Source organism: Medicago sativa, chromosome 6 (genome assembly GCF_051527215.1).
Source record: "Medicago sativa cultivar Bolivia chromosome 6, Bolivia_mono, whole genome shotgun sequence".
Lineage (NCBI taxonomy): Eukaryota > Viridiplantae > Streptophyta > Magnoliopsida > Fabales > Fabaceae > Medicago > Medicago sativa.
Window position 1 is genome coordinate 93,745,267 of NC_140754.1, and position 72,089 is coordinate 93,817,355.

Consider the following 72,089-nt stretch of genomic DNA (forward strand, 5'->3'; position numbering starts at 1 on the left):
ATGAATGACACATTATTCCGAGTTTTATAACTTTTTGACTCATACCTTTTGACTTGTTTTCTTCTGGTGAAACAAAATCAATAATGCGATGTGAGAATACAACTTTGATACTACATTCTTGTTCAATAGAAGGAAAGAAAAAAAAAAACCTTAGATACTACCTACATTCATGCTCAATGTGGGTCCTAATTCAATTCTCACATGCATGTCATTAATTAGAGAATAATAAATGGACTTAGATTCTTCAAAAAAAAAAATTGGACTTAGATAGAATTAAATTATATATGTGCTTAGGCTTTACATCTTTTGAAAGTGTGACACAAACACATTTAACAAATAGAAATATAATTAAATTACAAAACATATATGAAAATATTGCTACATCAAGGGAACAAAAAGCCAATTCTTTCTACAAACTACTCAAATCTATTTTAAAGTAAAAGATTGACCTCTTTGCACCAACCTTGACCAAAAAACCTACAAAGTAGATTCATTCCATTTTATATATGAGAATATCATATCAGTGGTGTGTAACAGAAACAAAATTATCCGTTGCCATATGGCATTTTTAGACTAAAGTCGTGTATAAGAGAGAAAATGTTGAAAGTTGGAATAAAAATTGTATATTCATAATGAGAGTATATGTTTATATTAAGGGGTTACATTTTCTCTTATTTGTTTTGAGGTTGAGTACCTCTTGATAATCCTTTCATCTTAAAATAAGTGATCTTATTGACCATTGCACACATGTTAATGCACATTTTTAATCTTTAATTTTATTTTGTAATAGCAAAAAGTATAAATTTTTTGATATTTTAAAAATATTTGTCGAAACGAATCCAAAAATAACTTACATGTTATAATTTGTTTTTATATATTAATAAAAAATTATGGTCAAATATATTATGTGAATAGTACACATGGTCCAACATGGTCATTTATTTTGTGACAAATTGAGAGTATATTAGAATATGTTTTTGCGGTTTCAAAAAGAAACAAGGGTATATCACTTCTATAGACAATAAGATAGTAACTAACTACCCATTAAAAAAAAAGATACTAACTAACTAATAACAAACTATTAACTAAGGTTGATTTCACAATTATATATGTGTGAGGGTTTCGGTCAAAGATAAAATAAAATATATCTCATGTGAGTTATATATAAATCTAGTTATGGAAAAGTCTTGAGATAATTTCCAAAATTGTCACCACATCTTTGTTTAAATCAGTTCATGTTTTGCCAATTTTAAAACCCGTTATAAATGGTTTTTTCTACATTATCTTTTGATACTCATCTAAAGAAAAATCCATTTTTTTCTTCTTTCATCTTACAATCAAATATCATTTTTATTTCTGGAATATCAAACTTCTTCATCTGATTCATTTAATATGTGATCAACATCTCCTTCGTTCTATAATCGAATCATATTTGTCATTAGCGGTAAATTACCCCATGTTCATCAAGGGATGATGTAGGCCTCACCATTTTAGTTTTTTGTTACAATCAATTATCTTTTTCATCTCATTCATTCCACATGCGATCTCCATCTTTTTTGTTCTAGAATCAAATCATAATTGTCATTAAGGGTAAGTTACTCTCAATTCATCAAGGGGTAATGTAGGCATCACCGCTATAAAATGTGCATTTTTCATTAGTTTAAATTTATCATATTATAAATAAAACCAACCAAACGGGTTCATGTGATTTCTCAATTTCTCATAATAATCAATATATAACTCAAGAACAGTGCTTCTATCTGAAATCACAAGATATAGCATTGTAACAAATATAATTTAGAATACGGATTACATCAATGGCTTAAAGGAACGAATTACATCATAGGAAGGGTAAAAACATCTAGGTACTTATTTGTACGGATACAAACGTTATTAGATGAAAAACCAAATCAACAAGAGTACCATTAATAATGCAAAACAATATTGAAATTATCACACAACTACAAAGAAAATTGTTATTCTCCCTTTTGTTTTTGCTCATTCACGTGTCTACGTGAGTTAACTCACGCTGAAAAACGTCCAGCGTGAGTTAACTCATGTTGAAAGAGCCGTGCACAGGTTAACTCACGCCAAACATAATTAAGAGAGTGAGCAATTCTGGAAGTGAGAAGAGCAATTTTCAACTAGAAATTATTTTAATTCAAGGCTTATTTGCTTCAACTACATTCTTGTGACCACCAATGAAACCACCAACTCCACCAATAACACCCCCTCCAATCCCTCCTACACCTCCTCCAATTCCTTTGTAAGCAAAACCTCCAATTCCACCTCCAATTCCCTTAGATGTTCCACCTCCATAACCTCCAATTCCACCTACAATTCCCTTAGATATCCCACCTCCTCCGTAACCACCACCTAAACCTCCTCCTCCATATCCACCACCTAAACCACTACCACCACCTCCTCCTCCATATCCACCTCCTAAACCACTACCACCACCTCCTCCATATCCACCACCAAGTCCTCCTCCTACATACCCTCCACCACCTCCTTCACCACCACCATACCCATCAGAAGGTGTATCAAAGAACCATTCCGGCTTTTTCACATCTTCTTTTTCATTCTTCAAGTTCCTTCCATATGCATTGTGGGACATTCCCAACACTAAGCATATCCCCACAACCAAAATGAACTTCATCTCCATGACAATATTAATCTATGTGACTATAGTAAAACACACTTCACTTACACCACTTTATACAAATATGCACCATATACGCATGCATTTATATAGTCGTTGCATGCATGACAAAATGAGCACCGAATATTCAAATTTAAAATGTAAAAAAATAAATTGAAATATTTAATGTCCAATTGTAGGGGTTAGGTTTAATTGCTACCACATGCACCACACAATTTACCTTCTCTTACCATAATAGTCCAGCTCTATCACATGCATGGTATGTGAAGGTACATTCGCATTCATATCGGCCATATTACACCCCCATAGTTGGTTAAAACTTAAGGTTATACCTAGCTCTGACCAAGTTCACAAGACATTTCTGACATGCGGTCCATCACATAATGTGTATGGCACAAGAATATAAACTATAGTGGATGCATGCACGCATTGGATAATAGTAATATACTACATTGTGTGATTAAATTTTGTTGGGGTGGTGGCACCCATTTACTGGTTGTAGATGGTGATGGGGCTTATAAATAGGGACCGTATGGTATATAGGGAAATTTATTAACCAATAGTTAAAATTCAATTTAAGAAGTTTATATCTCATGTATTCATACAAATTGAGGCAATCAATTAAGTTAAGGGACCTCACCTAATTATATATGAACTACACCATTTTACTTAATCAACCATAGTATGAGAGATTTTTAGAAGTTTCCGTGGCATTGGTCTTAATTTAATAATTAATTATAATCATGGGAGGAAAGGAATCTTGGATTTGCAACTAATTCAACAAGCTTATTTACAATTTTGACCCTCCAATATCAGTTTTTATTTTTAATGCTCAAAATATTGTAGTGGCATCCGAATTTGAACCCGACACCGCCAGTGATGGGGTGTGACCCTTGACACCGGACCAATACACCATTTCGATCTTCTAATGTGAGTAATGTGCAGTTTTAGTCTCTCTAGTTTTTTCCGAGCAGATTTCGATATGCTCAATCCCGGTTCAATTTATTTCCAACTCTCAAATTCACATAATTAATCATTAAAGAAATTACAATTTGAATTAATTACATTATTTAAACATTAAGTTTCAATTAAAGTTGCCAACTAATATTAAATATATAAAATAAAATATCTCAATTTTTCCTCTTGAAATCCTAATCTTTCATTCTAAAAAAATCTTCAAATTTAAAAAAAAAATCATTTTGATTTTATTCTAGATCTCAAATCCATCACGGAGCTCTAAATATTTTAATAAAAAAAATTAACAAGATTTATATGAAAGACAATTGTAATTTAGAACAAAAAGTGTAATATTAAGCCATAAATTATAATACAGGACCACTCCTTATTTGTCTATTTGGGTGGAGTAATATTTGTTCTCTCTATCTTTTCTTTGTTTTGTCCTTCATTATAGATGCCATGCATAGTTGTGTGATTTTAAGAAGAAAAAAATACAAGATTTCAGTTGTTGCTGATTTATTTTTGGGTTTCAAAATAAAAAGAAGAAGTGAATTTTCAGTTGTCCAACTATCCAAATCGGTTCAACCGCCGATTTTCATCCGATTTTCTCGTATTCATCCCGGTTTTGTTTCAAGGCAGTTTTAAGGGACTTTCGGACCGGTCACAACTCCGGTTCGCAGTTGAACCGGATTTAAATCTTGAAAAAATTATAGGCTTATTCAATCACTCGGTCCCTTAACTTAATTGATTGTCTCAATTTGGTCCCCTAACTATAATTTGTACCAATTTGGTCATATATGTTTTGCTCCGTTACTAGTTTTAGTCCTTTCTGTTAGTTTCTCTCAAAAACACGTTAACAGAAAGGACTAAAACTAGTAACGGAGCAAAACATAGGGGACCAAATTAGTACATAAGTTAACGTTTTTTTGAGAGAAACTAACAGAAATGACTAAAACTAGTAACGAAGCAAAATATAGGGACCAAATTGGTCCAAATTATAGTTAGGGGATCAAATTGAGACAATCAATTAAGTTAAGGGACTGGGTGATTGAATAAGCTAAAAATATAATACTCAAATTAGTTGATAACATTTATAGAGAGCACAAACTAGTCCCTAGCTCATTATAACACATGGATTAATTTGTCACAAGTATGAAAATGTCATGGACTAATTTGGGTATTAATTTTATGAGATATTAAATCGGGTCGCGAAAAAGTTGTGAGAAACCAAATTTAATCTTTATTCTTAAAAGAAATAAGCAAAATTAGGGTACCTCTGTAATAACCAAGTTGATTCAGAAATAATACCTCACAATTGATATTTTGATGTTAACAAAGTAAAGGAACAATTTGTTTGTGAATTATGTGTTCAAGTGTGTAAGACATAAGTAGTAATTAGATAAAGTCAATAATAATCTTTGTCCGGCTAGTACAACACAACAAGAAGTAAAAGACAATGTATAATCAAGTACATCGTCTGAACATGGAATTCAAAATATCAAAACCTTGCTCAATCAAGTCAATTCAAGTCAGCATAAAATTTAGTTAGGCAAAGCAAATTTAGAAGCATTCATCTTGTCCATCAATCAGCTCTAGAAAGCATAGTGAATCAAGTGTCTGGCAGTTCCATCTACAAGACAAATAATCAAGTCTACCATATGGAATATCAAAGACTTGAAGAAAAGTGTGTGATAGATAAAGCATCTATATATCAAGCTCATCCTCTAGTCAAAACCATAGAAGCCAACCATCCATCTACCTCTAATCATGTAAGGGTATCTCAATACCTTCGAAAATAGTATTGGGTAAATCATCATTTTGAAAATTCAAGAAATAATCCTCTGATTAAAGAAGATCTTATTCGTTGATAGTACTCTTTTTAATGATTAAGGGGGTTATTGTGTGTAGAACCAATGGTATGATATGTTGGTCTTTAACTCAAAAGTTTGAATTTGAATACTCCGACAAAAAAAATATGTACATTAAGTGTTTGTAGAATATCCTATGACACTCGGTTTATAGTACATATGTACACATGAAAAATAGGGAAAGTGGTTGGAAATAAAAATCTGTAGAACATATTCACACTCATAAGATATTAGGAAACCAATTTTAGGCAAAGGATATCTTATGACATTAGTTTTATTGAAAAAAGATCAAAAAAGATTGTCCATATAAGATAAATCAAAGAAAACCCCATGAACATGAATCTAAGAATTGATTGTATATTCTCACTTATGAGAGTCATTAGATTATGTTGTACATCAATCAAGTTGTCGTAGCATACTTGTATTGATATAGGATTAAACTACTTATTCAAATATTTATTATTGTTGTGAATTATTTTCAACTCGTTTGAAGTAGTTAACAAGAAAAACATTTTAGAAATATACTCAACTATATAAATATATGTTTAATTGAAAAGATTAAAACAAAATTAATATACAATTAATTTTAAATAATTTTAAATATTAGACAAATCACACGCAATTGTTTTTTCATTTCTCATCATTAATTATATATAACTCTTGGAGTCATGAATTTCGATAAAAAACAACAACACTAACTACATAATTTCCTAAATAAATAAATAAAAACAATAACTACATGCACAAACCTTAAATATATTTGACAAAATATACACATCTCTCTTATTTTTCATGCAATAGATAAAATTCTTGGAGTTATTCACTGCAATAAAAAAAATAACAACACCAACTACATGAACTTACCACCAATATAAGTCATATATGTTCATTTTCATGTATTAAATATGATTATTTAACTCATGCTTGTCATATGTGAATAAATATTGCATATGTCAGAAATACAAAATGATTGTGAATTTAAACTAATAGTACATTTATTTATTATGTACCTATCATCTATCAAATAATTGATTTTATTTTTTTTATAAATAATTGTTTAAAATTTTGTAAAATTGTATTATTTTATGAACAAACTATAACCACATATGAAAAGTCTTAACCAACATTGTGCAAGAAACAATTTTAAATAACAAAGTATCATTAAAGTTCAAACTCTCCTTATAAAACATCTCGATTCTCTATGTTTTTTCAACTAATATAATACCCAAATTAATCAATGCCTTCGTGCAATAAACAGGTTTTATAAAATATAATACTCAAATTAGTTGATGACATTTATAGAGAGGACAAACTAGTCTCTAGTTCATTATAACACATGGATTAATTTTTCACAAGTATGAAAATGTCATGGACTAATTTGGGTATTAATTTTATGAGATATTAAATCGGGTCGCGAAAAAGTTGTGAGAAACCAAATTTAATCTTTATTCTTAAAAGAAACAAGCAAAATTAGGGTACCTCTGTAATAGCCAAGTTGATTCAGAAATAATACCTCACAATTGATATTTTGATGTTGACAAAGTAAAGGAACAATTTGTTTGTGAATTATGTGTTCAAGTGTGTAAGACATAAGTAGTAATTAGATAAAGTCAATAATAATCTTTGTCCGGTTAGTACAACACAACAAGAAGTAAAAGACAATGTATAATCAAGTACATTGTCTGAACATGGAATTCAAAAGATCAAAACCTTGTTCAATCAAGTCAATTCAAGTCAGCATAAAATTTAGTTAGGCAAAACAAATTTAGAAGCATTCATCTTGTCAATGAATCAGCTCTGGAAAGCATAGTGAATCAAGTGTCTAGCAGTTCCATCTACAAGACAAATAATCAAGTCTACCATATGGAATATCAAATACATGACGAAAAGTGTGTTATAGATAAAGCATCTATATATCAAGCTCATCCTCTAGTCAAAACCATAGAAGCCAACCATCCATCTACCTTTAATCATGTAAGGGTATCTCAATACCTTCAAAAATAGTATTGGATAAATCATCATTTTGAAAATTCAAGAAATAATCCTCTGATTAAAGAAGATCTTATTCGTTGATAAAACTCTTTTAATGATTAAGGGGGTTATTGTGTGTAGAATCAATTGTATGATATGTTGATCTTTAACAAAAAAGTTTGAATTCGAATACTCCGACAAAAAAATACATATGTACATTAAGTGTTTGTAGAATATCTTATGACATTCGGTTTATAGTACATATGTACACGTGAAAAATAGGGAAAGTGGTTGGAAATAAAAATATGTAGAATATATTCACACTCATAAGATATTAGGAAACCAATTTTAAGCAAAAGATATCTTATGACATTAGTTTTATTGAAAAAAAGATCAAAAAAGATTGTCCATATAAGATAAATCAAAGAAAACCCCATGAACATGAATCTAAGAATTGATTGTATATTCTTACTTATGAGAGTCATTAGATTATGTTGTACAACAATCAAGTTGTCGTAGCATGCTTGTATTAATATAAGATTAAACTACTTATTCAAATATTTATTATTGTTGTGAATTATTTTCAACTCGTTTGAAGTAGTTAACAAGAGAAAACATTTTAGAAATATACTCAATGTTTAATTGAAAAGATTAAAACAAAATTAATATACAATTAATTTTAAATAAAAAAATTAATTTTAAATATTAGACAAATCACACGCAATTGTTTTTTCAATTCTCATCATTAATTATATATAACTCTTGGAGTCATGAATTTGGATAAAAAAACATATATACATTAAGTGTTTGTAGAATATCTTATGACACTCGGTTTATAGTACATATGCACATATGAAGAAGAAAAAAAAAGGTAATTGATTGTTAATACAAATTTGTAGAATCTATTCACGCTCGTAAGAGATTAGGAAACTAAATTTAAGCAAAGGATATATTATGCCAATAGTTTTATTAAAAAAAGATCGAAAAAAGTTGTCCATACAAGATAAATCAAAGAAAAATCCATATGAATCTAGGATTTGATTGTATATTCTCTATTATGAGTAGGGATGGCAATTGGACCCAGGTCCGATGGGTACCCGCAAAAAATACCCACAATGGGTAGGGTAAAACCCCGCTTTCATGGGTATGGGCTTGGGTCCGGGTAATTACCCGCAAATTTAAGTGGGTATGGGTGCGAGTAAGGGTACTATACTACCCAGCTCCGCAACCCGCATATACATATTTATATAATATAATAAATACTTTATTTATTTTTGGTGCATAATTATTTAATTTATTTAGCTATTTACGTCTATACCTAAACCTTAAAACTAATATAGTAATGGTTTCATCCTTCCCTTCATACCTTAAATCAATTTGATGTTTATTTTAGTATGCACTTTTTTATATGTATTTTGAATGTTTTTACTTTTATTTTCGAGAAATATTTTGGATGTCTTTTTACTTAGCTAAATATTATTGTTCGTACTATTTTCTGAGTTGATTTGAAAATTTTGGAACCATAGTTTTATTTTCAATTGTGATATATTTTATTGTCTTTTCATAGTTAAAGTGCGGGTAATGGGTGCGGGTATGGGTACTTCGGTGGCCATAGGGTACGGGGAAGGGCACTAAAGTTGTTACCCACGAGGGTACGGGCTCAGGTACGGGTATTTTTTACAAACGCGGGTATGGGGAAATGTACTATAGTACCCTACCCATTGGGTACCCATTGCCATCCCTAATTATGTGTCGTACACAAATCAAGTTGTCATAGCACACTTGTATTGATATTAGATTAATCTACTCATGTCCTCGCTCGTGAGCTTAGCTCAGTTGGTAAGGACAATGCATGATGTAGGCAAGGTCAGGGGTTCAAATACCGACCATCACAAAAAAAAAATTAATCTACTCATTCAAATATAAAAAAATCAAATATAAAAATATAAAAAAATCAAAAAAAATCAAATATAAAAATATAAAAAAATCAAATATAAAAAAATTAATCTACTCATTCAAATATTTACTATTGTTTGAAGTAGTTAACAAGAGAAAACATTTTGGAAATATACCGAACTATATAAATATATTTTTAATTGAAAAGATTAAAACAAAATTAATATACAATTAATTTTAAATTAAAAAATAATAATTTTAAATATTAGACAAATCACACGCGATTGGTTTTTTATTTCTCATCATTAATTATACATGACTCTTGGAGTAATAAATTTCGATAAAAAACAACACTAACTAAATTTCCTTCAAAAAAACACTAACTACATGCACAAATTTTAAATATATTTGACAAAATATACACATCTTTCTCATTTTTCATGCAATAAATAAAATTCTTGGAGTTACTCGCTGCAATAAGAAATAACAACACCAACTACATGAACTTACCTCCAAAAAAAACACCAACTACATGCACAAATCTTAAATATATTTGACAAAATATACACATCGTTCTCATTTTTCATGCAATAAATAAAATTCTTGGAGTTACTCACTGCAATAAGAAATAACAACACCAACTATATGAACTTACAACCAATATAATTCATATATTCATTTTATTGTATCAAATATGATTATTTGACTCATGTTTGTCATATATGAATAAATATTATATATGTCGGAAATTCAAAATGATTGTGAATGTAAACTAATATTATATTTATTTATTTTGTATCTATAATCCTAAAATCATTGATTTTATTTTATAAATAATTGTTTACAATTTTGTAAAATTGTATTCTTTTATGAACAAACTATAACCACATATGAAAACTCTAAATAATTGTTTACAATTTTGTAAAATTGTATTATTTTATGAACAAACTATAACCACATATGAAAAGTCTTACTAACATTATGCAAGAAACAATTTTAAAAAACAAAGTATCATTAAAGCTCAAACTCTCCTTATAAAACATCTCAATGTTCTATGTTCTTTCAACTAATATAAAACCATAGACTAGTCTTATACTATTACTAATTTCAAATTGAAATTTATAAAGCTTAGTATTTGTTCGTTGATTAGAGTCAATCATCTTATTTCTTTAGGTAATAACATTCAACCTCCTTAAACACTACATCTCATTTAATTCCTAACATTAAATTAATTGAATTCTTTATGTATTGTCTTGATTGAATCAAAATTATCTTAATATGAAATCAACGGTTCCGTTGTGAGTTTCTTTATATATTTATTTTCATGTGTATTTATTTGTATTGTTGAGCACATTTTTTTAAATTTTTTTTTACTCAACAAAATTACTGGATCTATTTTCTTGTAATTTGAAATAAATTATAAGGTAAATCAAATATTTTGATTTGATGTTTATTTTTTTTTCATATGTGGACTTGATGGTATCCTTACAACAACTTAAATAAGAATAGTGGCAAAAAAATAATTTTAAGTTTGTCTGTCAACCATAAAATTGAAAAAATATTAAGATAGAAAATCTAAAACACTACTAAACATAACGAAATATTTCAATTGCATACGAGAATGTCTTTTCCTAAAACAACACACTAACTACATTTCCTAAAAAAAAAAATGCAAGAAATAATCCTCTAATCAAAGATCTTATCCGTTAATAGTACTTTTCTTAATGATTAAAGGGGTTACTGTGTGTAGAATCAATGGTATGATATTTTGATCATTAACTCAAAAGTTTGAATTCGAATACTCCTGACTAAAAATACATATTTACATTAAGTGTTTGTAGAATATCTTATGACACTCGGTTTATAACATATGTACATATGAAGAAAAAAAAAAGAAAATTGGTTGTTAATACAAATTTGTAGAATCTATTCACGCTCATAAGAGATTGGGAAACCAAATTTAAGCAAATAATATCTTATGCATTAGTTTTATTGAAAAAATTTACAGTCTATTTTCTAATTTCCATCTTTATATCTTTTGCTTTCTCTACCTGCTCTTGGTCACATAGGAATACCAAAATATCACCACCCTTAGGGTATGAAAGATGCAGCTGGATACTGGTGGTAATAGCTGCATCTATGACACCTCTCTTGAATATCAACGATTGGAGCATCATTGAAGAAATTAGAGAATTCCATTATCTGGGATGTTTCCTTTGCAGAGACAGAGAGAGAGAGAGAGAGAGAGAGAGGGAGAGAGATTAGAACCTTAAGTGTTTGTCTTTTAGCAGCCAGTTCTTTGAGTAAACATAAAAGAAGATCGGTTGAGATTGACCTTTTTTGAGCTTCATCGACTATTAAAACTTTGTAAGATCTGAGTTTCCTATCCTCCAAAAACTCTTTCAGTATCATATCATCAGTGATATACTTTATAACTGTTTTGGGTGTGCAACAGCTTTCAAACCCAACCGAATATCCAACTTTAGTGCCAAGAGCAACCCCATCTCATGAGAAACTTTAATAGCTGAATAAATGGTTGTCACGCGTTCCGGTTGAATGCATGCAACAACACCCTTTCTGGTGTATCCTGTTTCATACAAATACTGTGGAATTTGCGAAGTCTTTCCAGAACCAGCATCACCTACCACAATTAATATTTGGTTATTTTGAACCGCATCCACAATTGCATCCCTACCATCATAGATTGCTAAACTCTTTCTTCTATCTCGAATTTCCTGAACAGAAGCCGATGTATGTGGCACAAAGGGGAGTGAATCTGTAGATTCAAATGTGCTAATAATCGTATAGCCCTTAGTAAACTCAAGGGCCCCTTCATGAACCTGTAAAAAAAAAGCAGTAAACATGAATAATTAAAACCTGTAAAAAAAAGGCAGTAAACATGAATAATTAAAGCTGTAAAACACAAATCATTGGTGTAAGTTAGATGATATTATAATTGAAAGAAGTAAAGGAAACATGCTAAGCTAAGTTGGTTCTGCTACTTGATCTGAGTTTGTCTTGAGTCTGTCCAGAACGATTATGTTCGCGAATCAATGGTATGATATTTTGATCAGTAACTCAAAAGTTTGAATTCGAATACTCCTGACGAAAAATACATATTTACATTAAGTGTTTGTAGAATATCTTATGACACTCGGTTTATAACATATGTACATATGAAGGAAAAAAGGGAAATTGGTTGTTAATACAAATTTGTAGAATCTATTCACGCTCATAAGAGATTGGGAAACCAAATTTAAGCAAATAATATTTTATGCCATTAGTTTTATTGAAAAAAGATCGAAAAAGGTTGTCCATATAAGATAAATCAAATAAAAATCAATGAACATGAATGTAAAAATTGATTGTATATTCTCTCTTATGAGAGTCATTAGATTATGTCGTACACAAATCAAGTTGTTATAGCACACTTGTATTGATATTAGATTAAACTACTCATTCAAATATTTACTATTGTTGTGAATTATTATGCATTGTCCTTACCAGTTAAGCTCACAATGACATTTGACTCATGTTTTTCATATATGAATAAATATTATGAATGTCAGAAACTCAAAATGATTGTGAATTTAAACTAATATTATCCTCAAATAATCGATTTTTTTTTTGTAAATAGTTTTTAACAATTTTGTAAAATTGTATTATTTTATTAACAAACTATAACCACATATGAAAAGTCTTAAACAACATTATGCAAGAAACAAACAATTTTGAAAAACAAAGTATCATTAAAGTTCAAACTCCCATTATAAAATATTTCAGTGCTCTGGGTTCTTTCAACTAATATAAAACCATAGACTAGTCTTATGATATTACTAGTTTCAAATTGAAATTTATAAAACTTAGTATTTTTTCGTTGATGAGAGTCAATCATCTCATTTCTTTAGGTAATAATAATCAACCTCCTTAAACATTGCATCTCTTTTAATTTCTAACATTAAAAATAAATAATTGATTTATTTAAGTATTGTTTTGGTTGAAGCTAAAATTATCTTAATATGAAATCAATGGTTCCGCTGTGAGTTTCTTGATATAAAATTATCTTAATATGAAATCAATGGTTCCTCTGTGAGTTTCTTGATATATTTATTTTTATGTGTATTTATTTGTATTGTTTAGCATATTTATTTATGTTTACTCCACTAAATTACTGGATATATTTTTGTTTTGGTTGAAGCTAAAATTATCTTAATATGAAATCAATGGTTCCGCTGTGAGTTTCTTGATATATTTATTTTCATGTGTATTTATTTGTATTGTTTAGCATATTTATTTATGTTTACTCCACTAAATTACTGGATATATTTTTTTGTAATTTGAAATTCGTGGATTTCATAATCAATTATATTGACAATAAATTATAAGTTGAATCAAACATTTTGATTCAATGTTTACTTTTTTCATATATGGATTTAATGATGTCCTTACAACAACTTAAATAAGAATATTGACAAAAAAAAAAGAGGTTTAGGTTTGTTGATCAAACATAAAATTGAAAAAAATCAAGATAGAAAATCTAAAACACTACTAAACATAATGAAATATTTCAATTGCATGTGAGAATCGTGTTTTCCTTTCTTAGAAGTTTGACTATATATTATGAATAGAGTTTTGTTCATAGAACTATTAAGGAAAACAGATGTAATATACATTTTGCTTTATCAAATAGTTTAATTAATTTGATTAAACAATATATGCTTTCTTTTGCAGTGATGAGGAATATATATCTCAAAAAATGTTTGAGTAATCAAATAAGATTTGTGTTGTTCTCTATTTTTTAAAAATGGTGCAAACACTTTTCTTAAGTGACTGTTGATTCTTCTCGAGTCACCCTCACTGAAGTAGTTAATATTCTTCGTTTTAATATCAACGAAAAAATGGTCCAAAGAACAAGCAGTGAAAATCATTGAAATCATGCAAGAAAAAAACAAACGTCACTAAAAAAACGGCAGAATACGATTATCAATGACAAGACTTGTTGGTGAGTTTGCTAAAGATGAGGACACAATGTCCAATAATAAGTTTATGAACGATGTCACGAAACTATTGGATTTAAAGATTGACAATGACTTTAATATCGAATCACAAGAGAAAAATTACATAGTAGTTTGTTGTACACGATCAATGATATTTTTTACAACGAGTTTGATTTTTGATTGATTTGTAGTAAAATCTATGGTTTCAGTCAAAGTCTACTAATTATAATTTAATCTATATTTTACATGTATGTTTATTTATAATAATTAATAAAAAGATATGACTATTTGGCGCATGCATGTCTTATGCGAATAAATATTATATATGTCTAAAATACAAAATGATTGTGAATTTAAACTTATATCTTACGGATATAAGGGATCAAATGCAAGTGCCTTGTTGTTATTCCTTTGCAGGATGTGGTGCTGAGGAATACTACTACAACAGGAAAACAAACAGGACGAGAGAGGATAGGATAACACTCTCCCCACAGGATAGCTATGAAAGCCTTGTCAAAATTGAGAAGCAAAACAAGGGAAGGAAGAGCATTGTAGAAGTTTTTGAATGGATGAAGTCTCAAGGTTGTGTTCTCGAAGAATCATGCATCTTCAGAGGCACCTTTGGTCCCCTAGCTCAACCACGGAAGGTCATTTTTCGAATTAGAGACTATATATAGGTTCCACTGGGACAAATGGAACAACATAACAACATATCAATGTGCATGCCCTGATGGTTGTGACTTTTCCTTGGCTCGACGGGATGACCGACTATAATGGGGGTGTTTACCAAGGACCAACTGATCAAATGAGTTTAAGATCAAAGGACTTACACGGGATTTCTTAGTTGTTGTGGGGTATGGGGTTGAGTATGTGGATGGCAAGGATGTGAAATATTCGTTGTTGAGAAACTCTCATTGGGTTGACTGTGGAGAGGCAGGATATTGCAAATTCAGTCAGGAGATTATGCATGGACGTGAGTCACTGATCAATGGAGGTTTTGCACCTCAAGGGATCTCGTACCGTGACAACAATGACAAACCATATCCTACCGTGATAATCATTTGAAACCATTGATTGATGATGATACGGTGATTATTTTTTTGGAGATTTTCTATTATGGAGATTTTTGTTAACAAATTGGTTATGGAGTTTGAATTTTTATGTTAATTAATACTTTGTTATATATATATATATTTGTCATTTATATGTCAAAAAAAACTCATATTACGTTTATTTATTATGTATCTATCATCTATCAAATATTTGATTTTACTTTTTATAAATAATCGCTTACAATTTTATAATGTTGTATTATTTAATGAACAAATTATAACTACAAAATAAAATTAAAAGTCTTTAACTTCATTATGTGAAAAACAATTTTGGAAAACAAAGTAGCATTTAAGCTCAAACTCTCTTTATAAAAGACCTATATGTTCAGAGATCTTGGAACTAATATAACACCTTATAATATTTGTATGTTGTTATTGGTTTAAAATTGAATACAACATACTAAGCATTAAAAAAATTGAATACCCTAAAATAAAATAAAAAATCAAGATTGAAAGTCTAAAACTTTACTAAGCATTATGGAATCAATTACTATTAACACCTTTTTTTTTTAGCAAATACCATTAACACCTTGATAGAACTAATTTGTACGTTAATACAACATACAATGAATGATGAATAAAATGGGTAGTATTAGTGTTATTGTTATGAAATTTACATTTTATTTGTTAGGTTATTTAAGTAATTTATATCCAAAAATCTCAAGTTTTAGATTGGAGTTTGAGAACAAAGTGTCTCAAAACATTATTAGTATCCAATTTAATTTATGCTATAGGAGCATTTTAATTTATTTTTATTTTCATAAACAATGCAATCAGTTATGGCACGATCTAGATTTTATTGTCAATTGTTTTTTAAATAAAGTAAAAAAAAACATTTTTTATTTATTTAATGATCTTTATAAAATCATTTAGGAAATCTAACAAGGTAAAGAAGCAAAAAGAATTGTCAATGCTACCATGAGTGCAATAACACCATAAGTAAGATTAATCTATGTTGAAAAGATTGATCATATGATAAGATTTGTGATATTTTTCTATTGACTCACCAAACATTTTTATCATATTATTTTCCAGAGTTTTGGAATTAAATAATTTCCAAAAGGGTGTAGTAATTTTTCGATATCAAGTGTCATTGAACTAAACACACTAAATGTTGGAGATCAACAGTGGATTATCATTTAAATTTGCCACAAGGATGAGTTTCGCATTACCAAGTACTAGTGTGCATGGATACAGACATTTTAAGTCATTTTTATTTTCATATACACAATGCAATAGATGGTACCATCTTGATTTTAAATACACTAAAAATATAATTATTTCTTATTTAATGAACATTATAAAATGGCTTAGAAAATCAAATAATGTAATATCCCGCTTATCCATTTCATGATGTTTATCCGGTAACTTAGATTGTGCACGATTAAGAAGGAGGGTATTATGGTATTTTCTCATAGAAGGTATTTAAGTGTTGTAGGTTTCTAACACCTCATTTTCCACTCAGACCTTATCACTTTAGAATAAGAAATTTGAACTCTCCTCCTTCTCTCGAAGCATTCCATCGCCCTCTCCCTTCTTCTCACCATGCAGTCTCACTAATTCATCTTACCACCACGAGAATCAACATGCAATAGTACATTTATGAACATTGCAGCAATTAGAAGCTTTGTACCACTTTAATTTCAGTTTTTCCTCTCCCTTGAAGAAGTTCATATGTGTGATTGTTAGCATGGGTTTGGAAAGCTTGAGCTATTTATGGTGTTCTTGTGAAGAATTGAATTTTAGCATGTTTTGATGCTTTTGGAAACAAGAATCAAAGCTAGGATTTTGCTTGGGTAATCTTGAAGCTTGGAACTAGTGAGATATCATATTTTGTGAGGTGAGTTCTTAGATAGAACCCACCATTGGGGTTGTGTGTTTACTCATGTAAGAAATTATGAATTCTAAGTTATGAAATCTTCCCTTTTTCCATGCCATGCTTACTAATTTTGTTAGTACTTGCCATTTTGATGTTATGTTTAGTGTTTATATGATTCTTAGGGTTGAAACATCTCTTGGGTCACTTGGATTGGAGAATTTTTAGAAAAATTTCTGTTTTTCACGTTTATGGACTGTAACAGAGAGCAACAGGTGCCACTCGCTGGGAGCTCTCCATGGTGAGCATTGAACTTGCTAGGGCGAGTAGCAACTCGTTGGGGCTGGTTAGACATCACAGAAATGTGCAGTTGACTCGTTCCGGACAAGCAGTGGTCGTTTTATGTTCAGTCTTTCAATGGTTTCTTATAAAGGCGATTCTCTCCAACCAATGTTCCCTTGTTAATGTTTCAAACCTTGTGTAAAAGAAATAATGAGCAAGTATTAACTTAGAATTAGAACAACATGGCACATGAGAGAATACCTAGTATAAGTTACGCCCGGGTAGCGATCTAACCTCGAAGTAGTGGGATATCTTAGAGCCTCAACGTAGATAGTTGAGAATTAGTCTTGCTAGCACGCCGTCAAGGCGTATTAGGTTATTTATGATCAAGAATATGATTATGATTATGTTATGACATGCCATGTCTCTTGTGATCTACGCCAGGGAGATTCAAGAGGTTCACGTTAGGGGAACGAAATACGCTCCGCAAGGTAGGCCCGCACGACATTAAGAGGAGTCTGATGTAACCTTAGCTAGGAATTCATCGGTCATGTTATGGGATTGTATTCGGGGTTACTCGATCCGATCACACTCCGTAAAATCAACCCAGATAACTATATGTTAAACCCTATGTTGTGATACTATGCTTATGATATGATATGCTCATGATACAGATATGACATGCTATGACTCAAGTACAAGTTTAGGAATAAGTGACAACAATCTTAGTCATGCACGATGGTTTAGGTATGTATGAGTTCACATACATATAATCAACTGAACGGTTGTGTTGTAGACACATAGTAACCATAGGTTTCCCTGAGTTTACCCATAGCCCAGGATTAGGTAGAACTCACTGAGACATTATGTCTTATCTCAATCCTTCATTTGTTCAAGTTCACAGGTTGCTCGTGGCAATGGTAAGGAGAAGGCTGCAGATTGATCGTGCTTGTTGGGTATTGTTCTTATGTCCTTTCGTTGATGTTATGTGTTATATAATAGTTGTAATGGACCTCGATGTTACTTGTTTCATTCGACTGATTATGTATAATTATTGTAACATATGAATTGAGACAACTTTGTACTTTAATCTCAACTTATGTTGTATTTCTGTTTTGTGTAACTAATGTATCCAGTACCAGTTTTAACGCACATGCTAAATATTCTAGACATGTTTAGTATGGGTGTTACAAATAAAGTGATGGTGCAAAAAGAATCATTGATGCAACCATAAATGCGATAATACCATAAATAAATCTAGGTATGTAACCCATGCGTTGCAAAAGTTTAATTAAAATGCACTTTTTATAATATCATTTTTGGTACAATCCGCTTAATACTTGATTTTATTAAATTTGGAGACTATTAAGCATCCTGAATAGTATTATTTATTTAATAGTAAATAGGGGAATTTTCTAAAAATAACTTATAGAATGGCATGTCATACTTCAAAAATCATGTAGATTTCACTTAACCGTTAAAAAAATGTAGATTTGATTTAAATAATAAAAAATTTAACAAATTATATACAATTGATTAAAAAAATAATCTTAATTATACGATCCACACTATTATAATAAGTTTTATTTAATTACAGTCAACTGTTTCAAAACAAAAATACTAATTTATTTTATTTTAATTGAATTTGTCATGTTTTGTTGTTTTTGGATTTTGATGTTAGCTTTTTCCTACATGTCATATAACTATGTACACGTGAGTATATATAGGATCGTTTCCACAGGGAGTTACGTTTATTATAAGCATTTTCGCAATAGTTCACATTAAGGGTTTGGATATAATTTGTTTGTTTGTAACACTATATCCATAGATTACAAAAGTAAAAACGAGAGGGTATCGAACTATTTCGCTTGCGGTATAAGATAACGAGCAAGCATAACAGCAGCAATCTCTCAATCGATTAACAGATTCTAGCTTTATAACCAATATTATTACAATCATTTCTACAACATCCTTCGTGTCCAAAGCGACATCGTTATTTCCAAGTTAGCGTTTAAACATTCGTGTCCAAATTCCTTAAACGATAACAAAGTTGATCGGATAACTTAATCGACCGTGTCCAGCCTGATTAAGTATCCGAAAGCATTAAAAGCTTGATTAAAAGTAATTATCAAAGGTTTTCAAACTTGTCAAGAGTGATATAACATAAGATAGATTGTTATTCTAGTTCTAGATTCAAGAGTTTGTGTCCAAATCATCTTGAATCTCTTTGAAAGCATTAAAAGCAAGAATAACAACAATATTGAATCATTAAGCTAGAACCTTATATATTAAAAGATCAAAAGATTACATAATAGCTTGATAGTTACCTCAATACTACAAAGAAGGTGATAGTTACACATAGACATGTAAACTAATGCAAGGAATGAAGGAAAGATGAAGATTCCATGCCAAGATCCTTGATGTCTCAATGAATCTAGGGTTGAATCTACTCCTTAATCACTTGCTTTGTGTTTCTCTCTATGAAATAGCTCTAACCTCTCTCTAGAAATGTATAAAATGTTTCAATGGAATAGTGAATCCCTAAAAGAGAGGTAAAAAATGCTATTTAAATGGCCTGTGTTTTTGCACCTGCGCTAATAGCGCAACTCACGCTAATAGCGTGGTAAGGCGGCCTATAATCTGGCCAATAGGAGTGTGCCACGTTGGCCCTGCCCTGCTGCTACGCTCCAGCCACGCCATTAGCGTAGCTCTCTGGAGTATTTACGCTAATAGCGTAGATTACGCCAATAGCGTAGTTCTTCATGGTCTGCTACGCTCCAGGTACGCATATGGCGTAGCTCTCTGGACAATGTACGCTAATAGCTCAGTATACGCTAATAGCGTAGTCTTCAAGAGTGCTCCAGATCCTACGCCCCAGGTACGCTAATGGCGTATCTCTCTGACCTTGGCCATTTCTTCATCACGCTAATAGCGTAGGACACGCTAATAGCGTGGGACCTTGAACTTTGACGTTTCTTGCTCCTTGCTTGTATTTTCCTGCACAAAGAGGGTAGAATAAGGCTCAAAAGCATAAATGACATATTTACACAATAATTGGAGTTTTCGATAAAGAATCTTGCAAAACAAGTCACTAAAATGCCTAAACTCCCATATGAAATATATCACTTTTAAACACTTATCAAACTCTCCCCAACTTGGCTTTTTGTTTGTCCTCAAACAAATCAATTAAAAAGGAAACTAACAAGGCTTTGGACAAGGTTTTCAACATGTTGTCAAGCAATTCAAAACAAAAATAAACAATGGTGATTCAAATATGATTGCGTGGACAAGCATGAAGTCCTCCGCTACTCTAGGTTCAAACTAAGAATGCGAAAAATGTCCTAAGCACAAACTATACATCATAAACTTCAAAACATAAACATATCTATCTATGAACCACACCTAACACACTTCTTTGAAAGTAAATGCAATATAATGATAACAATGAATGAGGTAATGAACACACATCCAACAATCATGCTAACATCCTATTTAAGTTAGGTGTCCATCCAAATATCGTCTCAAAAAGCATAAAAGCATGGATCAAAAGGTCTTGCAAGGGTTATAACTTGGCCGGGCTACAAAAGAAATGTCATATGTGGGGCAATTGATCAGAAAGCCTATCAAAGAGGAACATTTTTTTGTATCACAACTTGAAATCCATATACTTCCCTACCAAGAATTACAACCTTTGGTGATTAACAATCAAACCTTGACAACTTATTCTATTTTTGATTTTTCTCTATCTTTTTCTTCTTTTTCTTTTCTTTTCTTTTCTTTTTCAAATGTACAACTTTTTCTTTGATTCAATGTTGTCAGGTTATTTTACAACTTCACCAGAACTTAACATATAATGCCTCCTTTTTCTCCCCAACTTGAATACAACAAAACTCTAATTGAATGTTCCCCTATCCTAAGGCAAGGGACAAAGTACAAAAAGGTTAAGGGTTCAACAAAGTAACATTATCAAAGTCCTATAAGATTCAACCATGAACTGGATTTTTGAAAAATTTCAGGCAAATTCAACAAGCTTTGTGCTTATGAATATTGACAGTTCATGTTTGAGGACTTGATTCATTTGGCTCAGATTGGGGTATCAGATACTCACTCTTCTCACAGGTAGGCTTTATGTGGTCAAGTAGGTTACTCTCGATTCAAAAAGTGCCTTGATCCTTTCCATGCTTTCAAACAGTTCAAAATAATTATCAGATTTAACATAACTAAAACAAGTTAGACGGTGATTATCGGTCTCCAGCATATATACAACAGATTGAAGCTACCTCACATTTATGCTAAGTACTAAGTGGTTCAAAGATATTTATGTTTATGAAAAGACTTAAATGATATATATTTTGTGCAAAGTACAAGTTTCAAATTCTTATTAAAAACCTAGAATAACAGGAAACCAATACCTTAGCCTTACGCTTTCTCACAAGTAATATCATTATCACTCACCTGCTTTTGCTCAAACATGGCTCCATGGAGCACTTTAAAATTTATTGTTCATGAGCAATTTTCTTTTGAGAGACACAAGCAAGATGCAAACAAAAATTTCATCCAAAGCATAAGTTATTAAACCAAAAAGCTAAGTTATTAAACCAAATATAAAGTAACAAAGTAACAAATCAAGCACTAAAACCACAGTGCTTGAAGAGTACAAAATACAACCAAATAAACAACTGTTCCAACATGAAATAAAAACAAAGAGTTAGAAAGCAAAACGAAAAACATCACTAAAAACCCACAATATCACTGATCATCCTCTCCAGCATCATCCATATCAAGATCCTGGTACACATCATCATCACCCACAACTCCAGCATCATCAGGTGTCGCCTCATCATCAACAGCATCAGCCACCCCCACATAAGGACTTGGCCTGCCCTCAGGCCAATGAACATAGCTCTGGTACTGGTCAGGTGTCATCACCGGGTAATCAGCATTTCCCGGATACATGTGAGCATTGTAGAGGTCCTGGTGTATGCCCATGTTGCTCCTCCAAATTGCCTCATTCTGATCCATTAAGAAGCTATTCTGGTCCCTCACGTATTGGTTATGCATCTGCTGCTCCAGCATAAAGGTCTGCAAACCTGAAAAGTCAAAAGAACCAGCACCCTCAGATGGGCCACCTTCATCATCCGAGAAATGGTATTGGGCTGCCCTCTGCTCTGATTTCTCCCAGGTGCGAATAGAAGTGTCAGTAATGGCCCCTTCAATATCTTCATCAAAGGGTCCAGTAATGGCCACTCCATTGGCCTTAAGCAATCCCATAATCAAACCCGGGTAGAACAATGCCACCTTCTTAGCACCTGTGGCAACTTTCAAAGCCACAGCCTTCATCTCATTGGCTATGATGCGAGCAATATCAACAGGCACTTCTTTCATAATGCACCAGATGAGTGGTAGAACGGCTTTTGGGGCATCGGATGTATGGGCTCTAGGAAGGGCATTGTGGACAAGAAATTGGAAAACTAAGCGGGCAGTAGCGGTCATCTCTTTGGTAAGTGCATGCCTAATCTCTCCCTTGTCATTCTTTACAAAGTGCCTACCCTTGTTCATGATATCACGCTCAATTTGCTGAAATTTCCAATTGCCTTGAGCGTTTCTCTTAGCATAGGTACACAAGGTGGGCATTGTGGGGTCAGGTGATGGCTCAAGGTTTAAGGCATTTTCAAGGAAATCATTGATTGCATCCCTATCAAATGGGATTTGCTTTCCTCGGACATAAGAAGTCCAAGAGAAAGTCTCAGCAAGGTTAGTGGGTGAGGCATCAGAGACAGCATTACAATAGAACTCCCTGATTAGGTCGGTGTTAATCTCAGTTGCGGGCACAAGGAGTTTGGTCCATTTGCGACCAGTAAAAATATGGAGCATATCAGCATGCTCACCACTAGGGTGAATGTCAAAGGTTTTCTCGTGCCAGGTTTTGTACTGTGCCATCTTCTTAAACCTGGCAGAGTGGGCAGGGGTGGGGAAACGGTTTGGGATTGCAGGTGCAGCAGAGGTAGAGGCACCTTTGCCTCTAGGACGTTTAGTCCCGGTAGTTTTTTCAACATTTTTTCGGTGCCATCTGCAACAAAACCAGGAAACACCAACATATTGCATAGAAAATATTAGCACAAAGTAGAATTGGTTATTTAAAAACATCAAAAAAATTTAAAATCTGGGCAAGTATGAAGATCTACGCTATTAGCGCCTGCCACGCTAATAGTGAAATTTTCTGGAAAAATTTCGCTATTAGCGTAGATTTCGCTATTAGCGTAGTTCTTCGTACCTGCAATTTTCAAATTTTCAAAATCTTTGTTCCTGCAATTTCACAACACCAACCAGCAAATTTCAACCCTAGGTTTCATCCTATGTCTCTAAAACACAATAGAATCATGAAAAGGAATCAGAATCACAACATTGGTACACAAATCATTCAAAACCCTTATTTTTCAAATTTACAAAATGGGTCAAAATCAAAAGATGAATGTTTGTTGCATGTGGGTTATGATTATTGTTCCTTTTCCAACTATTATCAATGAAGAACAATCTCTATTCACGAATGTTTAGCGTTTAAACATTCGTGTCCAAATTCCTTAAACGATAACAAAGTCGATCGGATAACTTAATCGACCGTGTCCAGCCTGATTAAGAATCCGAAAGCATTAAAAGCTTGATTAAAAGTAATTATCAAAGGTTTTCAAACTTGTCAAGAGTGATATAACATAAGATAGATTGTTATTCTAGTTCTAGATTCAAGAGTTTGTGTCCAAATCATCTTGAATCTCTTTGAAAGCATTAAAAGCAAGAATAACAACAATATTGAATCATTAAGCTAGAACCTTATATATTAAAAGATCAAAAGATTACATAATAGCTTGATAGTTACCTCAATACTACAAAGAAGGTGATAGTTACACATAGACATGTAAACTAATGCAAGGAATGAAGGAAAGATGAAGATTCCATGCCAAGATCCTTGATGTCTCAATGAATCTAGGGTTGAATCTACTCCTTAATCACTTGCTTTGTGTTTCTCTCTATGAAATAGCTCTAACCTCTCTCTAGAAATGTATAAAATGTTTCAATGGAATAGTGAATCCCTAAAAGAGAGGTAAAAAATGCTATTTAAATGGCCTGTGTTTTTGCACCTGCGCTAATAGCGCAACTCACGCTAATAGCGTGGTAAGGCGGCCTATAATCTGGCCAATAGGAGTGTGCCACGTTGGCCCTGCCCTGCTGCTACGCTCCAGCCACGCCATTAGCGTAGCTCTCTGGAGTATTTACGCTAATAGCGTAGATTACGCCAATAGCGTAGTTCTTCATGGTCTGCTACGCTCCAGGTACGCATATGGCGTAGCTCTCTGGACAATGTACGCTAATAGCTCAGTATACGCTAATAGCGTAGTCTTCAAGAGTGCTCCAGATCCTACGCCCCAGGTACGCTAATGGTGTATCTCTCTGACCTTGGCCATTTCTTCATCACGCTAATAGCGTAGGACACGCTAATAGCGTGGGACCTTGAACTTTGACGTTTCTTGCTCCTTGCTTGTATTTTCCTGCACAAAAAGGGTAGAATAAGGCTCAAAAGCATAAATGACATATTTACACAATAATTGGAGTTTTCCATAAAGAATCTTGCAAAACAAGTCACTAAAATGCCTAAACTCCCATATGAAATATATCACTTTTAAACACTTATCAGATTTCCAAACGGTTTTATTTGGATTTCCAAATTCTATTTTGAAAAAGAATATCTACCAAAGTTGTTATTGAGTTGAGTCACGACCAGGTCGCTCTTTTTAAGACGTTTCGTGGCACTGTCCAAAATTGTGCAAGACATACTATCAATCACGCCGCCTCCAGGATTAAACAAGCTCAACTACAACTGTGCGGTTAACTACTGCACTGTAGAAAACCGCTCGAGATTTACACCTCCAATATGGTACAATGACCATTCTTTTAATACAATGACCATGCTAAATTTATTTATTTTTTAATTAACCTTAAACTTTTAAATTTTTAAAGGTCTTGCTAATTAGTACCCCAAAGTAATGGTTAAAGAATCTAAATATAAAAAAAAAATTGTTTTGAAAATATAAGTTTGAGCTTTTGATTAAGTAATAATTACACAATTTTTTTTATAAAAAGTTACTTAACCAATGGCCTAGAACACTCTTTAACGTTCTCCATTTGTAAATGGTTTTTAAGACATGTTATAAAAATTTCATCTTTAAAAAATAAACTCAATATAATTTATATGTATAGATTTTCATTACTTTTATCTTTTTTATTTTATTTTATAATATTCATTACTTTTATCTTAAACTTTTGAAAGTTTGAAAAATTCTCATATTTAATTTAGGGTTAAATATGTTTTTGGTGCCTATAAATATGTCAACTTTTCGTTTTAGTCCCTCTAAAATTTTCCTTCAACTTTTAGTCCCTATAAAATTTTCAATCTTCACTTTTGGTCCATCTTTTAAAGTAAACTCATGTAGAATTTATATTATTTAATAAAATTTTCCAGAAAAATTTAAAATATTATAAGAATCACTCCAAAAAAAATTCAGAATTTTTGAACAAAACATGAATTTAATATGAATTTTTATATTGTTTTCGGTTAAAAATTCATATTTAATTGGTGTTTTGTTAAAAAATTCTAATTCTTTTTAGGAATTTTTTTTTAGAATAATTTACACATTTCTGCACAATTTCATTAAAAAAATACAAAAATTAAATTAAAAATAGGGACAAAAAAAAGTGATTGAAAATTTTATAGGGACTAAAAGTTGAAGGAAAATTTTAGAGGGACTAAAACGAAAAGTTGACATATTTATAGAGACCAAAAACATATTTAACCCTTTAATTTATTTCATGTTAAAAAAATCTATTTTTTTTATGATTTTTTATTTTTTTTACAAGCTTTTAAACATGTAAAGTCATTCAAAAAATTTAAACCAAAAAGTCTTTCTCTCTCTAGAAATACACACTTACATTAGAAAGAACAAGAACATGAATCTAACAAAACCAAACAAACAAAAAAAACGAAACTTTTCCCCAAACTGAACAAAAACACAAAACCCTAACCAAAAAAATTCAAATTTTTTCTTCAAATCAGAAAAATCTCTTGACAAAAATCCCCAATTTTTCTTCAATTCAATGGACGACATGGAAGACGATTCAAGATACCCATCAAAAGGGTACCCTTTACGACGCAAAAACCCTAATCTTCGTCAAAAACACCCAATTCGTAACTTACAATATCAACGCTACAACGATCGCGAAGAAGATTTCGAAGACGATGAACCCGAAGAATTCGATGATTATAACGTAGATGAAGACGGAATTGGAAATGGGTATGTTGGAAATTTTGAAGAAAATGTTGGGTTTGTTAGAAAAAAGAGAAAAATGCGAAGTGGCCCTAGTGGCGGTTTTGGTGGTGGTGGTGGTTCTGTGTCGAATTATGAATTGTTGCCGCCATGGGGCAGTGGTAAATTTTCGAACTTTAATCGTGGTGGAAGTTCGAGTTCTGTCCATTCCTCTGGGTCGGAGGAATGGACAGAACACGCGACGTTTGTGTTGTTAGAGATATGGGGTGAGAAGTTTCTTCAAATTGGGAGGAATAGTTTGAGATCAGAGGAATGGCATGAAGTTGCTGAGAAAGTTTCTGAGGAGTTGAAAGTTGAAAGGAATGTGGCACAGTGTAGGAGTGTATTGGATAAGGTGAAGAGGAGATATAAGAAAGAGAAGAGTAGAATGGATGAGATGGGTTTGGGATTAAGTTCTTGTAAATGGCCATTTTTCAAGAAGATGGATATGTTGATGTCGTCGAGTGCGAGACAAGAGTATGGACTTGCTTGTGGTGTTGATTCGGGGGAGTATGTGTTTATGAATACCAGGGTTTATTTGAATAGGTCGAATGGATTTGATGAGATGAGGGATAGTCCTGGTGAGTCTGAGAGTTCTGAGGATGATGATGATGAGGATGAGGATTTTGATGGTGATGAGGATGATGTCGATAGGGAAGAGGAGGAGGCTTCGTATAGGATTTTGGCTGATTCGATTCAGAAATTTGGGAATATATATGAGAAGATTGAGAATACTAAGAGGCAACAGATGATGGAGTTGGAGAAGGTGAGGTTGGATTTTAATAGGGAATTGGAGTTGCAGAAGAAGCAGATTTTGGATAGGGCTCAGGCTGAAATATCGAAAATACAGGAAGCAGTAGATGATGCTGATGGTGATGATGAGGACACAGACACTTCTGCTGATAATCTCAGTGAATAATGTAGGTAGGTGTGTTTGTTGGTTACTGTTTTATTAAGTCTTGTTGTAATTGCATGTTGTATTGCTTATGATTTGATTATAGTATGGAGATCTTTATGTATCCAGATTTGTTTTGTATTGCAACGTTATTTAGAATTTACAATCAAAAAATATTATTGAATTTTGAATTTCTCCTTTAAGTTCGAGCATGTATCTGTATGTTAACTAGAAAAAGAGTATATTACCACACATGTGAGTATTTCGGGATGAAGTAGTTATACTTCTCGGAACTTATCTTGGATTGAGTTAATTTCTCAAGGTGTTCACTATACATGTTTTTTTGTGTGGTGTACCGGATAAGATCAATTCCCAATGAAGGGTTGATTATAGGACTCACTTCGTATTTGTTTGAGGTTGATTTAAGCAGCCTTAGCTTGAATGTGATTTGATTATTGTTCTCGAGACTATTTCTAGTTTTGACGATTCATAGTCCTCTCTCTCTTGCCTTAGCTTGAATGTGATTTGATTATTGTTCTCGAGACTATTTCTAGTTTTGACGATTCATAGTCCTCTCTCTCTTGTCCATGCTTTCCTTATCAACGGGGTAGATGGTTTCCTAATCTATGGGTTAAATGGTGTTTGTAAATCAACGTAATTTACTGCTTTTATGGATTGTAACATTTATGGGCATGAACATGTTTTGCTGAACTTTTTTCCTGTGAGGAAAGATGCTGTCTAGTTTAGCTATTTGAATAGTTAATCCATGTCGTTTAAAAATTATCGACCTATCTTGGTTAGACTTTTCATATGACATGAATTGTCAAATCACTTGGTGAAATGAATTTGGAAACCTCACTTGTATAAAAATATAAAGATAAGAAATAATTTTTTAATTTTTGAGTGTAGTAGACTTGAGGAATACATAATAAATCGACTATTCATGCTTATCCTGGTATCTGGATTGAAGCAGGACAAAACTCAGTATTAGCAAATCTCAAACTAAGACAATGATCATATGTATTAGATTTTTCTGACTAAATGTTAATGGAAGAACATTAGGCATCGACACATATAATTTGCTTCAAACTTTGCACATGAAAAGAAAGCTATTGAAATAGACGACCCAGGTGGGGTCTAGAGGGTAGATGCACGCAGCCTTAATCCGGGAAGTCGGGAGGTTGTTTCTTAGATTTGAATATGTGATCTCTAGGTCAGAAGGCAACAACCTTACTATTACACAGAGGCTCTCCTTCTAAAGGAAATGATGTAACATTGTGAGATATATTCACAATTTATGATGTCAAATAACCTTGAGTGGGTCATGTTATTTTTTCCTCCAAAACATGTATAGAGACTAAGACTGTGACCATCTATCACTAGAAGTTGGATAATATGATCTAACTTACACCAATGATGTGCTAATTATTCTTCTGAAAGGTGAAACACAAGAAATGGTGTTCAGAGAGCACAATTTACCGTAACCTTCTTACTCGTCTTACCTCAGTTGTTTTGTTTAAGAAATTTGAATAAAAAAATCTAGTTTGTGAAGTATTCTTTACACAAATTGATTGGCCTTTTATGCATTAGCGACATTTTGTTTTTATGCTTTCACTGGCATAACTCTTCCTTCTTTTCATCCCGGAATTGCAGTTCACGAGTAAAGAAATACTCTGTATTTGTAATTGTATCATGGTCATCATATTTGCGAGTCAACTTATAGACTCGGCCAAGTTTACAAGCCCAGCTACCCAAAACGAGTTTACTCGCGAACAAAATTGCTTTCTAATGTGGGCATACTCGGGACAAACTCACTATTCTGTTGCGAGTTCCTGAGTTCGGTTTTTTTTTTTGTTTTTGAAAAAGCCCGAAACGCAGTGCTGCATCACCAATTCTTGAATTCTAAGGGTTGTGAATCCTTTTATCTTCTCTGGTCTCTTTGTGCATCAATTCTTGAATTCTAAGGGTTGTGAATCCTTTTATCTTCTCTGGTCTCTTTGTGCATCTCTTCCATCTTTGTGACGGTGTTACTGTGTGTCATCTCCAGCGTTAGTCTCCGACGAGTTGAACTGTATGTTGCACTGTGTTTCTCTAATCTTCTCTTGTATTCACATGTCAGGTTTGTGTTCCTCTTCTCCGTTTTGTTTTTGTCTGGTTTGTGATGCTCTGTTCAGTCTGTTGTGTTCCTCTTTTCTGTTTTGCTCTCTTGTGTGACGCTCTTGTTTTGTTCTTCATTTTTTCATGCTCTGTTTGGCTCTTTGTTTCATTCTGGTTGGTTGCACTTTGTACATGCTATAGTTAAGCGAAAATATTGCTTCCTAAGTTAGGGTGGCTAGTAGAATCTTTGGTATTTGTAGACCAAAGACTTGCTGTAGTGTATCCAGTGATTCAAAAATTCAAGTCCTTGATTACTTCATATCCATTAGATGTTTGGGTAGGTTCTGATGTATGCACCTATATTGGATTCTACTGTGAGAATCCTCCAGATAACAACTCTGCTATTGATTTCCATGGTTTCCAACTAAGTGCTCCTACCCTTAATGGTTTTATTGATAAACTTCCTGATATTGCTCTTTTCCATGCAAATTCCAACAATTTCTGGCACAATCACATCTCAAATCACTAAACTTCCTTTTATTTATGAGCTTGATTTAAGCAGCAACAAATTTTCAGGTACTTTTCCAATTGTTCTTTTAGGCATGAACACTTAAACATTCTTTGATATAAATGTTTAATTTTAGAAATGTTTAATTTTTTAAAATGGTCCTTTTTTGCTTATGTAGTATAGAAAGAAACTAGGACCCTATCTTTACATTTTGCTACTGTGATTGCTTTATGACGAAGTTTTTTGTTTTTTGGCAACAACTTTATTAAGGAGTTTGAAATTGGAATGTTGAATTATTTTATGTTAATTGATGTTCTATTATATATGTGTCATTTACAGGGGTTTTTTTAAAGTCATTTTTATTATCTATGTACTCTTACAAGTTTATGAGTCGAGTCTACAGTACGGACCCTTCTCGAGCCTACGTAGACTCTCAAGTCTGATATCCTTGATTATTTAGACTATTTCTACTGCCAAGTTTAAATGGTGAAAAGCATTTGATTCTTTCATGATATTTTAAAATGATTTTTGTTTTACATTTTTTCTGTCTTAGGTATTAAATAATCTTGGAAAGTGTAATGATTTCTGAAAGAGTGCACCAGTTTTGGAGGCAAGATTGCATAGAAGTATGAAGGTTGTCAACTCATTTGTGTTCTCTGACTGTGGAAGTTGATTAAATATAGTAATAATATCTTTGTAATATTAACCTGCAAATTATTGTGCAATTGTAACAAGCTACTGCAAATTTCATTAACCCTATTCAGCTGAATATAAGCTTTCATCTTTTAAAGTTGTAGTACTAGAAGCTTAATGCTATTGCTGATTGTATGATAAACTAGTCATTTGTTGAATTTTCAATTATTGCTCTCTGGATGTTCTAATTTCATTTGTTAAACACAGGTTACATTATTCTTTTGTACCTAGCATTGTTAAAAATGAAGTAAGAAACATGGCATATGTATGGAAGATACTATTTTTGTAACATCCCGCCTGTCAGTGTCTGAATTGTTTCAGTCGATTGTCCCAGAGAACTTATTTTGAAAGAAAGTCAATGGAGAATATTTATTACGTAATATCCACTTATTACGGAGTAAGTATCAGAGATGAATATAACACGCTTAAGGCAAGGGCAATTTGGTAATTTCCATGAAAGGGATATTTATTTGAAATAACCCCAAAAATATCTCATTTCACATGTTCTTTCTCTCTCCTAGTCTTTGGAAGGATTTTCTTCTCCTTCCCTTCCTCTCCATCGGCCCTCTCTTCTCCCCTCACCTCACTAACTTATCAAATCTCTTTCCTCATGGATTCTTTATCAAGGTTGGTTCCTCCATCACCCTTTAAGAGATTGTATAGCTTGGATTAAGCTTGTTTTCATTTCCTCTCCTCTTTAGAAGATGTTCAAGATTAGGGTTTTGGTTAGAAAGCTTTGGGTTGGAATTAAGGTAATCAACTAGAGATCATGATGCTTGGAATTGTAAGGAAACAACAAGATTAAGTTGGCTTGATCAAAGGAAGCTAATGGATCAAGAGCTAGGGTTTTGAGGCATAAAGTGATGAAGATGCTTGAGAGCTTTGGGGATCAAGTGCAACATATTATGTGAGTTCCTTAGTTAGTTTCCCACCCTTTGGGATTGTGTGTTTATGCTTGCATGAAAACATATATGTTTAGGGTTTATACATAGAATTTATTACCCCTTTTTATGTCATGTCCACAATACATGTAAATACTTGTTCCAAGCCTGTTTTGCAAGTCCTTTATGTTCCATAGCGTTATGATATGCCTTGGGAAGCTTGTGTTGAGGATTTTGGGTCAAAAACAGCAATTATGCAGGTGCTGGACTGTCAGTACTCGCAACTGCGAGCAAAGAGCTCGCCACTGCGAGCAGGAGCAGTAGGGAGGGGTGCTGGCTCGCCCCCAACTCGCCATGGCGAGTAAGGCAACTCGCAACGGCGAGCTAGCCAACTCGCAACGGCGAGCTATCCAACTCGCAACGGCGAGTGACTGCATGGCAGCATGTAGTTTGCTCGTCCTGCCTAGTTGTCGTGTTTCGGTTCGGCTTTCACTCATGTATGCTTTTATAAATATAAACCCCTCAAAACAAGACTTCAAGGCATAAGTTTTAAAATGTCTTATCGAAAGCAAAACAAGTATTTATTTGTATTGGAGAACATGACATACGAGAGGAGTATTCGTTCATGATCGGGTAGTAAGTTAATCTTTAAGAAAAGGGAAGAAACTAGAGCCTCGGTATAGTTATCGAGAACTAGAATAGTTAGAAAGAAATAGAATGCTATGCATTAGTCATATGCTTAATAAGACGCGAAGTTAAACTCTTCGCATATGATTAAGAAGCTCATGTAAGTATGATAAGTCGTGGGTTGATAAATTATATCTCTCCACTAAGATTAAGAAAGTGCATGATCAAGTAAGTAAGCGTGAATAGGTTTATCCTTTCATGATATGTTTAAGATTAAGATTATGATTAAAAAATGAATATGTAGGTGACATGTCTCTTGCAATCCATGAAGGTATGGATTCAAGAGGTTCTCATGATGAAAACGATTCAAGCCGTAAGGGACCCGCATGTCACTGAGTAAGCAAGACGTAGGTGCTCGTGTCTCTTGTTATCCACATCAGGGGGATACGAGAGGTTCTCGACCTAAGGGGAACGGTTTAAGCCGCAAGGGACCCGCACGACACCGAGGGAGTCCGATGTACGTACATCGGTCATGTATGGGATTGTTCTCGGGGTTACTCCACCCGGGACTATCCGTAAAATGAACCAAGATAATAATGTTTGTTCAACGCTAACCAAGTATGACCCTGACTTTATATATGTTATGTTGCAAGAATGAATTTAAGTAAGTTTATGTTTAGGGGCAATAGCACGAAATGCTATTAGACAAGTATAAGATATGGAATAGATCAAGTAAAGAATGTGATGCCGATGACGTTCTTAGGTTTCCCTAATCTTCCGGCTTAGGATGGTGTCATGAACATGTTACATGAAAACCTCGATGCGTTTACCGTATCTTGGCATAGTGGTCTTAGGTTCCCTTGACCGCCATGACACGTATGATAGTAAGCCTATAACAAGTAAGATGAGTTATGACGGTCCTAGCATGCACAACCGTCTAAGTATGCAAGTCCCCACACACGTATAATCAACCGCCAGGTTGTAAAATAGACACGTGGTGACCGTAGGTTTTCCCCCGTGGTTGCCTATAGCCTAGGATTAGGTGGAACTCACTGAGACATTATGTCTCATCCCAATCCTATTTTGTTTCAGATTAGCAGGTCGGACGTCAAGTTAGTTGCCGGATGGATATCTCATCAAGTGCTCGTTCGTACACGTTCAGGAATGGATATGGATTTCAAGGATGCATTTGTTATTATTTTAGACAAAAGGCGATGTATCGTTTTATACGAACGTGTATTGATGTATAATATTCATTCGAAGTTTTTATGTTGTAATTTTAATGTATCCAATACTAAAAATAACGCACGTGCTAAACTTTCTAGATACGTTTAGTATGGGTGTTACAATTTTCCTTAAAATATTTGATGGAGTAACCAAAATTTTGATGACACAAACACAGTAGTATTTGTAAGTCTTCCAAAGAAATATTAGTCATTGCTTTGGTCCTTAGAAGAATTGATATCAACTGTATCTAATCATGGAAAGTAGTATATAAAATAATCTTTTTATAAGAAACTCAAGGATTAAAATTGTATGATTTCAATGAGGTAGTAAATGAATTTTATTTTTTTGTATTTAAGGAACGAAATCAAAGATATATTATTATTTACAGTTGAAGGTCTATCAAAAAACCCTTAAGATTCAAGGGTATAGTTTGATGTAAAAAAATTTAAGAAATAATTTCATATTACTCTTCATATTTGAGTAACTTAAATGGTGTTAAAATGACTAAAAAGTAGTACCAAATCAAATGTCTTGTACATTAGTAACCAAAAAAAATATGTCTTGTACATTTTATGTTATGTATCTACAATGGAAATAACTCATCCTTAAGAGGAGGACAAATCCATTGAATCTGAATATAAGTAATCTCCCACATATCATCATCTTCTTTTGGCTCTAAAATTCCTTCATCCTTCATTTGTGTTATAATCTTTTTCAACAAATCAGGAATAATTTCACTCAAAGATGATGGACCATAATGTCCTAACTCAGCTTTCATGCATGTATCCATTCTTCTCAATACTCCTAACCAAAATGCTCTAAATCCAGGACTCTCAGCAATTTGTCTCAAAGATTGCAAATACATAGCAGACAATAATTCCATAGCAAGTTTCAATGTTCCTTCCATACTTCTCATTTCCCTCTCAGCATTATCTCTTCTTGAATATTCCAACATCTTCTCATGTAACTCATCAACCATAGCAAATATCACAAGGTTGAAATAGCTTATACAATTTGATGATGTATATAGCATTTCTTCAGCTAAGTTGAAACTTTTGTGAAGTGAATATACTGCATGGTTTCTTATCTCTTCTTGTCTTGATAAACTTGTTCTTCTAAATGCTTCACCAAGTTTCACAAACAAATTCATGTTATAGTTTGCACTAGAAGGACCTCGAAAATTGTCTTCAGCTGATGAACTACTTGTGCTGCTTGCTGCACTGACATTACTACCTGGATCTGTATATTGTGTTCTATGCCATTGAACCAACAAGTTTGTCGAATCGGCTAAAAGATCTAATATCTTCTTTTTCTTCTCTATTGGACTGTTTTTGGCTAAGAAACAACCGAATGCGCAATCAATGAGATACGCGTAATTCGTTCGTGTTACATTAGTGGTATCAGAGAATAAAGATATCAATGCCTCGATTGCGAGGTCATAAGTTTCAGGATGTCTCCATGCAACTGATAACAAATTCAATACTGATTTCCATCCGACTTGAGTTTGCAAATTAGCAGGGTATTGGATGACTATTTTGCTCATCAATTGCGCTATAATCTCGTAACACATGTCGAGTATTTCTTTATCGAGTTTCCACATTAATGTTATGGATTTGAAAATAAGTTCCTCGGCTAGTTTGTCTTCTCTTGGTGCTGAAAAGAGTTTGAGACATACCTTGAGAAGGGCTAAAAGTGCTTTTTCTGCAAAAGGGATTGGTGAGAACATTGGAAATTGAGCAACTGTTAGGAGATATTCATGGAAGTTTGGCCAAAATATATGGAATCTATGAACATTGGCTAAAGATATTGCAGTGATTAAATCCCAACAAAATCCAACGGTTTCTTCTTCCTCGACCGGTGTGCTAAACTTTTGGCCTTTTCCAGCAGCTGCAAATATCAAAGATCTTCCAAGGTTTTGTAAACATTCTTTTGGAATGTTTGAACTACTTCCAAAGATGCTACCAATTCTACACAGTTTTATCATTTTGAGATTTTGTTCAAATTCACTACCAAGTGTCAAACCATCTTCTGAGTTTTCTTGCGAAAGAAGGGACAAACGAGTCATGACGCTAGGAAACCGATGATGAGTTCCGGATTTATGATCATTAGTTGGAGAGACGGCACCTGATGATTCGGACGTTGTTGGTGCGTTCGCTGGTGCATCAAAGTCGATGGTGGATGGAGGTAGCAACCTTAGCCTTTTGAGTTTCAACAAGCAATCTACTATGTTCTTCCACCCTCCTCGAATTGAGTCTCGGAAATCGTTCGCTAAGGTGAAAACAGCAACTGTTGCTAGTCTTGGTTTCATATCATGACTAAATGTAAACATTGTCTCTTCTGTTGAAGCATAAGGATTTAGCAATGTTGTGAATTTGCAAAATGATGTTATGAGTTCATCAAGTGTGTCTTCTAATCCATATTGTGCGATTCTCGCAACCGAAAATAACCCTTCAATGCACTCATGCATAAGTTCCTCTTCATCTGCATGCTCAAAGAAAGACGAAAGAGCAGCTACCGATGGACCAGCAATGCAGGCAAACATATCTCTACACATTCTACGATCAAATTCACATTGTACGAAACTTTGCATTACTTTCGACTGGTTTATAAGCTGAATCCACTTGCTTTGGGTCATGTCTAATGACAATTCAGTTTGCTTCATTACAATTGCATTGTTGGTAATAGATTGAAAAAGTTCCGAAAGATACTCTCTTGGTAAATCTTGTCCTGCATTGATTGTTCTATTGTTTTTGATGAATTCCTCTTCTGTCATTTTCTTCTTGACTTGTGCATTGTGATGATCAGTGTTGAGCATAATAAGCGAGTAGCACAAAATAAGAACAGTGTCCTTGCTTGCAAATAAATCTGACGATTGTTGATCAAAGAATCTATTGGAAAACGCGTCTAACACACGCTCAATCTTTTGCGACTCGCCTGGCAACCAAAAACTTTCAAGAAAAAATCTCAATGCAGTGTCAAGAACCATACCATTAAAATGAAAAGTTTCTGTAAACTCCCTAAGAACTTCTAGGTAAAAACTATCAGGGTCACCAAGATATTCGCCAAGCGCCTTTTTGTCTAGACCAGGCGTGAACCGGAAGAAATAAGCATACGACTTCGGATCAGGAGGATCAGATATTAACTTAGCATGCTTCAAGTACTCTAAACCCTTTTTATTATCTCTATTGAAGTGATTTGCGGCTATAAGTAATTTCTTCTTTTGCACTTTCGTGATTCGAACATGTTCAACCCAAGCTTCTAAGTCATCATCTTTTTCTTTTTCCTCCCAAAAAGGTTTATACTCAATCAATTGAGTTGTGTAAGGACCTAAAGGTGTTCTGTCATCAATTTTGTCAATGTTATCGGCAATGTTGTGAATCATTATCAATAGTCCTTCAAAGGCTTGAATGTGTAAACTTGTTAAGTGACCAGTTAATGCAAATGAATGCTTGCATAACAATCTTCCAACTTCTTCGAATATGTTTCGGCATAACGGATTGCAATCATAGTTTGCATAAACTTCAGCAATGAATGTTGGTTGTCTGCAGAAGTTTATAATCCCTTCAACTGCTACTTCTTGAAGCTGCATTGTGCTTCCAAGAGTTGCAACTCTTATTAGTACATGTCCAAAGAATGCTTCTAATTGGAAACGAAGAAACCTACGCAAAGAAACGAATAAAATATAAGCACAAGACAAGACAAATGAATTTGGAGATGAATTTCATTTTTGTTCCTAATAGTGATGAAATCATACTTTCTGAGAAAGTGATAGGCATTCAAAACTGTGCTGCAAATCATAGACAAGACAAATGAACTAGACCAAGTTCCATAGTAAATCAAATGATGAAACAAATCATCTTGGACCATCCTCAAAAGTTTAGGGTGATTCCCTATCTTATCACCACTCAATTCAATAGCTGAGTTAATCAAAACCAAAGCAAAAATCTGAACATCTTCATCAGCTGTATGAGTAGTTGATCCATCTGCCTCAACTACAGAAACAACATTCAACAAAGAACATAGAAAATGAAATATATCAATTGCGGCACGAACGCCATAACCGGATTTCAAACCCGCGTTATCATCAACATCTTCTACGTCTGATTCAGAATCTCCTTCCCTATCATTAGCTTCGATTTCCGGTAACCTTGCATATACTGCTTGAATAAGCTCATGCATTGTGTACCTTGCACTTCTTTGTAGTAAATCTCCTCTGCCCACAGATTGTTGCACAACTTGAAAACATGCATTCACAAGTGTGCAAACAGCTTGATCAGAGAGTAATACTGAAGCTTTATGGTGCATTATCCCTGCCAAAACCTGTAGCATAAGATTTAGCATTTTCTTCTAAAAAATTTATACACTTAAATTTGTTTATAATCTATGATTAAGTTTGAAAAGTGAATTCAAACATTAATACTTTAACCATTTTATTGCATCCAACTTTGTCATATCAAAATATTTGTCTTTGTATCAACCTCAAGTTTTACCAGTTGCGCCAAGGTTACCCCTCACAAGAATGATTCAAACATTCAAATAAATATTTTCTACCAAACAAATATACCCCTCATATATCTTAATCAGTTTTGAAACAAATATTTCTTTTAGTTGGTTTTAGGAAACACACATATTGGGTTGATCAACATCTAGCGTAGTCCCAACATTATAATAATTGAATCCTCTGCGGCGCTACACATGTGCATCCACCAGAGAGCTTTTGAATCCATCATCTAAAGACAAAAATCATGATTCAACGCTTCCTCGGTGTTTGCACATGTTAGCAGTGCAGAGGATTTCAAACCTTATAACTATCATAGTATAATACAAATTCAAAGACAATTATTATTTTTAAATATTATAGGCCTGTTTTCATTTGACCATATATACTAACATGAGAATTTGTGGGACTATCAGGAAAAACATCTGGAAATCGTATCCATAAATTGTTTTCAGCTTATTTCCAAAGGCTCTCCAGGATAGCATATATGAACAAATTTCGACTTTATTTAATCTTTTATTATAACAACAAATTATAAGTGTTTATCCCATCAACGCTTAATTAAGTTGTTTATCCATACCTGAAGTATCTTCATCATGACAACATCTTCAGAAACCGGATCAGTTTTCTCGAGCCTACAACTAGTAATCCCCACTACAACCGATTCCATAGCTTCTTTTGCACCTGGAGTCCTATCATCAAACACTTGAAACTTCAGAATCTTGAGTATAGAAGAAAGTGCAACGCCTGTCGCGGACGCTGGAACATCATCGCTTTGAATGACATCAAGGAAAGGAGTAAGGTAAATGGAAGGATCGATAGTGCGCCATTCTTGTTGAGGATTGAATATGAGAGAACGAAGAGACCTTAAAGAATTAATAATGGAAGAATCATAGGATTCTTCAGGGGAAGATATGTAGACAGGACTAAATTCTGGATAACGTCGTATCACTGCTAGAACTGCACCAACTTCAGTGCTTAACATGCATGAGAGTCCTAGTTGTCTTCTTTTGGATTTTGTTGTGTCTTTTTTCTTTTGATTACGATCATCTTCGAGTTCTTCGTGTGTGAAATCTTCTATGCTATCCATTGCATGGATGAAGATGTAAAATCAATATTCCTAGGAAAAAATATGGTTAATTATTTAATTAACCATGCATATACGTGCGTGTCTGATGGTTTTAAATTGCAGTTGCAGTTACTACTATCGTGATCTTGATTGCGATTATGTTGTGGTTGCGAAGACATAAAAATTATAATATTGTGTAACTTTCTTTTTTTTGTTTTTGTCTTTCACATATGTATGTTCTTGATGTGTAACAAAAAGTGGTTGTTCATTGAGTGGGAGAGAGAGAAGAATAGGAAGCACAAAGGAGAGAGAGTTTTGGAGAGAGTTTTGTGGAGAGTATTGAAGACCAAGTAGTTTTGGAGAGAGTTTCGTTTCTTTATGTGGACACAAAAGAATCATGGGAAAATTTGTTGGCGGGTTATTTGGTAAAGAAGTGGTATTGTGATCAATGCAATTTTTCTATGGTTTCAAATCTTCAAGGAAATTTTGTTAGGTGTGAGTGAGTGACTAGTGTCAAAATCAAAACCAATTTTATTTAGGAAAATGCTACTTCTCAAGAAAAATAGCTTCAAGAATTTTTCAAGAAATAGTTGGCAAATTTTAATTGGATGATTTATTTGTCCACTTCCTATTTTTCAGCCACACCTCCTTGAATTGTGGCAAATAGTGCATTGTGATTGGCTATTCTTTATTCTTGAAGAATTCTTGATGTTATTTTTCTAGAGATATAGCATTGCTCTTTTATTTATAATTTTTGTATAAAGTTGAAATTATTTCATTCATTTGTTTTTTTTTTTGATGTTATTCATTCATTTGTTTAAAAGAAAGTTAAATTTGAAATATATTTATTCATTAATAATATTGAAACAAACAAAAAAAGTTAAACAAAAATCTTTTAATGCTCCGTGTCTTGCATGGGGTTCAACAATGAGCATACAGATATTTGACATTAACATAACTATTACTAATCTTTTTTGAATAAAATTTAAATATTGTTTATATATTATTTAAAAATAATTGCATAGATCTTTATATGTACTGCTGTCCTCATTGGCTGGAAAAGACCTTGTGATGAGAAGACAAAACTCAATTCTGATGACGCTTGCAAAGGAAGTGATAATCCGACAAAGATGTTATGGTCATCTTAGCCTATGTTTTGATGCCAATTTGACCGTGATATTAAGAAGCTACAAATTGGAGTTTCACTCCAAACGTGCGTTAGTATAATAAACCTTACTGCGAAGACAGACACTTTAGTGATTTTGACGGAAGATGGATAGAGATAATGGCCACAGCTCATAAGATCAGAACCAATAAAGCTCTCCAAGAAGAAATATGAAGAATGTATATTGGCATGGACATGGCTTGGAAGGAAGGTGTCTTCCATCTGTGTGAAAATTGACTCCAAAGTTCTCATTGATTATATGAAAGGTTGTATTCCTACTCTAATTCGAACACAAGCTTCTGAATTTGAATCGGCAAGTTCACCAAAACGATACTTGGCATGAAGTTGGCAAGTGGTAATTGGTTAGCGAACTTCACTTTCGATTCCATGAATGTGCATATTTGAAAGACTCTTTAGTGAGCTTCATAGTCTTCTTTTTTGATTTAAAAAAATAAAAATATCTTAGGCTTGCATGCCAAATATGTGTGTCTGATTCTAGTATACTACAATTGTGTTTATAATAAATTCTTATTCCATCCCAGTTGTTATACGTTGTAATTACTTCTGTCCCTTCAAAAATCACTGCCTAGCAAATGCTTGAATTAGTTAGGTTTATAAAGAATATCTTGAGGTTGCATGCTCCTATTGTAGTATAACCACAATGCTTCTAACAAAAAAAGTATAACCACAATGCATTCTGCAACTCCTTCAATCGCATAATTTACTATAGTTCAGCTTTCTCCCAAACAAGAATAAACAAGCCACAGTTTGCCAAAACAAAAACAGGTGTTCTTTAATCACTAAGGAAATCAGTATACATCTCTAGTTACCTGCTGCAGTCTACATCTCTAGTTACCTCATTTAAATGAAGTTTTTAGTTCATACCGCAAACAGACCAATGTATCTAAAACATCATCAAAAGATTCAACATCCTCTATTCTTGCGATAGACATCAAGGTCTTCAGCCATTCTTCATGAAGATTTGAAAACTCTGATCTCTGTTCACTTGACCTAAAGTTTTTGCCAATTGATATTTTCATCTGTTGGCTCGCCTTTGAAGCAACGTTCACAGTTTTTTCTGGGATTCCAGCCATAAGTGCAACCTGCAATCCGTAGCTCTCCGGACATGCTCCAGAGGCAAGCCGGTATAGGAAAACTAGTTCCTGATCTTGTTTGGAAAGGGTATGAGATTTTGACTTGAAAGCACAAGCCATGTGTTGCATTGTAACGCGTGGATGAGATTCAAATTCTTGTTAGCGGATGGTAATGTGTTGCAAATAGCAAGCGACAGTTAACCTTTTCAATCAGATGTCGGAATACCTGTGAGCATCCATAGAATTATTAATAGCCTAAAAATGTTTTTCAATGCATGGAGCAAAATTACAGGATAAGGAAGTGGATAAATTCTCAGTATGTCCACCTTATGGTAAGTATAGAACCATTGTACTCTAAACCAGAACCAATAATATCATTTAAGATAAAGATAAAGAAGAATAGTGAAGAACGAAGTCTTACAGCATATGCAATGGCGTAGCCATCAAAAGTGCTTGTTCCCCGACCTAATTCATCAAGGATAACAAGAGAATCTTGAGTAGCATTATGAAGCACTGATGCAGTTTCTGTACACTCAATAAAGAAGGTACCTGAAAACAAAAACATAGTTAGAATTGCCACGCCATAAATTCATGAAGTAAACTGCATGAGTACACAAGGAAATATTTTAGAACCACAATCCTGAATTTCAAAGTGCTCAAAAATTCCATTGGAAAAATTGATGGATAGGCAACACCTCTAATGTAATCATAAAGCACATTTGCTGTTTGTTAGAGTACTTACTCTCGCCCGCCATGATTCTATCTGTGGCTCCAAGGCGTGTGAAGATGATATCCACAACTGAAAGAACACAATTTTCGCACGGCACATAGCATCCTAACTGCAGAGACGTCAGAGGCATATTATAAGAGGCAACATAATTGCTTCCTTTGTATCAAAAGCTTGGAAATTAACATCAACATAGTTTAAGAAAAGTAACCTCTCATCAGAGATACCTAAGCTAAAAGAACCTGGGCCATAATAACAGCCAGACAGGTAGCACGCAAAAGTGCTGATTTTCCACCCATGTTTGGCCCTGTCAGAAGCAACGTGCGAGGATGATGCCCGCCTTCATTCTCGCCAAGGATCATGTCATTTGGAATAGGCTCACGTCGAGTCTCACCAAGAGCAAATGGATGCCGTAATCCCTTCATTTTGAGCACAGGTGCTCCACTATCATTACTTGTACTTATTGACGTTGGCACTAACTATGACAGGCCTAGACATAGTTCCACATGAAAAGCTAGAAGTAACAGCAAAAGATCTTAGTACATCAATGCAATTGATGGTGTGAACAACTTCAAACCATTGAGTAGCTTTCTCCAAAAATAGTTTAGCAAGTATTGTGAGTGTTTCGGCATCTGTATCTGTAACATCATGATTCTGGCACCAAATATAAGGTCGGACATATATACAAGTATAAAGAATTTCAAAGATAATACACATGGCAAACTCAAAATACATTTTTAACTATAAGTGACTGTTGTGACAGATAAAATACTTCTCAGCGAAGTAGTCCGTTTCAATATTTTCTTTACCAACAAGGGCAGTAAGATAGGGCTTGATACTTTTAGGCTGGACTTGGTTCAGCCAAGTAATAGTTCCAAATCTGGAAGCTTACGAAGATGTTGTGCAATATGAGACACAATTTCAGGGGAAGCTATTAGATGGTCTACCACATCAAGCCTATTATTAATTCCTTCAGCATCTTTCAATGGACAGCAGATCCAGTTCCTAAGAAGCAGCTTTCCAGATGAAGTAACACAGTTATCAAGATACTTGTACAATGTACCTGAAACACAAGCAGAACAGACTTTTTAATACTGAAATTTCCGATGTAATATGTTAGAGGGTTAAGAGTGCTCAAATAAAACAAGCACTTGCCTGCTTTTCCACCATCCTCGCTATTGCCAAAGATTTCTAGATTTATATAGGTTGGACCATCCATTTTGAGGCAACCCTTATAAACCTGGTATGGATAAATGTCCCCATTCTGAAGGACCTCATCTAGCTGTATGAAAAGAAGAACAGATTACTCATTATAAACAACATAGTTGCACACTGCTCAAAAAAGGTATCACAGTAAACACAGTTATACCATCAATCTATTCAGATGACCTATCAGTCCACCAAGAGCAGATAACGTGATTTCACGGTGAATCACTTTGGTCAGCACATGATCTAGTGAATTAGACGAACCCTTAAAGTATCCTTTCGAGTGAATTAAATCACTAATTTCTGAGTTCACCAAGTCAGTGATCGACCGCATAGGAGTCAATTGAAGTGTTGTGGAACCTGCAAGTGGAACAGAAACAAATAATGAGGTCCGATTATGTTTTTTTAAATTTAAATCACACACACACATACATATTCAACATAGAAAAGGTAAAAAAAAAATACTTTGAAAACTTCATGCTACAAAAACTTTATATCAAGCAAAAATATCTAATTGCAACATTGTTAAAAAATTTAGTAACTCAATTATTCCACGTGCAGCTTGTATTGAGCTATTCACGTTGTTAATAAACAAGACAGAATGTATATGAAGCACAATCTAATTAGTTTGTTTACGCTAGAAGAACAAGCTATCGGCAATTCAGCACATAAAACAGAATATCTCAAATGTGGAGATGTTACGGTTAGCAGATAAATTACAAAAATGAATATAATACCATATCAGCTTAATTTCAAAGGGGGTAGCCTGAATTCCTAAGAGACCACTTTGTTCCATATTTATTTCCAGATATCATAGAGATGCAGGAAAGGTATTAAGTGATTTCCATAAAACATCATGTATCTTTAAGTCAAAGCAGAACTAAATGCACCAATGAATAACATACAGTAATTGGCCACCCCAAAATGTTTGTTATTAAATTGTTATACAAAACTGTGGAAAACTATTACTTTCCTAACCTTGATATTTACATACAACTTCCAAGGCAAAGCATAGTAAAGAAAGTAGAAACACATTTAAAACTATACAATACTTTCAATACCATGTTGGTGTATTACTAAACTGCAATGAAACATAACAACTCACCATTTAAAGAGAATTTTCTAAATGCTTTCTCAGCTTCTTTGGACACCCGTGTAAAAACATTGTACTTCACAATAAGAAATAACCCTATACAAGGTACAGATTTGATGTGTGTTCAAGCTAAAGGCAAAGAAATAAGACTGTTCACCTCTGCGTTCATATATAATTTCCTTGGGTGACACCTAAAATTGCATTCACACGCGCAAATTAGCCAACAGTAGGACAAATTAAAAGATCAATCACAGAAACTACATCCAAAAATAGGAACCAGTTAAGGAAGGGTATTTTGAGCATACTTGCATCAATAAAGCCCCCAAAGCAGAACATGACGCATCATCATCTATGGAATTGATTTGATCCTTGATAACTTTCATAAGGTGGTTCTTCCATGCCTAAAATCAATGACATGGGTAATGGAGAACAAAAACCCAAGTCTAGGGAATAAAGTAGCTGTTATCAATCTGAAGGTATGCTCATATTATCCTCAACTAAGGAAAAGCAAATTCTAATATTGTTTATTTAGCTTTGCTTTAAAGTTGGTCCTGATACCTTCTGTAGTGTTTCAGCTGGAAAGTACTTTACTTTTGCCCTCTCAAATCATATTTGATAGCCAGTTAGGAGATTTAATCCTTTAACATATTTCAAGCCCCATATTGCAGTTGCAAGATTATAGTAGGAATTCATCAACAGAATCTGAGGTTAAGTTTCAGCTCTCAAGAGTTTCTTTGGAACCAATGCTGCAGGCTACATCAGTGAACAGCTCTCAAGGCCAGCAAATAAGGTCGCTGTAGTAAATCTTCGGGTATGTGATTTTATTTTCTAAACATGTCCTAAATATTTTTTTGTATAATTGTTTTAATATTTTATTTTCTAAACATGACCTAAATATTTTATTTAAACCATCCCAGCAAGACGCAAGGTATGGAAAACGAAAACAACACAGGTGCCGTATATATGCGGAACACGCACTCCCTTCACATGACTAAAAGCTTATGAACACCCCAAGCACCTAAACTGGCACAGACACAAATTATGAGCCTGTAATTCAGTTAAAGTACAATTGAATTACAGCGCCATAGCTAAATCTAGCCAGAGACAGCACCACACACTAGACAGGACCGAAATAAACTCCCTCCGACCACCCCAAACCAAGTTAATCTTATCTTTCATAAGATAACCATTCATCACATACATCAAGAAATTTTTCATTAAATCAAAAACCAAATGAATCAGATTACACACTATTGATAAAGCCACAAGTTATTACCAATGTTGATATGCCAGTGTTGTGTATGTGCTTCATAGCAAACAAGTAATCAAATAAAAAAAAACTAATATGATATTTCATAGATAACCGTTCACATCATATTGCCAACAAATCGTTCACTAAATTAAAAAATTAACCAAATTACCCACTCTTGATTAAGCCACGAGCTATTTCCAACCAGATCTAAATCCTGTGCACATAATTCCAATTTCCAAATCCTCAATTCACAATACAAACATCAACATTTTTTCTACCAAAAAACCATAAAGATCTAACTTTTTTCAAAACTTAAGCAAAATCATTTGGAGACACACCCATTTGGTTAAAATGAAGGGTAAAGAAAAGGGTGATCTTACAACAGGGTGAGTTTGGCAAATTGCATCGAGAAAGTAATAGTATAGCAAAAAATGGTTATTTAGTGTATGTTCGGATCAGCGGTGATTTTGGAAAAACCACGATGACACGTGGTTTTGTTGAAGCTGCAACGTGTAGCTTCTGGCAAAATCGTGGTGACTCACTGTGATTCAACCATTCTCAATGTGAATCCAAACATACACTTGGCAAAACTTAGCAATAAGCAATCTATGTAGCACCAACGTTTCAGATTGAAGACTGATGTTTGTAGTTGCATTCAATTATACCACTTTCTCAAACAAACAAAAAAAACACTTTCTCAAATGAAAAAAATGAATCAGATTAAACCCTATTGATTAAGCCACAAGTAATTACAGAAGCAGATCTAATTCCCATACACATCATTTCAAATCCTCAATTCAGAAAACAACCATCAACATTTTTTCTCACAGAAAACCAAAAAGATCTAATTTTTTTCAAAACTTAAGCAAGATCATACAAAAGGGTACAACAGTGTAGCATTGATAAAAAATTGTTATTTAGCAAAACTAGCAATCAATGTAGCATTAATACTCGTCCAGATTGAACATTGAAATATGTATTTACATTCACTACGCCATTTTCACAAATTTTACTGGTGTCAACGTGTCAGTGTTGTGTATGTGCTTCATTAATAGCTAGCAAGAAATCAAATCAAAACAAGCTAATCTAATCTTTCATAACATAACCATTCATTACATGAACAAATCTTCCATTAAAAAACGAATCAGATTAAACCCTGTTGATTAAGCCACAAGTTATTAGTAAACAGATCCAAATCCAATACACATCAATCCAAATCCTCAATTCACAACACAAACATGAGCGTGAACATTATTTCTTACAAAAAACCATAAAGATCTAATTTTTTTTTTCAAAGCTTAAGCAAGATCAAACAAAAGGGTATCTTAAAAACAACAGTAACAAAAAAAAATGAAATTTTGGAGATGCCTATTTGGTAAAAATGACGGAAAAGGGTAATCTTACAACAGGGTTTCTCTCAAAAGCCAAGGCACCATGCTTATCTCTCATTTTTCTTTTGATTAATGTATTAAGCATATTGCATTGAAAGAGTACAAGTGTAGCAAAAAATGATTATTTAGCAAGAGTGGTCCTCTATGTACACGGATACTTCAGATTGAACACCGACATATGTGATTACATTCAATATACCACTTTCTCAAATTATTACTTGTGCTTCATATCATAGCTAGCAAGTAATCAAATCAAATCAAATCAAGCTAACCTAATCGTTCATAAGACAACCATTCATCACAATCACATACATCAAGAAATTCTATTAAATTAAAAATTGAATCAGATTAAACCCTGTTGATTAAGCCACAAGTAATTACAAAATCCGATCTAAACCCCATACACATTTATACTTACAAAACACCATAAAGACCCAATTTTTACAAAACACAAGCAAGATCAAACAAAAGGGTATCTCAAAAACACCACCAACAACAACAATAACAAAAAAACAAATAAAATTTTGAAGACACCCATTTGATCAAAATGAAGAAAAAACAAAAGGGTCGTAAAATAATCTTACAACAGGGTTTTTGTCATTGAGAAGAGAAGGGTTATCACGAAGTAGCTTCTGAAACCAATGAGGTCACCTGAAAGAGCACATGAATGAATTGTGGCTGGTTTTGCAGGTCTTGACCTTTGATCTTGAGACCTATAACAGCAAAAACAGCAGGCCTCCCTCCGACCACCCCAAAGCCACCTAAAAACAGCAGGCCCTATAACAGCAAAAACAATAGCAGCAGGCACTACCCCCCACACACCAAAAAAGGTCCCTGCTCTTATCTAATTCACAAGAAATAATCGTTGCAGAAATAATAGTAAGATAAGAAGATTGATGTGTATTTAAAAACAACTGGTTAATCTTATAACCATGAATCTCACTGAAAAAAAAAAATTAAATAAAAAATTAAGAAACATAATTTTGCCCTGAAATCAAACTAGAGAAAACACCTAACACAACAAATTCTAATTCGAACCATCAATCATCATAGAGTAAACTTATTAATACAAGCAACGATTCTACGGTCTTTGAACAGAAAATGAAAAAAAATAAAAATACAATTCATTGTCTCAAAAGGAAGAACTTTAATTCTTCTTCGGACCCCCCAAGCTAAGGTTCTTCAATCCATTGATTGGTGGGTTCTTGTAGGGGTATTTTTCCACCTTAGTAGACGAGATTGAGAGTATCACTCTATCGTTATACTCATCCTTGCGGCGTTGACCAGACGTATTGTAGCTCAATCCTTTATTTAAAGAAGATGACATATCGAAGTTATCGTTTTGGTGAAGAAGAAGAAGATGATGATGAACAGTAGATCGGTGGATTGACTTGTTTGTTATGAGCATTGCGTGTCGTATTTTATAATATGGAAAACGCGTGACCGAATGGAACAATGGAAAACGCGTGTCCTATTTTAATATGGTAAATTTTCATTAAAGTCATAGATTTATAATATTCGAATTTTAAAAAGTAATATTTTTTTAAATGGTGTCTCTGGAGCATTTGTTAATAATATATGTTCTTCAAAAAACTAATTATCAAGACCATTTTTATATTTACGGTCTAATTTGTCTGATGTTACTATTTGACTAAATTTTTAGGGTTAAACATGTTTTTAATCCGTACATTTTGCACAATTTTGAGAATAGTCTCTACCAATGTTTCGCAAATCGAGTGTTAACACTCCTAGTTTACCGAGTTTACGTATTTAGGTACCAAAATCGTGACTTGACCGAGTTTTACGAGTTTACATCTAAAAAAAATAAATTAAAAATTGGCTCTTTTTTCTAGCTCATTTATTAACAACTTTAGAAATTTGTGAAACTTAATTTGTTGGATGGTTTTATGGATGGAATACTTATGAAACTTATGATTTTTTGCGTTAATTTTTATATTTTGATGTTAAGTTGAGAATAACGTTTTATTATGGTAGTTTGATATAATTTGTCTTTGTAATTAAGTCATATTTTGCATTATTGACCTATTTTTATATAATTTTAATTTTAGGTAAACTCGTACGAGTTCTCGAGTCGAGTTTACCTAAGCAAAACGAGTTGAGGTAAACTCTCGAGTTGTAAAACATTGACCCATACATTTCAATAAATTTTTAAAATTCCTACATTTTTCCTCCGTTAGCGTAAATAGTCCTTGGTGCCAAATTTCTAATGTGATGTTGATGTGGCAAATGGCAGGGGCATTTTAATAATTTCACATCACCATCATTCTCTCTTTCATCTTTCTCTTTTGTCTTCTCTCTCGACAGACCTCTCTCAAATCATCCATCCTTCCTCAACCACCACCATCGTCCTCCGCCCTACTCACCGTTGTCTTCTTCCTCTAATGGCAATCTCATCACAATTCTTCTCACCTTCACTCACTTCCGCAAAACCCAAACCCGATTCGCAGTTTCTTCCCGTCTCAACTCTTCTAAATCCTCTGATGCCGACAATTCAATCTCGCCAGAAAACGGCGGAGAACTTCCCTATGAGCTTCACCACGATCTTTCTCCACCCTCTTCAATTCCAACAATGTTGCTATTTGCTATAGATCTATATCACGATCAATTTTTGCAAATTGAAAACAAACCCAATAAAAAGCAATTAATCTTTTCTTTCATTTTAGGGGGAAAAATTCAAAAGAGTTAATTTCATCATTGTTTGGTTATATGGATTGGAATGAAATGAACGCAAAGGTTGAAGGGGTGATTGGTTATGGACTGGAATGGAACTTGCAGCAACAATGGACATATGCTGGAAAAAGGGAAAAAAAATGAACACGGGTCAAACCCATATGAACCGGGTCAAATCAAATCATTTGGCCCAAACCCGAGATGGCAATGAAAATTTTGATAAGTAACCCGGTTTTAATTTTTACAAGGAATATAAAATAAAATAAAAATATTGTCACATCAGCAATCTGTTTGCTTATCAGGCAAAAAGAGATGGCAATGACCAATTGCACTAACGGACAAAAAAATGTAAAGATTTTAAAAACATTTATTGAAATGTAGAAACTACTCTCAAAATCGCTTAAAATGTAGAAATCAAAAACAGATTTAATCCAAATTTTTATTTAAAAATTACTATAATGAAAAGAATATTCTTCTTTTCCCTAAAAATATCACTAAATTTTTATTAGAGAATCAAGTAAAGTGTCGAATAAAACTTGTATATGCTAGCTTTTATTAGCGAATCAAAGAAAGTGTAGCTATTTGTCAATGAGGTTTTCACCTCAATAACATAAATTCTATTGATATTAGTTAATAAATTGTTTGATTGATTGAATTCGTCTACAAGGAAATTTACTTAAGATAGATATTTATAGACAAAAATATAAAATTTTAACTCATATCATATCAGTCACAATCATTTATATCTATACTCTCTGTGTGTGTCTAATATGGTGTATCAAATGAGAGCACTACTTATAATGAGAGGGTGAGAGGAATTAATATTGACCATCTGATAAAATCCTACAGTGTAGATTCAAAAGCTCAACACAAGAGTAATTGCACATGATTCTATTTCCTACCTGTTTCTTCTTCACCTATCGCCTCTTCATCTCTTTCCTGCAGTGATCTCTAAAATTCCACATCTCTTCATCTTTTTCCTTGCTCAACAGAACACTTATGCGCCATGCTCCTTGTCCTTCCCTTCTCCCGTTCTCTCTCCCTTTCTATCAGCGCCTGCATCTTCTTATTCTTTTTCCTAATTTAGACCCCCAACTATTAATTCCAAAATCCCTCTTTCACCGTTTGGATTATTTTTATATTTTAAATTGTTAGGCTTGCTTTTTATTTTTCTTCCCAAAGATGTCTGTTAAACTCCAGATCAAAGGGGTTTTTAATTGAATAATCAAATGGGTTTTTTTTTTCTGTCAATCGTAAGCCATTAAAGTAAAATTTCTCAATAAGAATGAAAAATTAATTCACTAAAAATCGATTAAGAAAGAAAAAATGATTCCCTGAAAATCAATTTGATTTGTCTAACATTCAAATAATTAATCAATAATATTGAATTTAATGGTGATGCATCACAAGACTTTTTCAGCATAAGGAGATTGAAGAGATTGGGTGTGAGGGCATTGTTTAATCACTGATTTAATACCATTCGTTGATTTTAATCCAACGGCTGATAATTAAGTCTCTCATCTCTTATTATAACCACTCCTCTCACTTGATATGCCCTCTCACTTTATAAAAGGTGTCTTATATATATATATATATATATATATATATATATATATATATAGGGTTATGATAGAAGACACCTTTTATGAAGGTGTCTTTTATCAAAGTTATAACTAAAAAGTGAAAATCACACCTTGAGGTGTGACTTGATAAAAGACATCACCAAATGGTGGCTTGTAACATAACCCATATATATATATATATATATAATATGAAAAAGTTCAACAACTTCAACTTCTCTTATGCCATGTTTACTTTGAAGGTGAGAAAAACACAAGAAGGGGGGTTGAATTGTGTTTTGAAAAATTCTTCTTTTCTCCTAAAAACTGAACACACTGATCAGAAGCTAGGTGAGACAGCTTCTGAAGTGATAATCAGAATCTAAATGCAGCGGAATAAAACAGAGAGAGAGAAGAAGAACGACACAAAGCAATTATACTGGTTCCTTCCACAATCTGGAAGTAGTCCAGTCCCCCTTGCACTTCCAAGGAGATTTCACTATGAGTAATATCTGATTACAAATGCTCAAGCACACAAGCAAGAGACTTCCAATGCTCAAGCACACAAGCAAGAGACTTCCTTTGCTCAAGAACACAATCAAGAGACTTCCTGCTCAAGCACAACTGCTAGAGACTTCCTAACTAAACAAAATTACACAGAAAATTGTTTAAGGTTGAACACTTGATATACAATCAGAGGTGCTCACAATACAAATCAGATACAGACTCAATGGACTTAAGAATTTCTAAGATATGACTTTGAGACACAGAAATTCTAAGTGAATGCAGAACAATTTCAGCAGAGGTTTGGTACTTGTGAAAATCTTGTGAGTCTTTCGTTTAGCGTTCTTGCATTACCAAAACTCTAGGTTTTCACTCCTTTATATAGAGGTGTGAAAGAGACGTTGTGAAATTGCCAGCACACCAAAGAGTCGTTAGTTGAAGCTTGATCTTTCACCAATGATCTTTTGCCTGATTTGGTTGTTGTCCTATGAAGAACCAAGTTGAAATCCATTCCTTATCCAAGGGAACATATATGCAGGCGAGACCGTATTCTGGAGCTGTTTTCTTGTCTTGAAGCGTGGACACAAAACAGAGTAGTGGAGAACGTGGTTGTACAATTCGTACAAAGTACAATGTCAACGCTTTCGTCCAAAATGCAAGCACAAGCCTTCAAACATCTTTGAAATGACCGTTGCAAAATTCCACTAATCCTTTGTTTGTGTTTTCGAATCCAATGGACAGCTTTTGCATTGATAATTCTTCAATTCTTGAATCTTTTGCAAATCCAGTTGAGATTCAGCTTCTGGTGAAATAGCTTCTGATGAGGCAGCTTCTGATGATGCAGCTTCTGATGATATGACTTCTGCAGCTTCTTATGACGCAGCTTCTGATGATGTGGCTTCTGGACCTCTTGTCTTCAGAAGCACTATTCTTCAGGAGCAGCTTTACTTCAGGAGCGCTATTTCTTCAGGAGCAGCTTGACTTCAGGAGCGCTTTGCCTTCAGAATCATCTAAGCTTCATTTTCTTTTGCTCTTTATTTGCTCATTCAGAACCAATGATGATGTGACTTTATAATTATGGTCATGTACACTTGAACAAATATTAGCTAGTCCAATTTACAATTTTTAATACCTTGTTATCATCAAAACTCTTTAAGGTTCATTGTTAAACACATTTTGTTCCAACAATCTCCCCCTTTTTGATGATGACAAACAAAAGTATTTAAAATTGATCAATTGTTGTTAATCTAATTAACAAGTTGACTTTGGGGTTCTGAGGTTTGTAAGCTCAGAATCTGAGGTTTGTAAGCTCAAACTCCCCCTGAGTCTGATAGTATTTAAGGTGAGGTTTGTAAGCTCCCCCTAAGTTCTATCCAGATTAATTAAATTCATTTTTCGCACAATAAAAAATATCAGAGCTTAAAAACAAAATTGAATCATTGAAAGAATTAACTTATAGATAAGAAGAATGGTTCAATTAATTTTACTTGAATTTTGATACTCCTTCGTTCGTTCATAGCTTATACCAATAAGGTAAAAAAAATGATAGAAGTTTTTCAAAAAATTTCAAATGCCATTAATGGGGCTCAGAGCCTTTAAATACTTGTCACATATACTCCCCCTTTTGTCATTATCAAAAAAGATAAAAATAAGCATAAAAGACAAAAAGATTTGAGAAAAACTCAAACAAAAGAGAGTATACAAGAAATTAATTAAATAAATCAGATCAAAAATATATGAACATGAATATCTAAAATATCAGAAGCAGCTAAACAGTCAGAATCAGTAAGCATTCAGAAGCATAGAGAAATAAAACACGATGGTTTCAGAAGCAAGGACTAGGAATTTAAAACAAACAACAAACAAAAAGAAAAACACAAGGGTGTGCAACTAAGGATTGGTTTGTTGTTGTTTCTTCATCTCCTCCATTTCTTCAATCTTCTTCTGCAACAGTTCTTCAAGCTGTTGTTGCCTCTGGAGAAGAGCATGTTCCCTTTCCTTAGCTTCTTGCTGCTGCTGTGCCATCTGTTTCTTCAGAAGCTTACACAACCTTGCTTCTCTGGTCAAGTAATCCGTTTCTAAGAAGAAAGGCTGGTTTGCCAGGAGCAGTGTAGAACTTCTTACTCTAAGACTCTGATTCAAATGCTCTATTAGTCTTCTGACTGAAGCATGCTTGACTCTGATGCATTTAGCCTTGATATCTTCAATAAGCTCAGCTGCCCGGTTCTGAAGAGATGCCCAGGAGTCTTCATATGCACTTGTGAGATCAATTGTCCTTCGTTGATCCACAAGATTATGCAATCTACTAAGGATTGTCAGAAGCTCAGAATTAATATATCCAGATTCCAGGATGTTTGTGGGTGGTTGTTCAAGGATTTCAAGATCAAAATCACTGATTTCCAAATCTTGAAAAGGGTTAGGAATTGGAATGGTAAAGTGTGTTTGAGTGTTTGAAGATGAAGGCTGGTCAGAGGCAATGTGAGTGGTAGAGGTTGAGGCTTGAACATTGACTAGAGAGATGTCAACATCCATGGGAGTTGGTTGTGGGGAGTGTTCAATTTCAGTTGGTGGTTGTTGTGGTGAAGTTGATGTTTGAGTGTTGAGTTGGGGGTCAATGGTAGCTGTTGGTGATTGTGGGGGTGTTGTGGGTTTATGTGGTTCAGGTGTTTGTTGATGGGGGTTTTCTGAAACAACATTTTCAGAAGCAGCTGCTTCTGGAGTTGCTTCAGAGGCCTTTTCTGAAGTAAACTCAACATTTTCTGGAGGAATCATGTTGAGAGGTTGAATGTTAAGGGGTTGAGGGTTAAGGCGAAAGATAGTCTCAATGACTCTTTCTCTCTGCACAGCCATTTTAGCCAACTTCTCATTAATTATGTGACCAACTGGTTCATAAGTAGTTGACTGAGAGGGCTTTTTGTTGGTTTTGATTGATGTTGACTGGCTTTTTACTGGTTTTTGAAAGAGTTGGGCTAAGGGTATATCATCATCAGAATCATCAGAATCTGATAATGGTGTGGATGCGGAATCTGATGATATATTAATTACCTTCTCTGGTTCAGGATCAGAATCCTCTTTAACAGACTCACTGGTCATCAGCAACAGTTGCTTGGCTTCTGAAACTACAGACTCTTGTAGCTCAGCAGCAATCTCCATAGCTTTTCCAATAGCTTCTGACACAATAGTAGCAGCTTCAGTCTTTTTAGAAACATGAGGGAAGTTCTTGGTCCTCCTTACTGCTTGCTTCCTTTTCTTCTTTGGTATTGCAGGTTGATCAAGAGTAATGCCAACATCCATGATCATCCTGGAATCCATGTCTTCAATGGCTTCTTCAATAGAAGGTACTGATGAACTACCAATTTTGAGCTTGTCAATAGCAACTTTTGCCTTTTTAGCAGATTGTTCAACCTCTAGATATTGCTCTGCAGTCATCTTTCTTTTTGACTTTCTGCCTCTGGCTCGTGGCAAAGCACCACCATACATTTCCTCTGGAATATCTTCCAATCTGATTCTCTCATTGGTTGCCTCAAAATGTTCCTTTATATAGTACATCTGCACTTCAATGGGATCCTTCTTGCAGATGGGTGGAAAGTCCTTCATAAGATCAGACTTAACAAGTGATTCACTCAAATCTGTATAAAGCTTGGTGACAGCAGGGATCAACTTCATATTCTTGAGGGTTTGTGCATTAATGAACTTTCCAGTTTTAGTATCAAGCAACTCGTCTGTGAAGGCTTCAGCACTGCTTAGCTTGTCCAAGACTCCTCCTTGATAGAATATTTCTGACAAGAGTCTTCCATAAGGTACCCAGGTTCTATTCTGCAGCTGACTCTGTTTCAGACACTCTATCAAGTATTTGAACATATATTTTGGCACGTTCACTTTCTCCTTCTTAATGAAGTGTTGAAGAAAGACCTTTTGTGCCAAATTGGGTTTCTCACTTCCACCACATGGAAGTAAGTCCTCATTCTGAATCTTCAGAAGCAGCTTCTTATCCATGCTTAGATCAGCATACTTTCCTGCTTGTGTTGAGTTGTACAGGGCCAAGTTTACTTTCTCTTTCCAGAGGCGTTCTTCAGCTGTATTTGAGAGATCAATTCCAGAGTATTTTCCAGAGGCCTCTCTACAGAGTACAGCTTCTATCTGCCATTCCGCAATTCTTACTGGAATACCACAAATACTTGACCTGATTTCAATACCTGTAAATGGCTCAAGTCCCATTTCTTCTCTGGTCTTCCCTTCCAGTTCGGGATAAATCAACACCATTTGACTTTCTTCAGTTATAGACGCAGCTTTGTCATAAACCTTAGCCCTCACCCAGAAGTGTCTTACCAATGCTTCGTATGTTGGTCCATTCAACATCTTGAAGTAATGCATAAGTTCCTGCTTTTCATAGTAGCTTCTGATCCAACACTCATGGAAGGCGAGTGATTCAAAATCCACCGGATTTTCTATTTGAACCTGCAGTTCCCATTCTTCCAATTTCATGCTTCTTCCTTTGTAGTCATATTCAGGGATCATTCGTGAAGTAGATACTGAAACTTCTCGTTGCGAGCTTGATGATGCCATTTGATGATTGACGAAGATTTGAAGAAGATGAAGATTTTAGGGTTCTAAGGTTGAGAGAATGCGCTTACTTCGCAAGAGGTTTGAGAGCAAATGTGTTTGTTGTGAGTGAGTAGTGTGTGAATTGTCAAAGTGTTAAAAGTAAAACGATTGCAATTCAAAAGAGACAAACAAACATAACATTAATGACAAAATTGGGGGCGCGTGAAAAGTACTTTCAAAGCTATTAAAACATCATTGCCCTTTTTAGTTATACACCAACACATACAGGCCACGTAAGAAGTTCACAGAGTAACTACCAAGTTAGTGGGCCAGAAGTTACTTTTAAAAAGTAACTCCCAACGTTTCCACTAATTCAACTATTCAGAAGCAATAAATCCAGCTTCTGGACTTCAGATGCTGACGTCATCAGAAGCGAGTTTTCCTCAGAACCTCAATAAAGAGCTTCTGATGGACTACTGCTTCTGAACTAACTTCAGAACCTAAAATCCTATTCAGGAGCAAGCAAACATCTAATCAGACACGTAATGCATGTTCAAATTTTTCTTTATAAAATCAAATCTTTCAACAGTTAAAGGCTTAGTAAATATATCAGCCCATTGATTTTCAGTATCAATGAATTGTATATCTAAAATTCCTTTTTGAACATAATCTCTGATAAAATGGTGTTTGATTTCAATGTGCTTAGCTCTTGAATGCAAAATTGGATTTTTAGACAAACAAATAGCAGCAGTATTATCACAATAAATGGGAATACTGTTAGCAGTTATCTGATAATCTTCCAACTGATGTTTCATCCAGAGTAGTTGTGTACAACAACTTGCAGCTGAAATGTATTCTGCTTCTGCTGTAGACATAGCAATAGTTGTTTGTCTTTTGCTAGCCCAGGATATAAGATTATCACCCAGAAATTGACAATTGCCACTGGTTGACTTTCTTTCAATCCTATCACCAGCATAATCAGCATCACAGAATCCAATTAGCTTATAATCTAAGGATTTCCTATAAAGGAGTCCAAGATTAGTTGTTCTTTTCAAATACCTGAAGATTCTCTTGACAGCAGTCATATGAGATTCTTTAGGATCTGATTGGAATCTTGCACACAAGCATACACTGAATAAAATATCTGGCCTAGATGCAGTGAGGTATAACAAAGAACCAATCATACCTCTATACAGCTTCTGATCTACTTTAGCTCCTTCATCTTCTTTGCTTAAGGTGCACGTAGGGTGCATTGGAGTGTTCATCACTTTACAATCTTCAAGTTTGAACTTCTTCAGAAGCTCCTTTGTGTACTTTGATTGATGAACATAGACTCCATCTTTGCATTGATTGATTTGAATGCCAAGGAAGAACTTCAGCTCTCCCATCATGCTCATTTCAAATTCATCCTGCATCAACTCAGAAAATTCCTTGCAAAGAGATGCATTAGTAGAACCAAATATTATATCATCAACATATATTTGCACAACAAGAATATCTTTCCCAAGGGTCCTTCTGAAGAGTGTAGTATCAACCTGTCCTCTTTTAAAGTCATTTTTGATTAAGAAATTACTTAGTCTATCATACCAAGCTCTGGGAGCTTGTTTCAAGCCATATAGTGATTTCTTCAGTTTAAAAACATGGTCAGGATATTTAATATCCTCAAATCCAGGAGGTTGCTTGACATACACTTCTTCTTCTATGACACCATTTAGAAAAGCACTCTTGACATCCATTTGATATAATATTATGCCATGATTAACTGCATAGGAAAGAAGTAACCTGATTGCTTCCAATCTTGCAACTGGAGCAAACGTTTCAGTGTAATCAATGCCTTCTTGTTGACTATACCCTTGTGCAACAAGCCTGGCTTTGTTTCTTGTTACTTCACCTTGCTCATTCAGCTTGTTTCTGAATACCCATTTTGTTCCAATAATGTTCTTGTGCTGAGGTTTGGGTACCAGATCCCACACATCATTTCTTTGAAATTGATTCAACTCTTCTTGCATAGCTAGGATCCATCCATCATCTGAAAGTGCTTCATCAACTGTTGTAGGTTCAATCATTGAGATTAGTCCAATCATTGACTCCTCTTGTCTGAAATGTGATCTTGTTCTTCTTGGACTATCTTTGTTTCCAATGATTAGCTCCTCAGGATGTGAAGACTTGTGTTTGAATGTGTTTCTGGGAGGATCTGCTTGATGTGAGCCATCTTGTGCTTCATCAGAAGCAGCTTCATCTTGTGCTTCTGATGTGGGTTCAGCTTCTGGACTATCTTCAGACTCAGCTATCTGATCAGGTTCTGGAGTAGCTTCAGGAACCTGTATCTCTGCAGAACTTTCACTTTGCTTTGAAGTTTTATCTTCAAGCTCCTTGTCATCAAATTTAACGTGCATAGATTCTTCAACACAAAGTGTTTCTGAATTATACACTCTGTATGCCTTTGACCTTTCAGAGTAACCTAAAAAGATTCCCCTTTGGGCCTTGGCATCAAATTTCTTTAGGTAGAGCTTGTTGTTCAGAATGTAACATGTACATCCAAATTGATGAAAGTAAGAGATATTGGGTTTTCTTCCTTTAAAGAGTTCATATGCTGTTTTCTCCAAAATAGGTCTAATATAGATCCTGTTCTGAACATAGCATGCTGTATTCACTGCTTCTGCCAAAAAATGTTTTGGTAAATTGTTTTCATGAATCATGGTTCTGGCCATTTCTTGTAAAGTTCTATTCTTTCTCTCTACAACCCCATTTTGTTGTGGTGTTCTAGGAGAAGAGAACTCATGGAAAATTCCATGTTTTTCACAAAAAGCTTCAAATGGCTCATTTTCAAATTCTCCACCATGATCACTTCTGACTTTCAAAATTTTTGATTCTTTTTCAGATTGAATTTGAGTGCAGAAGCTACTGAATACATCACACGCAACATCTTTACTCTTTATGAATTTCACCCAAGTCCATCTGCTGTAATCATCAACAATGACTAATCCATATCTACTTCCATATAGGGATGCAGTACTCACTGGTCCAAATAAATCAATATGGAGTAATTCTAAAGGTCTTGAGGTTGAAACAATGTCTTTGGTTTTAAAAGATGATTTCACAATTTTCCCTCTCTGACATGCACCACAGAGTGCATCTGAATGATAGTCAATGTCTGGTAGCCCTTTCACAAGTTGTAACTTACTAAGCTTAGAGATTAACCTCCAGTTAGCATGTCCCAACCTTCTGTGCCACATCCATTTCTTATCATTCACTGATAGTAGGCAAACCACCTTCTGATCAGCCAGTTCAGAAAAATTGATTTTATAGACATTGTCAACTCTCTTTCCCTTGAACACAATGGATTTGTCTTTCTTGTTGATTACTGTACAGTTGGGTTTTTCAAAAAGCACATCATAACCATTATCACAAAATTGACTAATGCTCAAAAGGTTATGTTCAAGACCATCTACCAACCATACATTATTAATTGAGGTAGAGGAATTACCAATAGTTCCTGTACCTATGATCTTGCCTGACTGGTTGCCCCCAAATTTCACATTTCCTCCCTCTTTCATTGTTAGGCTGAGGAACATGGACTTGTCTCCTGTCATGTGTCTTGAGCAACCGCTGTCTAGGTACCATGATCTTTGCTTTGGCACTGCTCTTAGACATACCTGCATCATTGACATTTTTAGATTTAGGTACCCATTGTTCTATGGGTCCTGGAAGGTTAGTACTTAAGGCTTTACTCTTCACTTCTTGTACCTTGTGCTGTGAGTTGGGTTGCTTCTGATTAACCATCACCTTAGGTTTTGGTACTTCAGAAGCAGTAACTATCTTCTTCTGAAACTTAGACTTCAGAACCCCAGATTTTGGTTTCACCAGACTCTGAGGAATAGGTTCTGATCTTTTCAGGATCCTGACCTTTGAAGTCTTGGAATCAGATTTGATCATAGCCTTTGACTTAGAGTTCTTTGGCGTTGAAGTAATCTTAGCCTTAGGACTAGAAGCTTCAGGTTCTGATTGAACAACAGTTTCCAACTCAGCCCCTTCTGGTACAAAGAATGTTTTCAGACCTTCCTTGATGCATTCACAACAAGATTTTAGATTGGTTTTCTCAAGTTTCACTTCTGGAAAAACCAATTCCTCTGCCATTGTTCTTGTAAATGCTATAAATCATAGAAGCTACTCTGCTTCTGTCAATGCCAGATATAATAAAATCTTCAAGAGCAATTTCATGGTTACTTAAAGGTTTTTCATTACACTTTTCTTGTAGCTTCTGACATAAGAACCTGAGCTGATCTTCATATGTTTTACACATGAAGTCAAAGCCCCTAAGTCCTTGTTCAGAAGCTTTTAGATCCAATAGAGTTGATTTTTGCTGTTGTACCAAGTCAGCATATTTTTCTTTTAAATCCTTCAACTCATTGGTTCTTACTTCAAAATGTGTAAGAAGTTCTTTAAGTGACTCAACAAGTTCATCTCTGGGAATTTTGGAATATACCTCGTTTTCATCTTCTGAGTCTGAATCTGATCCAGCTTCTGAAGTTGCTGTTGCTACCAACCCAACAGCTACCTTTGCATCTTCATCAGCTTCCTCTTTATCAGATCCAGATTCACTACCCAAATCATCCCAGGTTGCCATTAAACTCTGCTTAATTTGCTTCTTGAGTTTGCTTGGTTTGAATGTAGACCTCTTTGACTTGTCCTTTGACTTTTCTCTTTGAAGATCAGGGCATTCAGCAATGAAGTGTCCAGGCTTCTTACAGTTGAAGCATCCCTTCTGATCTTCTTTCCTTGAGCTTCTGGAGTTACCCCTTCTGGAGAGAAACTTTCTGTTCTTCTTGGCCAGATATTGAAGTCTGTTTGAGAGCATGGCCATTTCAGCAGCATCTGGTTCAGAATCTGAACTTGACTGTTCTTCCTCTTCAGATTCAACCACTTTGAGAGCTTTTGATGACTTGCCTTTGGATGGAAGAGCTATTGATTTACTCTTCTTAGTAGACTCATGTTCATTAAGACTTAACTCATGAACTTTGAGAGAACTAACAAGATCTTCGACACTTAAAGTGTTTAAATCTTTAGCTTCCTCAATGGCAGTCACTTTTGGTCTCCATCTGGCAGGTAAGCTTCTGAGTATCTTGCTTACATGATCAGAAGCAACATAGCTCTTCTTTAGAATCTGTAGCCCAGAAACTAAGGTTTGAAACCTTGAGTACATCTCCTCAATAGTTTCATCATCCTTCATCTTGAATAACTCATACTGATGTACAAGCAGGAGAGCCTTTGCTTCTTTGACCTTCTTGCTCCCTTCATAATTTGAACAGAGAGAAGCAAACATAGCTTTAGCAGTGGATTTGTCACTCATCTTCATATACTCTGCTTTGGGTATGGCAGTGACAAGGGCTCCTCTGATAATATGATGCTTCTTGTAAAGTTTCCTCAGTTCTGGAGTATGTTTCTTTCTATCCACAGCAGCTCCTTCTTCATCAAGGACTAAATCACCAACACCATCTTCCAGAATATCCCATAATTCTTCATCCAGGCTCATGATGTAACTGTAAAAGTTGGTCTTCCACCAAGAGAACTCTTCAGCATCTCCATTGAACTTTGGAACTTTTCCAACACTGGTTTTCTTACTATCACTATAATCATGTGAGACATGTTTATAGCTAGTATCACTAGAACCAGTAGGAGGAGGAGTAGACATGTTTTTCTCAGATCTTTGACTGTTGCACGGTTAAGTGTTACACAACAAACCAGGCTCTGATACCAATTGAAGGTGAGAAAAACACAAGAAGGGGGGTTGAATTGTGTTTTGAAAAATTCTTCTTTTCTCCTAAAAACTGAACACACTGATCAGAAGCTAGGTGAGACAGCTTCTGAAGTGATAATCAGAATCTAAATGCAGCGGAATAAAACAGAGAGAGAGAGAAGAAGAACGACACAAAGCAATTATACTGGTTCCTTCCACAATCCGGAAGTAGTCCAGTCCCCCTTGCACTTCCAAGGAGATTTCACTATGAGTAATATCTGATTACAAATGCTCAAGCACACAAGCAAGAGACTTCCAATGCTCAAGCACACAAGCAAGAGACTTCCTTTGCTCAAGAACACAATCAAGAGACTTCCTGCTCAAGCACAACTGCTAGAGACTTCCTAACTAAACAAAATTACACAGAAAATTGTTTAAGGTTGAACACTTGATATACAATCAGAGGTGCTCACAATACAAATCAGATACAGACTCAATGGACTTAAGAATTTCTAAGATATGACTTTGAGACACAGAAATTCTAAGTGAATGCAGAACAATTTCAGCAGAGGTTTGGTACTTGTGAAAATCTTGTGAGTCTTTCGTTTAGCGTTCTTGCATTACCAAAACTCTAGGTCTTCACTCCTTTATATAGAGGTGTGAAAGAGACGTTGTGAAATTGCCAGCACACCAAAGAGTCGTTAGTTGAAGCTTGATCTTTCACCAATGATCTTTTGCCTGATTTGGTTGTTGTCCTATGAAGAACCAATTTGAAATCCATTCCTTATCCAAGGGAACATATATGCAGGCGAGACCGTATTCTGGAGCTGTTTTCTTGTCTTGAAGCGTGGACACAAAACAGAGTAGTGGAGAACGTGGTTGTACAATTCGTACAAAGTACAATGTCAACGCTTTCGTCCAAAATGCAAGCACAAGCCTTCAAACATCTTTGAAATGACCGTTGCAAAATTCCACTAATCCTTTGTTTGTGTTTTCGAATCCAATGGACAGCTTTTGCATTGATAATTCTTCAATTCTTGAATCTTTTGCAAATCCAGTTGAGATTCAGCTTCTGGTGAAATAGCTTCTGATGAGGCAGCTTCTGATGATGCAGCTTCTGATGATATGACTTCTGCAGCTTCTTATGACGCAGCTTCTGATGATGTGGCTTCTGGACCTCTTGTCTTCAGAAGCACTATTCTTCAGGAGCAGCTTTACTTCAGGAGCGCTATTTCTTCAGGAGCAGCTTGACTTCAGGAGCGCTTTGCCTTCAGAATCATCTAAGCTTCATTTTCTTTTGCTCTTTATTTGCTCATTCAGAACCAATGATGATGTGACTTTATAATTATGGTCATGTACACTTGAACAAATATTAGCTAGTCCAATTTACAATTTTTAATACCTTGTTATCATCAAAACTCTTTAAGGTTCATTGTTAAACACATTTTGTTCCAACATACTTTTTAAGTTTTTTTTTTTACATATTTTTTTTCAACTAGTAAATAAAAGAGAACATAGATTCTATATTTTTTTCACATTTTTCTTTTACAATATTTCGAAACTCACTTACCGCCGCCGGCTACTATCCTCATTCTGGAATTGGATTTGGTGTTGTAACTGCGTTGATGCAGTGCATCCGTACGATTCAAATCAACGATCGTGATTGATTAATTATGTTATAACTTATCTGAACTTTCTTATCTCAAATAAATGTCCGGTATTAATTACTGCGTGAGAAATAAATCCAGATCCGTCACCCCCTCATTCCTCCTTCTTATATTCAATCGTACTTTTAGCGTTTTTTTTTTGACAAAAATCGCACTTGTAGCGTTAAAACCTAATTTCAAAATTCATATGAAAATAAAAGTGAAAGACTATAGGTTTGAACACTAAAAGCTCATATCAAAATAAAATCATAGATTTTAATTTTGAAGAATCATATTCAAATTTATCAAAAATCATGTGGAAAAAAATGACGAAATTAAATTAAGGAACCAAGAGAATAATTTTACCTAAAAATAACTATATATTCTTCTTCTCTCAAAAAAAAAACTATATATTCTTCTATTTTTTTTAGCAAGCTATATATTCTTCTTTATCCTTAAAAAAAATCAATATATATACGTTTTTGGTAAAATTCCAATTTGTTGGTCTTAATTAATATATTCTTCTCTCTCAAAAAAAATCAACATATTCTCCTTTTCCCTAGAAAAAAATCAACATATTCTTCTTTATCCTTAAAAAAAGTCAATATATACATATCTGATAATATTCCAAATTGTTGGTCTTAATTTTTTTTCCATGGTATTATTCCAAAAAATTTGTCTTAATTTTTTTTCTTTTCAAAATCATTTTTTTTAATCAAATTAGTTCTTTATGAACCAAAACTCTATGTTTATCAATCTGTAGAATATTCTTCTTTTCCCAAAGGAGACCCTGCTTTTGAATTATATCGAACAATTTGACCATTTTGATAATTTGTATTTAATTTATCGTCAAATTAGTCTTTTAATTTTAGATATTTTTGTTTGCCGCAATGAAGAGAGAATGCAACCTATGAGTTAATACTCGTAGTATTTGAAATTGATAATGTTATCTGTATCGAAGAGAGAATGAAGCCTATGACCTAGTACTCGTAGTATTTGAAATTGATACGGTTAGCTGCAACGAAGAGAGAAGCATGTGAGCTAACTACTTATAGTATTAGAACTAGAAATTGTTTGTTGCAACGAAGAGGTAATACAGTCTACGTGCTATGTGCTCGTAGTCTAAGTGATACCGTTTGCCGTATCGAAAAGATAATACGGCCTATGTGAAGTTTGTTCGTCACAACGAAGAGATAATGCGGTCTATGTGCATATAGTATGATGAGATATATTGTATGATAAATAATGAGTCTATTAACAATTTTTAATCATAGATGTGTTGGTAAATATTGTGCATGACTAACAAATGGTTCATGATGCGCATTTTATCGAAAAGTGTTATCTCGAATGTTGTAATTATTTTTATAAATATGAGTGCATTTTCAAAAGATAAGAATTATTTTTTTTGTCTTTTCATATCCACCTAAAAGTTTAATCTTTGTGATAGGTCTCCATCTAGATCGATGGTCATTGTGATTTTAATTTGATACGATTGTAAGAATAAAAGTTTTTCTTCTATTTTGAGTTGTACAAATGAGGAGATAGTTTATATACTTTATTGATAGTAAATTCGTACCATGGGATGCGATGAAAATATACGAGAAAGTGTCAAATTTCAGTTGTTTTGTACTTTAAAAAAGTGTATATAATATAGTATATTAGGCTTACCTGGCTAAACCTATAACGAGTCGTTATTAGCTTTGCGCCAGTCATGACCTGAGATTGGGTCGTAACACATAACTTGATTCAGTTGCCCTGTCGATAGAAATATGTCAGTTGGCAGATCAGCTGGATCAAGTTTAAAAACACCTATTGAACACCTTCCTATTCTTCGTCACTTCTCTTATTATGTTGTTTTACGATGTTAAATCATGTCGTTTACTTTTTCCATGTGTTATTCACCAAAGATCAAGCCCAAATATGTGTTTGGATATATAGCTAGAACATTTAATCTCTTAAAGAAACATTTAATATATATTTTCAAAACATAAAATGCAAAAAAGATACAGTATCACACCTAGGTCTAAATCTACTTATAATAACTACTACTCCCTCCGTCTCAAATTATATTTCGTTTTGAAGAAAAAAAATTGTCATAAATTATATGTTGTTTTACAATATCAATGTTACGTTAATGTTATTTTTCTTATTATATTCTTAACTATTTATTACTCTCTCTTGTTTCAGTTCTTTCATTCATCTTTTCTATATGATTTATTAAAAACAATTTTGTAAAACAGCTTATAATATATCTTTCCGACACAAAATTAGTTACATTTTTTAACATGTGTGAAATGTTCAAAACGTCGTATAATTTAAGATGGAGAGTACTAATTATATTATTCGCAAACTAGCTACCACATAAAATAGAATAAACAAAAACAAACAAGACCAAAAACTTTATCTAAGTCATCGGTGAAAGGAGAAGTAGAAGGTGAACCAGAAGATGACGAAGAAAGGCCATTAACACTATATTATAGAATCACTTCCATCAGTAAGATTGAACTAATAGCAAGATATGTCTAAAAGGTTTTGGTGAACATTCATACTGTTACTGTCGTGATTTAACAGAGTTTGTATTCTCATAATGTCACACTCAAATTGTGATTCTCTTGCCCTGACGAAAACTGATATGTCATTTGAATTAAAAAAATAACAAACTTCACACCTGTCTTAAAAATGCAAATTGTATTTATAAGAAAACATATCTCAAAAACTAAGTACAATACTTCATCACAAATTAGGTGGATGATTGTAATAACCTCCAGCAATCTTCACAAACAAATCGCGATCAATCTCTGTGACATGTCGAATATATTGGTCAGATGTTTCATGAAAGATAATCAATTTAGGATGTTTTTGTGCCAATCCTGAACAAGGGTGTATGCGAAGCCTTGATATGTCTATATCTTCTTCCCCTAAAGCTGGGTGTTTTAGCTTCTTGTATGATGTACCGTCCTCTTGTAGTTGTCCACAATGCGAGAAAAACCCACATATTATGCATTTTGTAATGGCAGCAACATCTTTAGAGCTTGTAAGCTTGACCTTAAGTATCTCTAGCATATCAGCCAAATGATAACGAATTCCCCTAGCCCGTTCTAGACTTCTAACTCGAATGTAATTATCATAGCACCATTTTGCCGAGTAAAAGTTCTGCATCCATGAATTGTAGACATTTAAAAAAGCTATATGGTCTCCAACATTTCCGGTGTGAAACTGCAACCTCGCATTGTCGGCTTCTTCTTCTTTACCCTTTGGACGACAAAATACTGAGTTGCCAACACAAAGCATCGCAACAATAGTAACGATTTCCTTTGTACACTTGTAGTGTGCCGAAGCCAATATCATTTCTGATAACATTGGATGAATTGGGAAAAATGCCATCCTCTTTCCTCTATTTGTTATCACATCATTATCATGTAAAGCATGCATAGCATATAGAAGTTCCATAGAAAGCCATAACTTCAGATTTGGTAAGTCGGGCATATAAGCTAAGGTTTCACAATGCTTAACGCCTATATTTCTTAGGAACAAAACTGCAGTTGTGAGGTCAGCACGCTCGACTTCAGGTGTCGTGATTATCTTCTTAAAAGAACTAGATTTAGTATAGAGTCGAAAACACTTGCCAGCACCATTTCTTCCAGAACAACGAGCTCTGTTATATGCTGAGGCAGCTGAGATTTGTCCAACAATAACTTGTTGACCAGTTTGCTCCACAAAGAGTCCCGGATCTACAACGTACTTTATTCCATAAATTGATAAGGATGTTTCTGCAATATTACTAGCAAGAACAACCTTGCGAGACCCTTTAGGCGTGGCTTCAAATATCCTATCTTGTAGATCAATCGGAAGGTTAGTATACAGAGGACATATTACCAATTCACCAATTCCAATCCCCAAGCTTCTAATTTTATGGTTCAACACTTCTTCAGCATGTTCAATGTCCTCTTGGTCAACAAGGAAAACTAGGATATCTCCAAGAGGTTCGGAGAGATGCACCTGGATAGTTGTGGTCATAGCTGAATCTATGTAGTTAGCAACAGGTTCATTGATATAATATATATCAACTGGACTGCACCTCGCATAAAGTTCGACGATCGGGGCCTCACCAAAGAAGTCACTAAACGTCATTATCTCGTTTATGTCCTTTGAAGAGAGACATATCAAAACCCTAAGTGTTGGTCTTTTACTAGCAAGTTCTTTGACTAACACTAAAAGAATATCGGTTGAGATTGATCGTTGTTGAACTTCATCGATCATTAAAACTTTGTAAGACTTCAGTGTTTTGTCGACCAAAAATTCCCACAATAACCTTTCATCTGTCATATATTTGATGATTGTACTCCTTGGTGTCCAACAACTTTCAAAAGCAACTGAATATCCGACTTCAGTTCCCAGCTCAACCCCCATTTCATGAGCGACTTTAACCGCTGAACAAATGGTGGTCATGCGCTCCGGTTGCGTACACGCAACGGCTCCAGTCATTGTGTACCCTGTCTCATGCAGATATTGAGGAATTTGTGAAGTCTTTCCGGCACCTGTTTCTCCTACAATAATTAATATTTGGTTGTTTTGAATAGCCTCCAGCAAGTCATCCCGCCCTTTATAAACTGGTAGATTCTTCCTCCTTTCTTGAATTTGTTCTACACAAGCTGACTTAGGTGGAACAAATTCAAATGAATCTGAATAATCAAATTCTTCAGCAATCTTTTCGCCCTTTATAAACTCAAGGTGGTCTTGTTCATGATCATGAACCTGTAAAAAAAGGGTAGTAAACATGAATAATTAAAACTGTAAAAGACAAAGCTATGTCAAATATACCTTAAAAAATTCAAAAGAATAGTGAGAATTCAATTAACTGTATACTGATCTAATTAATTTTGAACTCATGGGAAGAAAACATCAAATATCAGTACACGTTTTAGGCTGATTGGCATGTGTTTGTCGAATGTGATGTGACTCGGGAAAGCTGGTATTGGGCTGGGTTGTCCACAATATTGCTTCAACGGCTGGGTAGGTTTAACAATATGGCAGCGTTTATGTTTGACGTTTGCAGGTATGAAAGCTGCGACACAACTGAGAGAGTGGCTGTTCTGCGGTGGCATGTTTGTGTAGCCCGAAATGAATTAGTTTGGAATGTTGTGAGGCAGACGCCAACTGTGATTGGGCGGAATGCTTTGAGTAGCAGGCAGCAATAGAATGATCTTAACACACAACAGCCGCAGGAAACAACGTCTCAATCAACTCCTTTTGGGAACGTCGGTCGAATGGATGGATGGTCAGGGTGGAACAGTACTTCAGTTTGAACGAGGTTCGTGAACATGACAAGTTGGATGCTGTGATGATCGCATTGGAAGATAAGGCGCTGAACTGGTTTCAGTGGTGGGAAGATAAGACACCATTGAGAACATGGGAGGAATTCAAGGAGGCAGTGATATGACGGTTTCAGCCAGGGTTACTACATAACCCCTTAGGTCCTTTACTGAGCTTGAAACAGAGAGGAACAATGATGGATTATCGCGAGAAGTTCGAAATGCTGGTTGCTCCGCTACGAAGAGAAGAAAAGGGTATGCTTGATAGTATATTTCTCGACGGACTCAAAGAGGAAATACAAGCTGAAATGAAGTTGTATGATCACCAGGATTTGGCAGATTTAATGGATCGTGCTTTATTGATTGAGGAAAAAAATGATGCGTTGGTAAAGAAAGGAATCACTAGTAGGGAGAAGGGGGATTGGAAGGATAGAGGAGGGGGAACGAAGTTTAGGAGCCCTGGGGAATTCAGTAGAGACAAGGAGTATTCCGAACCCAGTTTTGGGGGAGGAGAAAAAAACCACGAGAAAAGTGAAGGTAGCAAGGAAAAGAGGCTGAGCCCATCAGAGTTGGAGGAAAGGAGCAAGAAGGGTTTATGTTTCGAGTGTGGTGAGAAATGGGGAAGGGAGCATGTGTGCAAATTCAAGCACATGAGGCTCTGGTTGTGTGAAGTAAGTGGCAGTGAATCTGAAGGGGATAATGAAGATGAGGAAGATGAAGGGGCAGTGGAGGAAGTCGAAATGGAGACTTTGCAACTTTCTTTGCACAGTAAGGAAACTTTTACCACTAACAAATCCTTCAAGGTAGCACTACCAAAAAAAAAAAAAAATCCTTCAAGGTATGGGCTAAAAAAGAGGGGAGGAAGGTGCTTACTCTCATTGATTCTGGAGCCACGAGCAATTTCATCTCACCAAAACTAGTGAAAGAAATGGGGATGGAAGTGATAGACACATCTGTGTATGCGACTGAAGTAGGAACGGGAGAAAAGGCAAGAAACAATGGAGTATGCAGAGATTTGAAATTAAAATTCAAGATGCAGAATTTCAACAACATTTTTTCTCAATGGAGTTGGGAGGGACAGAGATGGTGTTAGGAATGGACTGGCTAGCTAGTCTAGGAAATATTGCAGCCATTTTTAGGAACTTATGCACCATGTAAAATAACAGCATTTCCCTGACTATCTTTTCTATTTCATTTTTGAAATAGAACAGGTATCTCCCTCAACAAAATAACAGTCCCAAATAAATTTCCAATACCTGTCATTGATGAGTTGTTAGATGAGTTAGGAGGTGCTGTCATTTTTTTCTAAACTTGACCTTAAATCAGGCCACCACCAAATCAGAATGAAAGAAGAGGACGTTGCAAAAACAACGTTTCGGACATATAAGGGCCACTATGAGTACTTGGTAATTCCCTTTGGGTTAACTAACGCCCCATCAACCTTCCAAGCGTTGATGAATCAGGTTCTGAAGCCCTACCTTAAGAAGTTTGTGTTGGTTTTCTTTGACGATATATTAATATACAGTACTACTACTGAGAAGCTGCACAAGAAGCACTTAATTGAGATCCTACAAGTTCTCAAGGAGATAAAAGGGCTAAGGGTTTCCTGAGCTTGATTGGTTATTATAGGAAATTTGTAAAAAATTATGGTAAGATAGCTTGGCCACTCACTCAGTTGCTTAAAAAGACGGCTTCCTTTGGAATGAGGAAGCTCAAATGGCTTTTGAGCAGCTGAAACAAGCCATGACTACGCTTCCGATTCTGGCAGCACCTAATTTTGACAAGGAATTCATTGTGGAGACTGATGCATCAGGTAAGGGTATAGCCTATAGGTGCAGCTCTAATGCAAGGGCGCACCGTTGCTTATATGAGTCAAACTCTTTCCTACAGGGCTCAAAAGAAATCAGTGTATGAAAAGAACTTATGGCAATTGTCTTGGCTATCCAAAAGTGGAAACCCTATTTATTAGGAAGACCAAAAGAGCTTGAGGTCAGAAACCCTATTTCCATTTTTGCTTATCTTCCCCCATAATTTTCTGCTCAGTCAGAAACCTCAAACTCTTTTGGTCTTTTCAATAAATAGAAATACAAAAATTAAGAAATACGTTTCAAAGTATAACCAATAAATCTTCATAAAAAAAAGAAAAGAAAAAGTATAACCAATAAAGCAACGCAATTAAGAATAGAGATACAATTGATAGGATTACTCCAAGATAAGCTAACCTGGACTTCTTCCTGGATGCTATCAATAGTCATCTTGTAGAAATTGTTTGCAGTTTGTAAAACTCAGATGAATATGGCTGTGCCGATCCCGAGGCAAGGGTTTAGTGTTTTTCTCTTTCTTATGCAAAGCAAAAATTGTAAGAAGATTGTTTTCTTCGATAAGCTCTTATTAAGAAAAAAACAAAACACTCTCTAATTAAAATATTAAATGAGCTATTTGTTCATTTCACATGCAAGTGAAGGAAATAGAAAAAGTATCGATGCATTCATCATTGTTATAAATGTAAGTGGGAAATATTGAATTAGGAATGGTGAAAGTAGCATTGATTAAAGTTATAATTGAAAAAAATAATTAATAATGTAATAGAAAGTGAAATATGTTAGTTATTTTAGGACATTAATTTTTTTACAAAAAGGGTCACTTGTTATAGAACGGAGGGAGTAATAATTGACATGGGGTATTGGATAATAAACATATTGAGGAAATTACTTGCATCCCAAGCAACTTGGTTTAGAGTGATTAGCTACAATAT

The 72,089-nt window shown here is 34.3% G+C and overlaps 4 protein-coding genes and 1 pseudogene across 7 annotated transcripts; 1 reads left to right on the top strand and 4 right to left on the bottom strand.

Annotated features, from left to right (window-relative positions):
- Window positions 1-1,754: 1,754 nt before the first annotated feature.
- On the bottom strand, window positions 1,755-2,735 carry LOC146918353 (uncharacterized). The gene has a single exon (XM_085720008.1). It carries the CDS (start codon window positions 2,663-2,665, stop codon window positions 2,162-2,164), a length of 504 nt encoding a protein of 167 aa, XP_085576134.1. The 5' UTR covers window positions 2,666-2,735; the 3' UTR covers window positions 1,755-2,161.
- Window positions 2,736-26,572: 23,837 nt separating this feature from the next.
- Window positions 26,573-31,298, top strand: LOC146918354 (Alcohol dehydrogenase transcription factor Myb/SANT-like family protein). Of its 2 annotated transcripts, none has more exons than XM_085720009.1 (2): window positions 26,573-27,841; window positions 30,971-31,298. In XM_085720009.1, exon 1 carries the CDS (start codon window positions 26,709-26,711, stop codon window positions 27,834-27,836), a length of 1,128 nt encoding a protein of 375 aa, XP_085576135.1. In that variant the 5' UTR covers window positions 26,573-26,708; the 3' UTR covers window positions 27,837-27,841; window positions 30,971-31,298. The 2 variants fall into 2 exon arrangements, with proteins under 2 accessions (XP_085576135.1, XP_085576136.1); XM_085720010.1 differs by having other exon boundaries at window positions 26,573-27,837.
- Window positions 31,299-34,289: 2,991 nt separating this feature from the next.
- GNL2 (GNOM-like 2) lies at window positions 34,290-39,729 on the bottom strand. The gene is made up of 3 exons (XM_085720016.1): window positions 38,924-39,729; window positions 37,600-38,165; window positions 34,290-37,504 (listed from the first exon to the last, which is right to left on the bottom strand). The coding sequence occupies exons 1-3, from the start codon at window positions 39,431-39,433 to the stop codon at window positions 34,429-34,431; spliced, it is 4,152 nt and encodes a 1,383-aa protein (XP_085576142.1). The 5' UTR covers window positions 39,434-39,729; the 3' UTR covers window positions 34,290-34,428.
- Window positions 39,730-41,270: 1,541 nt separating this feature from the next.
- On the bottom strand, window positions 41,271-48,126 carry LOC146918356 (DNA mismatch repair protein MSH7-like; annotated as a pseudogene). Its single transcript, XR_015016164.1, has 10 exons — window positions 45,256-48,126; window positions 45,003-45,140; window positions 44,854-44,888; window positions 44,710-44,756; window positions 43,768-43,964; window positions 43,554-43,680; window positions 42,641-43,461; window positions 42,414-42,510; window positions 42,093-42,220; window positions 41,271-41,897 (listed from the first exon to the last, which is right to left on the bottom strand). The product of XR_015016164.1 is annotated as a DNA mismatch repair protein MSH7-like (transcript).
- Window positions 48,127-66,640: 18,514 nt separating this feature from the next.
- On the bottom strand, window positions 66,641-71,743 carry LOC146918357 (putative pre-mRNA-splicing factor ATP-dependent RNA helicase DEAH6). 2 transcript variants are annotated; one of them, XM_085720019.1, is made up of 2 exons: window positions 71,557-71,743; window positions 66,641-68,777 (listed from the first exon to the last, which is right to left on the bottom strand). In XM_085720019.1, the coding sequence occupies exons 1-2, from the start codon at window positions 71,587-71,589 to the stop codon at window positions 66,756-66,758; spliced, it is 2,055 nt and encodes a 684-aa protein (XP_085576145.1). In that variant the 5' UTR covers window positions 71,590-71,743; the 3' UTR covers window positions 66,641-66,755. The 2 variants fall into 2 exon arrangements, with proteins under 2 accessions (XP_085576145.1, XP_085576146.1); XM_085720020.1 differs by having other exon boundaries at window positions 70,591-71,639.
- Window positions 71,744-72,089: the final 346 nt, after the last annotated feature.

Coding starts and splice junctions, on each gene's coding strand:
- LOC146918357 (XM_085720019.1), bottom strand. CDS start 71,589: ATGACTATTGATAGCATCCAGGAAGAAGTCCAG. Junction 68,778..71,556: donor GCATCCAGGAAGAAGTCCAG/GTTAGCTTATCT, acceptor CTTTTTTTACAG/GTTCATGATCATGAACAAGA.
- LOC146918354 (XM_085720009.1), top strand. CDS start 26,709: ATGGACGACATGGAAGACGATTCAAGATACCCATCAAAAGGGTACCCT.
- LOC146918353 (XM_085720008.1), bottom strand. CDS start 2,665: ATGGAGATGAAGTTCATTTTGGTTGTGGGGATATGCTTAGTGTTGGGA.
- GNL2 (XM_085720016.1), bottom strand. CDS start 39,433: ATGGATAGCATAGAAGATTTCACACACGAAGAACTCGAAGATGATCGT. Junction 38,166..38,923: donor TCATGATGAAGATACTTCAG/GTATGGATAAAC, acceptor CTTATGCTACAG/GTTTTGGCAGGGATAATGCA. Junction 37,505..37,599: donor GCCTATCACTTTCTCAGAAA/GTATGATTTCAT, acceptor TTCTTTGCGTAG/GTTTCTTCGTTTCCAATTAG.